The following is a 60,948-nucleotide window of genomic DNA, read 5'->3' as shown; positions in this document are numbered from 1 at the left end:
CATCCGCATAGCACACTATACTGATTCTACTATGGCCGAGTCTGTATCCTAGTTGTAGCGATTCCACATCTTCTATTATTTCATCCATTAGCATATTGATACACAGTAGAGTGGTGCGAAAAAAGTCAAATTTATAATCCCGTATCGTTATAGAAAAATGGCGACCCTGTACTTTTCAACTTCAAAGGCGGCATCAGGGAGTGTCCTTGCTGGTTTCGTTTATTATGCTGTGACTACACTGAAATATTAGATTGGAATGTTGCAAACTATCTTCTCCACCAGTTCTTCAAAGCGTTTCAAATGAAGATATAAGTTGCTACATTATATCAGGCAACACACCAGACTGGAATGTACAAAACCATCCCTGCCATACGCAAGCTGTCTAGCGGTACGTAGAGTTAGTAACGGAAGTATCGTCTAATGTATGTGGGACCCAATCAAGAGATGGATTCATCAAGACAACCCTTAAATCAAGGTCATGCTGCCAGATTTTACCACCAAATCAAAATTTAAAGTTGACGTTTAAAAGCTGGACACAAACAAATGAAAAAGAAATGTACTATGTAAACAATGTAAAAACACACACTCATTGGTTAATGGAGAGAAGGGTGTGGGTGGAGTAAAAAAGTGCAACCACTTTCTTGTTGTGAGTTCTGGGTCGTTAAATATTATTATACAATATCTAAACAAGCGAAGAGCTTCACAATGCAACAGAAAAATGAGATAACTAAATGTTTTTTAATTTATCAAAATCATCAACAATTTCAAATTTTTATAGATTTTGATTGACCTTGCGGGATCAGAAGATATTCGTAAAGTGCGTAAAACTATTGTTTTTATTACTCAATCATGCAAAATGTAAATAAATTTTACTATAGCGATAAATAAAATGTACAGGGGAATAAATAAAAATTTCCGAATAAAAGTTAAAATTTCATTTTTTCATAATTTTTAGGCCCGTTGCGGGATCGGAAGGTAAAGTTCGATTTGAATAATTTTTGTTTTGTTTTTCTTGTAATTACCAATCGCAACTTTTCCGCACTACAGTAATCCCTCATTATCCGCTGACTCATCAACCGCGGTTACTACATCTGTTGAATCTTTAATGAGAATATTTTGCGGAAAGTTGCGATTGGTAATTACAAGAAAAACAAAACAAAAATGATTAAAATCGGACTTTATCTTCCGTTCCCGCAACGGGCCTAAAGATTATGACAAAAATGAAATTTTACCTTTTTTTCTGAAATTGTTATTAATCCTCCATGTACGTTTTATTTATCGCTATAGTAAAATTTATTTACAGTTTGCATGTTTGAGTAATAAAAACAACAGTTTTACGCATCTAACGAATATATTCCGATCCCTCAAGGTCAATCAAAATCTATAAAATTTGAAATTTTCGAAGATTTTGATAAATTTAAAAACATTTAGTTATCCCATTGTTCTCCTACATTGTGAAGTTTTTCGCTTGTTTATATTATATTGTATAACAATACTTAAACAACCCAGAACTCACAACGAGGAGGTGGTTGCACTTCTAGCTCCACACACACTCTTCTCTCCAACCAACCAATAAGTGTGATTTTTACATTATTTACATAGTAAATTTCTTTTTCATGTTTGTATCCAGCTTTTAAACGTCAATTTTGTATTTTGATTTGGTGGTAGAATCTGGCAGCATGGACCTTGATTTAAGTGTTACCCTTATGAATCCATCTCTTGATTGGGGCCCACATACATTAGACCAGGGGTGACCAACTTAATCGGACACAAGATCTACTGTCTGCCTTTCTAATTCTCTGCGATCTACCGACTAGAAATTTTCGTAATATTTAGGACAAGAATAGGTAGATAATTTTTTCTTGCCATCGATCGACTGACCTAGGGGTCGCGATCGACGGGTTTACCTCCCCTGCATTAGACGATGCTTCCGTGACCAACTTTAGGCACCTCTCAGCTTGCGTGTGTCAGGGATAGTTTTGTACATTCCAGTCTGGTATGTCGCCCGATGTAATGCAAGAACTTATATCTTCATTTGACACTTCGAAGAAGTGGTGGAGAAGATAGTTTTGCAACATGATATTCCAGTCTATTATTTCAGTTTAGTACCGTGCTTCAAAATTTCAAGTACTAGGGAGAAAGGAAACACATTAGAGAGCTAGGGCTAAGGAGAGTGTTAAAAGCCGGATACATTAAAGCCAAGGACAAACGTATTAGAAATTTCATCCCTCCTACTAATTTTGAAGCACAGGACTACACCACAGCATAGAAAACGCAAACGCAAACGTTTCGTTTATTATGCTGTGACTACACTGAAATATTAGATTGGAATGTTGCAAACTATCTTCTCCACCAGTTCTTCAAAGCGTTTCAAATGAAGATATAAGTTGCTACATTATATCAGGCAACACACCAGACTGGAATGTACAAAACCATCCCTGCCATACGCAAGCTGTCTAGCGGTACATAGAGTTGGTAACGGAAGTATCGTCTAATGTATGTGGGACCCAATCAAGAGATGGATTCATCAAGACAACCCTTAAATCAAGGTCATGCTGCCAGATTTTACCACCAAATCAAAATTTAAAGTTGACGTTTAAAAGCTGGACACAAACAAATGAAAAAGAAATGTACTATGTAAACAATGTAAAAACACACACTCATTGGTTTATGGAGAGAAGGGTGTGGGTGGAGTAAAAAAGTGCAACCACTTTCTTGTTGTGAGTTCTGGGTCGTTAAATATTATTATACAATATCTAAACAAGCGAAGAGCTTCACAATGCAACAGAAAAATGAGATAACTAAATGTTTTTTAATTTATCAAAATCATCAACAATTTCAAATTTTTATAGATTTTGATTGACCTTGCGGGATCAGAAGATATTCGTAAAGTGCGTAAAACTATTGTTTTATTACTCAATCATGCAAAATGTAAATAAATTTTACTATAGCGATAAATAAAATGTACAGGGGAATAAATAAAAATTTCCGAATAAAAGTTAAAATTTCATTTTTTCATAATTTTTAGGCCCGTTGCGGGATCGGAAGGTAAAGTTCGATTTTAATAATTTTTGTTTTGTTTTTCTTGTAATTACCAATCGCAACTTTTCCGCACTACAGTAATCCCTCATTATCCGCTGACTCATCAACCGCGGTTACTATATCTGTTGAATCTTTAATGAGAATATTTTATTATTTTTATATATTTTCTATAATTTGACCAGTCTCGTTAAATTACTCATGATACGCCACTGGCGCTTGTTCTTAGTAGTAAAACTACGGCAATTAGTTTATAGTTCGGAAGGTTTAAAATATCGGCGAATGTAGACGCTGATCTCAGCGTCTTTATTTTTGTTGATATGATAATACTATTTACTATTTCACAGATATGCAATTTCATCATATTTTTTTCTATTTATGTACATACATACTAATATACGTATTTATCCAAATTGGGATTATAAATATGTCATATTCTTCTTTGGATCGTGGATCCCTCACCATCCACGGTTTCACCAACCACACCTTTCTCTTCGGAACGTAACCCCCGCGGTTGAAGAGAGATTACTGTATAGCGATACTGGATTATCAACTTGAATTTTTTCGCACCACCCTAATATACAGTCTGAAATAGTCACAATAGCAAAACCTGTATTTTTTATTACTTGATATTTTTGTTATCACCAATAGGAATAGGTAACTTAAAAGGGACCAACTTTATTTTGAGAGTTACATACTTAATGTTGATGCTAGAAATTAAAAAAAAAACAAAAATAAAGCTTTTTTAAATAATTTAAAAAGTTGAGTTTTTCCCTAAAAGTGCTTCATTTTTTGCCTTTTTGGTTATTTCCAGTTGAAATATTCAATTTAAAATTTGACGAATAAGAACCTGCTTTTTATTACCTACAACTCTGCTCCTACTGGGTCTACAGACTTTGCATATACACCACTTTTTCACCTTTTTGTAAGCTATATTTTTACTAATAAAACAGTTATTTGAGAAAAACAGTCTAAAACGTGTTTTTTTGTTGAAAAATAAACAGATTTACTCGCAAATAACTCGAAAAGTATTGACTTAGTGAAAAAACACTATAGATACAACTAAATTGGGTTAAAATTAGTCAGTATATTCAATTCCGGACTTATCTTGAAAGTATGTTTTGGGGGTAAAATTCACTCCCAGGGAAAAAGCACACATCGTCACAATATAAATTTTTTCTTTGACACTTTAACTGTGTGCCAAATTTCATGTCCATCCAAGCAGTTTTTTAAAAATTACAGCAAAAGCCAACAAAAGAGTAAACGGACTATAAATTAGCCTGACTTCTTATAAATATGTATACATATGATATATTTTATGATATAAATGATCATTTAGTATTATATTTAATGTTTATTAAAAACTTTTGATATAAAATGTGTCTTTTTATTGGGCGAGCGGGCCCGCATCGCAACTGGAACCAGGGTCTGCTGATTTCTAGGTACCCCACTGTTATGAGGAGCACTCTAGAATCATAGTCTACAAAGTATAAACTTTGTTATAGCCGATTCGCTAAACTCAGACACAACTGGCTAGTGATTTTAGTAGGTTATTTTTTGTTTTTGGCCAATTTTGCCAAAATTGACAATTTTTCCCAAGAATATAGTAATTATTAACTATTTAGTAATTATTTTTTTGCTAATTTTACTAAAATGGCAAAATTACTTACTGAAATCACTAGCCAATTGTGTGAGCTAGCGAACCGGCTATAAAAGGATTTGGTTGTTGTGGGGTAGTTGACTAACTGGAGGTGAGGGTTGACTTGGTAAAACACTAATTGTTCATACTTTATTTATTGAACACTACTACTTATTATCAGTAACAAGTTGGTGGACGAAAGTCTATATTATAACTACCTTGATGGTTGAATAATGAATGCTGAATAATGAATGATCTCTTTCTTTACTTGTTACATATCTATAATCAATCCCAATTGTTTATTATGATTGTTGACACGATTCGACCTAATGAAATAATTATATCAAAATAGCTGACTAAGGTGATCTTGAAACAAGTGCATTATATTGGGAAATTTGTGTCACCTAGTTATTTACAACAACAGGCAATGTTTGTTTTAAGATATTTAAAAATTAAATGAATATGAGTTGCTTTTATTTTGGAATGATAATATAAGTCCTGTACATCCCCTACCCTTACAAGAAAAATTTTCTGAGAGATGTACCTTATTTTCTCTGCCTTTCCGACAAAGAAGAAAATTTTTCTAAACAACGTCACCAACTCATTACTGTGTCAAAGATTTATCCAAATATATACAAATATAAAATACAAATATAATATATACAAATATATAACTTATTACCCTAAAAGAAAATTTGCCATCAAACATCGTCTATTCTTACTTATTACTTCCTTATATCTCGCGAAATTCTAAACTCAGAAATTGTAATGTATATTTTACCTTTTCCCTACTTAAAATAAAATTATAACTTTAATTCTTACATTTGAACTTACTTTTTAATTAAACTTCTTTCACTTTTAAAATAATTATTTGATTTTCTGACCTTTTACATACTCTTCAATTAAAAAAATTTCTCCGATTTCTTCCTCTTCTTCTTGACTCGTACTTTACTAATACATATTTTCATTTTCTTTATACTTAGTACTTTCTTCATAGTGTACTATTAAACATATTTCTTCTTCTTCATATTTCTTCATTAATCTCGTATTTACTTCACATATTCTTCCTTTCTAACCCTTACCTACTCATCGGGTTTTTCGCAGCTTTCAATCCTTGTATTTGCTTCCGGTCCTTTCTCCACGTCCTTAGTCGTGGGAAGGTTTGTTCCAAAAAGACAAAATGGATAGTTATGCGCTTAAAAAAAATCTTCTACATTTTGCATCCCTAAATTCCTGTCTGATCCGAACTACTCAGTCTTGATGAGAGTCGGTTAGCTTCAAAACATGAAATGAGCATGCTAAAATCTTTTGATGTTAATTTTGTACCTTTTTCCTTGACAAGAGTGTGTTTTTTTTAATTGTCTTTAATTAATTATGCTTCTAATAAATTTAAAAAAAATCAATTGTCTATTTAATTCATCACAAAGCATAAAAAAAATCATATTTATACTAAAATTCAACCGCTACTAAAAACTTGAAATCAAAAATCTTATTGTCGGTATCAAAACTTCAACATTCAATAAAAATTCGAAAGAAAGTGGTAATAAAAATAGACTATATTTTATTAAAAAAAATCACGAAAAAATCTATTTACCTATCATTATTCTATCTAGCTAGAACTATTCTTTTCAATGCTATCTATCTATCTAACATCTAACACCTATCTATTTAACATCTATCTAGCTAACATCTATCTAGGATTATTTTCTTATCTCGGTTATTTTTCTTATATAGGGCCCTATACTATGTGCACGTCTACTACCTATAAAATTAACCTAAAAGTTAAGAACGAGAAAAATTTATGAATAAACGCTAAATAAATAATGTGAGTTTTTGCTATTTACTACATAATAGTTTTTCCTCACTTAGTTCAGCTTAGTTCGGTTCGGTTCGCGAATGGTCACTAATTACGTCACAAAAAAAAGTCTCTATTTCTCTAATTGAGATACAGTCTTACATGACCTCATTTGAATTAAATAAGTATATTTATATTATAAAATTTAAAGTTAGTTTACCTTAAAAAAAAATTAAAGTAACTTAATATTATACTAAATACCTACATGTACTTGAAGCAATAAAACGTATTCTTCTTAAATAGTACTTTTTACTGTATAAAATTCTTTTTAATTATTCGGTTTCCTAATCTTTTGTAGTCAAATCTTCTTTAAATTATCCTTAAAACTTGTCCTTCATTATGATAATTTTTAAGGCTTAATTGTCCATATTCTTTTGTCTTTTTCCTCCAATGGGGTTTCCTTGTCATATATATCTTCCTTACGTCATTATAACTTGTATGTCTTTATTTTCTTCTTACATCATTACTTTCTTTTCTTCTTAAAATCAATGTATAAAAATTCTTGTATATCCGTGTACATAAATAATTTTATTTTCTTTGTCATCTTCATGTTTTTTTTTATTTTCCTTTTTAGGATTCTTCTCTTTGTCTTGTCCTTTGTAAAAAAAATTCTCTAAATCTTGATTCATCGGTCCCATAATATCGGAACTCATATTTTCCGTGAAACTTATTCTTGTCCATCATGTTTGTATTTTCCTTTCTTCTTCTTTAAAACGTTTATTTCTTTGCCGTTTCTTATATATTTTCAATAATATTATTTCAATATATTCTCAAAATTCTTCATTATCGTAATTCCATTAAATTCTAATTCACCTTTCCTAGTGTGTAATTTCAGTAATTTTTATGTCTTATGTAATGAGTAAAACTCTATTCAGCAAATTCCTGATGTATGTATTTCTGACTCGTAATTTCAGGGTCAGGTAACCACAATATAATATACTTTATGCCAAATAAAAGCCTGATATAGCATTTTGATCCGTTCAAGTTAAAAATAGATTTATGTATACATATATTATGTACTCGCATTGAGTTAAAAATAGTTATTATGTAAATAAAAATCGTAAACACTTTTTAAAAGTTCTATCTAGGTATTTAAATCAAAGTTCGTCTATTTTCAAAAAATAAAATATAACATCACTTATGTAGTTAAAATATCAAGTAACTTGTCAAGTAAATGTTTCTTGAAACGAATATTATGAAAACTAGACCTAATTTACTAATTGTAATAAAAAATAATTACCCTAATACTTCCATAATAATTATATATTATGCATTCTATTTACTAAAAGAAAATTTGTACGTGTCTGTGAGACTGTATGCAATTTAAAAAAATAGTTAAGAGTTACTCACATTCACCACTGTCATTGTCCACAACTGTCTATTTGCTTTCCAAGTCCTCTTGAAGCTGGGCGTGGTCCCAAGACTCCGAACTTCATTCCTGCCGACATCTACCATTTCTACCCTGCGGCTAGGTCTCTCCAAATCCATCTCATACTCCATCTACCAATTTTTTCCTTCTCTTCCAATTATAGAAGTTCGCCATATTTCCTGTTCCCTACCTCAGAAGTCCAGTTCGTCTCTCCAGGTCGCCATATAATAGAATACGTTTCGTAATGGGGTAGTTACTCTGAGAAGAGGGTTGGTTGTTAGGAATACACTATTTGTTCATACTTTATTTATTGAACACTACTACTTATTATCAGTAACAAGTTGGTGGACGAAAGTCTATATTATAACTACCTTGATGGTTGAATAATGAATGCTGAATAATGAATGATCTCTTTATTTACTTGTTACATATCTATAATCAATCCCAATTGTTTATTATGATTGTTGACACGATTCGACCTAATGAAATAATTATATCAAAATAGCTGACTAAGGTGATCTTGAAACAAGTGCATTATATTGGGAAATTTGTGTCACCTAGTTATTTACAACAACAGGCAATGTTTGTTTTAAGATATTTAAAAATTAAATGAATATGAGTTGCTTTTATTTTGGAATGATAATATAAGTCCTGTACACGGCTATAATCATGATTTGGGATTTATACAATGTAGGTATGTATACCTACCTTGTAAATCATGATTTGGGAGTGCTCATTGTAACATTCAACGTGTCTTGGTTTGTTTATTTCTAGTGCATTTTTATTGTTATTTTAGTTTAGATTCTTCATTACTTTAAGCTTATGAAACAGGTGTTCCTCCTACATATCTTTTGATTTTGGCATATTTGTTCGTCCATGCTTCGATCTTTAAATTTTGCTCTCACTTTCTTCAATTCTTTATTACACTTTCTTTAGGTAGGTATTCTTTATTACTTATCCTCATTGTAATTTTCATTAACCAAAACTCATAAGCTCTTTTTTCTCTATAATTGTATCGTAATGTTATTCCACCATTCTAAATTTCTTCTGTTGTATTTTTCTCTGTAGGTATAGGTACTAGTATACTATAGCAGCGGTTCTCAAACTTTTTTAGTCGCGGCACCCTTGAAGCGATTTGGGAAACGACAAAAAATGAAAAAAAAAATACAATTCTGAGGCTCATTTGATTTCAATATAAACTTTATTTCAGATCAATAAAATACAGTACATTTGATATTCAAATAATATCCTTACTTAATGTGATGAATGAACTCAAAATTAAAAGAAGCAGCAACAATCCTGGAAAAGAGGTCTAGAAATTAACGAAGGAAAAACACAATATCTACTCTGCTCTAGAAGAGAAGATAACAGGACGAGAGAAATCAAAATAGAAAACTACACATTTGAAAGAGTCCAACAATTTAAAAGTTTGGTAGTAATATAATGAATGGCCAAAACAAGAGAAGTGAAGAAGTAACGGAACGAATACTAGCAGGCAACAAAACATACTGGAGATATCATAGGCTTATGAGGGACAAGAACTTATCCAGAAATACAAAACTGAAAATATACAGAGTTGCAATCAGACCAGTAGTTACGTACGCAAAGACAATGGGCCTCACGAAAAAAGATGAAGAAAAATTGAGAATATTCTAAAGATAAAAAAGTATGAAAAAAAAATTTTAAGAAACGCTTTTCTTTAGTTACGAGTGACTAAAATTAAAAATATAAAAATCAACTAAAAAGCAAAAAATTAAAAAATCTAACACATTCGTCAAAGAACAGCGTGGCGCGTCTTCATCGAATAAACGATTTTCGCCCCACGCTTTTCTTTAACGAATGTGTTGGATTTTTTAATTTTTTGCTTTTTAGTTGATTTTTTATAATATTTTTAATTTTAGTCACTCGTAACTAAAGAAAAGCGTTTCTTAAAAAAATTTTTTCATACTTTTTTATTTTTTACTTTTTAGTCTTACACTTTTCAAACATTAAAATATATCGTTATGCTTATTAAAATATGTATAAAACATATGATGTACTAGCATGAAAAGTAGTCGGAATCTGCAAAAATTTTTAAACTTTATTGTTTATTTATGAAGCATAACATAAAAAATAAAACAATTAACATTAAAAGTGAAATTATGTATAGTTCATATTATTAGCTACAATCCGTAAAAGTTTCAAGTTTTTACATTGTAAAAAACTACAGAATTTAAGCATTTTCCATTAAAATCGTTTTTTGTTTATTTAAACAATTAATAAACACAAAAACAAATTTTTTATTGACTATTCGTGAATTGTTCCCGCGAATGCATATATCTGCAAATTTTCATTCATTTGCATTTAACAAAAGGCAGTCAAATTAACGTTTAAAGATTTGACGCAAACTATTGAACTAAATAAAAGCGTTTAAAAAAATGCTCGGACGAATTATGAGCCCGATAAAAATGGACAACGGAGAAATGAGAAGAAGAATGAACCATGAACTAAGAGACACAATGAAGGGAGAAGATGTAGTTAGATTTATTAAAGCACAGAGGCTGAGATGGCTGGGACACATAGAGAGAAGGAAAAACGGCCTACTGATTAAGAAGAAAACCAGATGGAAACCAGAAACTGAAAGTCCAAGCGGAAGACCCAGTGAGAGATGGGAGGATCAGGTCATGAGAGATATCAAAATTCTGGAAGTGAGAAACTGGAGGGAACTATGCACATATCGAAATGAGTGGAAGAAAATTGTAACGAAAGCCAAGTCATACAACAAACTTTGACAACATACAAGTGGAATGCGGAGTGATTCACCGCAATAAGCGAATCAGAGTAAGTAAGAGTGGCAAACATTCCACCCGGAATGAAAAGCCCTGATGATGATGAATGTGATGAATGAAACTGTTTCGATGATGTTTTCATTATATCCTTTAGAATTATGGGAATCTTTGTAAGTTTGACCCTCAAATCACTTGATGCTTGAAGTTTGATTCTGTATTTTGTTTTTAATGTAAGCGTATGCGGAGAAAGAAGACACAGAAATAAGTCGATGTGAGACACACAAGTTTTTTCACTGCAACCTTGCCAACAACATTATTTTCTGAATATACCTGCATCCAGAACTCTTCTTGGCTTCCTTCACTGTATGAGTTTTAAACTGCTATCTTCGCTGATCTCAAGTAGATTTTGAAAAACTTTATTTGTCATTCCGACAGGTTTATTTTTTGGATCACACGAAAACGGGTCCATCATCCAGCTATATAAGTCATCTGATTCAATGTCAGGAAAATAGTTTACAATACTTTCTTCCAAACCTTGCCAATGAGCAATAACAATTTCAAAGAAGTTCGTTTGAGGATTGATTTCATTTGTTATAACAAATTCCTGAGAATCCAGAGAAAGTACAAATAGTCAACATGTTTGGATTGGACAGTGGCGCAGCGGCCAGTTGTTGGACTTTTCTTAAATATTCCATGTCACCCTTGGCAAAATCTTGGGGCACTCCAGGGTGCCGCGTCATCCACTTTGAGAACCTCGTGTACTACAGAGCTTCTATAGCAGCTTGGTTCATATAGTTCTTAAGGCGTTGATAGAGTTCTTCTGTATTTGTTGCAATTTTGCAGCTGGTCTAATTTTATTTATATAAAGCTGCACTGATTCCTGAGTTAAATTAAGCATTCAATTTTGAAGTTTATCTTCTGTTATTTTCTAATTCTTTACAATGTTGGTCTGTTGTTGGTTTTGATTTTGATATTTGTAGCGGATTGTTAGCCTGTAACCTGTAAAATATGTGAAAAAATATGTATTAACTTCGATTTTTGTTACACATTTTAAAATATTTGTGTCAACATAAAGTTGATAAATAAAATGTTTTTATGTTTCCTTAAGAGGACAAAGTAGCGATCAACAGGTAGCAAAAACGCGTTCCAATATTGCGGCTGTAATTTTGAATATTTTTTCGAGATATTTGGCTCACGTATTTGTAATATAATAAAGAATGGCGGTATAGAGCCCAATTTGAAAAATATATTAATATGTGGAAATTACTCTGTAATTAAATACAATATTAAAAAAACGAGCCTGTACCGCCATTAAGAAGAACAAAAAAATACACTTTCTTCAAATAAATTTTTTTATCCGATGTCTAGATTTTGTGTCATTTTGGAACTACTAAAATTTTTTATTTCATTAGTAGTTCCAAAATGACACAAAATCTAGGCATCGGATAAAAAAGTTTATTTGAAGAAAGTGTATTTTTTTGTTCTTCTTAATGGCGGTACAGGCTCGTTTTTTTTAATATTGTATTTAATTACAGAGTAATTTCCACATATTAATATATTTTTCAAATTGGGCTCTGTACATCTATTCTTTATTATATTACGAATACGTGTGCCAAATATCTCGAAAAATATTCAAAATTACAGCCGCCTTGAACGCGTTTTGGCTACCTGTTGATCGCTACTGTATCACCTTAATCCACAATATTATGCAAAAAAGCATGTCTGTTTCAATAAGAATCAAAAAAGTGCAAAGTTTTCATGCATGGTTCATTACATTATAGGTCTGGATCCCGCGTATGAAAAAAAAAGTTGATATAATAGCAAGCTGAAAATTTGTTAATAGCTTAAGGGTGTCTAGTCGGACAAACTTTGATATATGGGAACACTGGAACAGGGGAAGTTTTAATTGTGGAACAGGTTAAAAATTTGGAGCGGTCAGACCACGAAAACCACATGTATTTTGTCCGAAAGAACAGACAACTCTTCGAACAGAGATTAAAATCTCATGCAAAAATCAGACTGCTATTTATCACCAAATGGGCGTTTTAATGAGTGGAACATGTAGAATATGTCAAATGACAGGTGATAAATAGCAGTTTTATTTTTGCATGAGAGTTTAATCTCTGTTCGGAGAGTTTAAGTCTGTTCTGTCGGACAAAATACATGTGCCGTTTTCGTGGTGTGACCGTTCCAAATTTTTAACCTGTTCCACAATTAAAACTGCCCCTGTTCCAGTGTTCCCATATATCAAAGTTTATCCGATTAGACACCCTTAAGATATTAACAAATTTTCAGCTTGCTATTAATCAACTTTTTTTTCATACGCGGGATCCAGACCTATTAGCATTAGGTATAATAGGTACACTTATAATTAAAGATCAAAGATTTATTTCTTAGGTATTTTGTGTTATCATTATGTGTTTAGTAAATACCTTGAAAACGTGTGTAAGTGTAAAATTCAAGTTACGTCAGCGTTCAAAGTACAGAAATATGTAAGATCATAGATAAAGAATATATATACGGGAATGTACGATTCTACGATTTCAGATTTAGACGAATTGCACGTGCGAATGAAGCAGCGGTGTTGTCAAAATGTTATTTAAATCATATTTTTTACCAACGAAAGTTTTACTTTTAATATTAACAATACCAAAAATAAAACTATATTATAACTAACCTTCTGGTTACACCATTCGTGACTTCTAAAATTTGCAAGCCAACGAATCACCGGAGCAAAGAAGGCCGAGGGAGATCTATCAAGTTGCATCTCACTACCTGCCTGTCCAGCATGCTAAAAATTCCAACAAAGATTAGTTCCTAATACTCAGAATAGGAGTAGAGCTAATAAAAATAATAAATAATCATTTCATTGTGAATCGAAACAAGAGCAGTTTTATTTTAGTTAGTTCAGAGAGCGCCAAAAGTGCTTTAACTAGTTTCAATAGGGGAGTGCATATATAGATTTTCACTTCGGAAAAAATCAAACAAGATAGAACTTTTTGTAATTTCATTAAGAAATGTTTAATAAATAACATATCAAAAAGTTCTACTCTGGAAGTGGGTGCTTCATTTTTATTAAACAAATGAACTACGAAATTAGATGTTTTTTTAAATAACTCCGAAAACATAAATTTTAGAAAAAAAAACTGACTTGACCATTGAAAAATTCAGAAAATTTCACAAAAAAAAACCTTATATAAAGAATTTTATAAAATTAAATCAGTATCTTCTATAATTTTTTAATTATAACGCTAAAGTCACCCTTCTCACAAACATTGGCGCACTATAAACTAACGTACGGCGAAGTGCGTGGTTGAGTTATTTTAATGTAATTCTTTAATTAATGAATCAAATGAAATTTTACAAATTGAACATGAAAGAAGAATAATTAAGCTATCTTATGGTTATAATAGAAAGAAATAAAATGTATGGGCATAACTATACGGTGTGGGCGGAAAATGAGCTTACATGAATTTTGTTTAAAAATGATTAAAAATGACAATTTTTCTTATAAAACTCTCAGTTTTGCACAACTTACCTTTCAATAATCTTGCTAAATGATGTTTTGTTCAAAAAAAAATCTCAAAAATTTAATTCAAATGATATGACGTCTCAAAAAATGTAATTTTTGAAATCTTCGTAGTTTTATAGAATTACCACCACTTTAAGACGATATTACTCAAGTTTGAATAGATCTATTACAGTTTTATAAGTGCTTTTTTAAAGTTTAGCATGTAATATCTAAAATACACTAAATTATTTTACTTCAGAAATGAAATAAAACTATTTCTTTTTAAGAAAATTAAAAAAGATAACAAAAATGTAATACAAAAACCGAAAATTACTAGCTAAAAAATGTTTGTACAAAGTGATCAAAACTTTTTTCTGTAAAACTTACCTAAAATACATTTAATAATAAGCTTCAACAATAATAAATGTTCAGCAAAAAAATTTTTTTTAGCTCTTATACAGTATGTCTGCGTAACTTGGAACCTATTGATAACTTTTTTATTATCAGTTTTACGAAAAAAGTTATTCTTTATAAAATACTCTGCATCGTATACAATCTAAAATACAATCATCAAATATCAAATTTAATTACGAGGTATGTCAAAAAATATGAATTTCACTCAAGAGTAAAGTACCATTACATTTCACAATATCGAAAATTGTTATTAAGAAAAGCTGTTTGGAATTAAAAGACTGTTTTAGTGTTCAATTACATCCTTTCTAATTAAAATATTGTGAATAATAAAGCTAGATCAGCATTTAATACGATGAAAATATTTCTCTGTAGTCGTGACATAAATCTTGATCTGAGAGTGCGTATGCTGCGGTGTTATATCTTCTCCACTTTATTATATGGAGTTGAGGGATGGACCATGAAGATGGGCAGCATTAAAAACATTAAAGCTTTTGAGATGTGGTGTTACCGTAGAATGCTCCGTGTATCTTGGGTGGACCACGTGACGAATGCCGAAATTTTACGTCGGATCGGAAAAGGATGTGAAGTTGTACTTACTGTTAAAAGAAGAAAGCTTGAATACTTTGGCCATGTTATGAGAGGTGACAAATACTCGCTGCTGAGACTGATCATCCAGGGTAAAATCAGGGGTAAGAGAAGTATCAGTAGGCGCAGAATATCTTGGTTAAGAAATCTGAGGGAATGGTTCGGCTGCATTTCCATCGACCTATTTAGGGCGGCCGCCAGTAAAATAAGAATAGCTGTGATGATTTCCAACCTCCGATAGGAGACGGACTTTAAGAAGAAGAAGAATAATAAAGGCACTTAACTCTTAAGAAAAATTCATATTTTTTACATACCTCGTATAAAATTAAAAAAGTTTGATGTCTGATGGTTGTATCTTATATTTTAGACCAGGGAGAGCATTTTATGAAAAATAACTTTTTTTGTAAAAGTGATAATAAAATAGTTATCATAATTGTAATAAAATGATGATGAGTAGGTATCCGTAATTTGAGAAAAACTTTAAATTTTTTTTCGATTAGAATGATGTAATTGTATATTTAGACATAGTTTCTAATTTCAAACAACTTTTCATAATAGCATTTTTTGATATGCTGGAATATAAAGGTAAGTATGTACTTTACTATTTAGCGAAATTCACATTTTTGACATAACTCGTATAAAATTAATAAAATTTGATATCTGATGGTTGAGTTGTAGGTTTTTGACTATTCAGAGCATTTAATTAAGAATAACTTTTTTTCGTAGAATTGATAATAAAAAAGTTTTCCATGTGGTTACTAGCTACGCAGACACACTGTATAAGAGCTTCTGTATAAGAATTTTCAAATTGCAATGCCATATTCGGATTCAGCATAATCAAAAACAAAATAGAAACATATTTGATCAAAGTAAAATGATGAATTTAACGATATTTTTAAAATTATTTATACAAAACAATTGTTATTGTTTAAACAATTAGCCTTTGGGGTTTTAGCCATTAAAACGCCACGCTTGGCTAGTGCGTGTTGGCGAGTTGGTTAGGATGTGGAAGGAGGAAATGGTGGAGATGGGAATGCTTTGGGTTTGGACATGGTTTCCCCGGTAAAGGGATGTTGGGGAAATCCATGAGCTCGCGTAGGGCAGGTGTAACATTAACACACAAAAAAGGTAGTGAACAAGATTCGCATAACTGAAAGGGCTATGGAGCGCCAGATGTTGGGTGTCTCCCTGAGGGACCGAATCCCAAACGAAGAAATACGTCGTAGAACAAAAACAGCGGACGCCGTCGAAAGAATCGCGTCGCTCAAGTGGAATTGGGCAGGACACGTCGCCAGATTGTCAGACAACCGATGGACAAAACGTATTGTCGAGTGGAGGCCACGAAAAGAAGCACTACGGAGCAGAGGACGACCACCAACCAGATGGGCTGACGATCTGAAACGTATTGTCGGCAACTGGATGCAAGCCGCACAAAACAGAGAAAGATGGAAAGAGCTGAGGGAGACCTATGTCCAGCAGTGGACGCGTACGGGTTGATGATGATGATGATGAAACAATTAGCGGCCAAATCTGCGAGTAGAACTTTTTACTTTAACATGTATATAAACTAACAAAAAGAGTTTTAGAAAAATATAAGCTTGTTTGAATTTTTCCAAAACAATGCGTGTTTTCGTTCAAATTGTACTCCCTATAACTCTTGTTAGACATTCTTCAGAGAGCACATATGTGATTCTCTCTGAACAACTAAAATTATGGCTGTCAGCCTCTATCCACAAACGAAAGATCATTGTGATATGGATGCCGTGGCGGCATCTGCTAAAGACCAACGAAAGTTTTACTTTTAAATTAACAATACCAAAAATTAAACTATATCAGAACTAATCTTCTGGTTACACCATTCGTGGCTTCCAAAATTTGCAAGAAGCCAATTTTTTTAGAAGGCACGAATGGTGTAACCAGAAGATTAGTTTTGATAAAGTTTTATTTTTGGTATTGTTAATAAAAGTAAAACTTCGTTTGTGGATCGAGGCTGACAGCCATAATTTTAGTTGTTCAGAGAGAATCACATATGTGCTCTCTGAAGAGACTCTAAGGCACATCAAAGAAACATGAAACGTAAATTACGTTTCATGGAAATAAAGCACTGCTAAACAAATATAATTCCGGCCATTTATGAAACTCTCCGAAAATAAAAATGTGTCATGAGCATGAATCACACTCGTTTCATTGGTAGGCGGACTTTGAGATTTGTTTAGCAGTGTTTTATTTTCATGAAACATGTTTTACGTTTCATGTTTTTCGTTTCATGTTTCTTTGGTGTGCGGCTTGCCTTACAAGAGTTGAAACTAGTTAGAGCATATTTGGCGCTCTCTGAATACTAACTAAAGTAAAACTGCTCTTGTTTCGATTCACAACGAAATGATTATTTATTATACATATTTTTTTAAAAATTCAATTGCTAAGCAGATTGTTTAATTTAAATTGTAAGGGCTGATATATTATTATTATATCGAAGTCAAAGACGCAGATCTACTATTGACCAAATATTCACAATAAAACAGATAATGGAAAAATGATGGGAGTTTGATAATAAGGTTCATCAGTTGTTCATAGATTTTAAACAAGCATTTGATAGAGAGACCTATAGCAGGGCTAAACTGTGGACAGCGATACAGGAACTTGGCTTTCCAAAAATAACTATGTAATCAGTTTGATACGGATGTGTATGGAACGGTTACGATGTAAGGTGAGAGTTTGACAACAATACTCGGAGACATTTGAAATAAACAATGGATTAAAACACGGTAATGCACTTTGACCACAACTCTTCAACGTAGCTCTAGAACATATAATCAGGAGTGCAAGAATCGATAAACAGACTCATCATTCTCTTTGCCTTTTCCCTAATTGCATTTCTCCACACAATTCTATCTTGGGTCATATCAATGTTAATCCCCTTTACCAACATGTCCTGCCTTATCGTCTTCCCCCAGGTCTTCTTTGGTCTTCCTCTCCTACTCCTTCCAGGAATCTGCACTTCAGCTACTCTTCGTATTGGATGATTAAAGTCTCGACGTTGAACATGACCAAACCATCTTAACCTATGCTCTCTCATTTTGGCATCAATTGGTGCCACACCTAGACTTCCCCTAATATACTCATTTCTAATTTTATCCTTCTTTGTCACTCCACTCATCCATCTAAGCATTCTCATTTCCGCCACATGCATTCGTTGTTCCTCTTTCTTTTTCAGTGCCCAACATTCAGTTCTGTACATCATAGCCGGTCTTATGGATGTTTTATAGAATTTTCCCTTCAGCTTCATTGGAATTTTTCTGTCACACAACACACCACTCGCTTCTTTCCACTTATTCATTCATCCAGCCCTACTTCTACTGCATGCATCTCCATCTATTTCCCCATTACTCTGTAATACCGATCCTGGGTACATACTTAAAACTATTGCTTTTCACAATCATTTCACCATCCAAAGATACCATTTTATTTGTAGTAACTCCATCTTTAAATGAACATTCCAAATACTCTGTTTTTGTCCTACTAAGTTTTAAACCTTTTTCCTCCAGAGCTTGTCTCCACTGTTCCAGTTTTTGTTCTAAGTCTCGTTCACTATTTCCTATTAATACTACACCATCAGCCTACATTAGGCACCATGGAATGCTACCCTGTAGTTTCGCTGTTATCTGGTCCAAAACTAATGAGAATAAATAAGGACTAAGCACCGAGGCTTGGTGCAGTCCTACTTTCACCTGAAATTTATCAGTCTCTCCCACACCTCTCCTAACACTAGTCATTACTCCCTCATACATATCTCTCACAATCTTTACATATTCGTCAGGGACTCCTTTCTTATTGAGTGCCCATCACAGAATCTCTTGAAGAACTCTATCATATGCTTTCTCAAGATCAATGAATACCATATGAGCGTTGGTCTCTTTATTCCTGTATTTTTCCATCAGCTACCTTACAATGGCTTTTAGGTTTTACTATTTAAGTTATTTAAGGTTCTTTTAGGTTTTACTATCGACTCTTATCGTGCCTAAAATATTAGCAGATTTCTATGTATACTGGCTTTTGTGTTGTGTAAGTTAGGTCCTGTTTTACACGCTTACCTAAAACCTAAAACTTCTATTTTACAATTGCAGTGGCAACACCGCATAGAATGTTAGTTTTAATTTTTAATTACTAATTCCTACTGTCAGTGTCAGTTGTCAGTGTTCCTACCTAACCTAATTCTGCATGCAAAGATTTTTTATAGTCAATTTTAATTTTACTTCCTAAGTAGTTTAAGTTTTAATTAAGATAAAAACAGTGAGTTTTTAAGTTTGCATTTTTCATCAAGTAAACCTACCTAGTATACCTGTGATTGTTTAAAATATTAAATCTAAAAATGTGCAAGTTTGAAGTAAAACATCTCATGTCTATGTTAAAAGATACAAAAGCCTTTGAGCAATGTTTGAAGACCTTGAATATCGTATCCATGGAACATGGCAAGTGCATCGCAGAAATGAAAGTCCTAGAGGAACACACGAATCCCTTGGGAACATTACATGGGGGACTCTCAGCTACTCTAGTGGATAGTGTTTCTAGTTATGGTCTATTTACACATGAGAAAGGGGCCGTTAAAAGCGTTTCTGTTAACATAAATGTGTCCTACATGGGTGGTGCAAAATTGGGTGAGGAGATAGTCATTGAATCCAATACTCTCAGAGTAGGGAAAACTCTTGCTTTCTGTGAAGTTCTGATAAAAAATAAGGCAAATGGAAACGTTTTAGTAAAAGGTGAACATACCAAGTACTTAATGAGGTAAATTATTGATTGTATGTGTAGAAAAATTTGTAGATATGTTTTTGTTATTAATTTATTTAAGTACTCAATTGTTACATTAAAGTGTTAAAATACTTCCTAGCTTATTATTTAAACTTCCTTATCATGCTAAACGTTAACAGCAAACGTAGATAATATTACAGTGGAACCTCGTTAACTCAGATTAATCGGGACCGCAGCCGATCTGGGTTAGCCGGAGAATATTGTAAAAATTAATAAAATACCGTATATAGTAGAACCCGATTATCCAAGCTGCGGTTTATTCGTGCTATGACTTTATATTACTCAAATTGCATTTTTGAAGTTTTATCAAAGTAGCGTCACCGTAAATCACTCGACTTAAACCCTATAAGCCGAGAAGGAGACTCATAATGCAAGATATATTTTTTCTGTTATCTTTTTATGGTAGGTACATATGCATGTATATATGTACATATGTATTATATATGAGAAATAAATGTTTGGATCCGTGCATTTCAATTATCCGTGCCAACGTCCGGTCCCGAGGAGCACAGATAATCGGGGTTCTATTGTACTTACAGATAAACTCCGTTACAATTGAAATAACATGAAATATATATGCACAGTACACATCTAAATTAAGTATTAATTACGCCTTTATCAATTCTACCTAATGCTTCTAGTTTCTTTTCCATTGTCATTACAACATTTTTACATTTTGTTGCCATTACGTAGACAAAAAACATGCAAACACAAAATCTGAATAGATTTACAAACAATTACAGAACAGAAGCAAACAATACGACTGTACTACACACAATCCTGTCTCAATCGCAACGATGTTATCTTATTTAATAACAGTAAAGACTAAGACCATTGTTTAAAAAATAATTTTTTACATAGGTACTCTTTTAGTCTTTTTTAAACAATGCTAAGACAGTTTGAAATAAATAAAGGTTACTACAGGTGCCTGTTGTTTCAGATAACACGACAATTAACGTTGTGTGCCATGAGTTATTTTTACTATCGTATATGTAGTTCAAATAACACAAATACCCATTATCTCTCAAATATTATATTACATACATTTTTATTGTTGAAATGTTTGTCTGATAAAAATCGGCCCGGGTTAGCCGGACTTCCGGGTTATCGGGGTTCCACTGTACTTAATTATTATATATTGCAAGTTATATTTGTTTGACATTTCCTTATCATTTTCATAATTAAATATCTCATGATTTAATGTGTAAAATGCAGTGTATTTTGAGGTCACTACTGACGTGTATGTTTCAGGACATAGGCTGACATGCGGTATATCATACCGTCTTACCGGTGGCTATTCTCATTTGTTTTCAATATGAATTTGTCTTATATCACTGTATTTGTTTTCTACATCAAATGCAGAATGATTCTTCATACTGCTGTAGAAAAGGGTTGGCAAAAACCAAGGTTTTACCAAAAAACCAGGTTTTTGGTTTAAACCAGGTTTATTTGGTTTAAACCAGGTTTATTTGATACAAAGTATAATAAGTCTAAATACTTTAAAAATGAATAAATTATTTTATAAAATAATAGTAATAAATAATGAAAACAGGATTAAGACAACTTTTAGTTTTATTTACACACACAAAAAATTAATATAACAAAAAAAAACGCCTTAAAACGTAATAATATTCAAAATAACTAAGTTCGAAAGTAAAGAAATAGAATTTATTTATCTTAATTTTCTTTATTTGTGGCAGCTGTAGTAAAAACTTTAAATAAAAACACCAGTTTGGAGGCTAAATAGAAAAATAAAAAAAACCAGATTTAAGCCAACTGGTTTTTTTAAGAAAAAAACCAGTTGGTTTACACCAAGGTTTTAACCATGTTGGTTTAAACCTGCCAACCCTGCTGCAGAATAAAATCATCATCATCATTGGCTCTACAATCTATGGTGGGTCTTGGCCTGTTCCAGAATCAGCTTCCATTCCTTTCAATCCTTTGCCTTGATTTTCCAATTTCGCACTCCTAACACTCGCAAGTCATCTTCCACCTGGTGACCTAATCCTTAAATCATGCTCTGGGCCTGCCTCTTCTTCTCACTCTATCCAATCTCTGGCTATAAATGTGTTTCGACAGCTCCACCCCATTCATTCTCTCTAAGGGGCCTAACCACTGCAGCCTGTTTATTTTGATAGATCTACCAATAGGTACTAGGCTCACTATAAAGGTGGTAAAGCTCAAAATTACAGCATCTACGTTATAACCCGTTTTCCTGCACGCCTTTATAGATATGTCTGTATATCAATATTTTGTTCTTTTGTGACTCTGTTTGATGTTAGAGCTTTCTTTAATCCTTAGTACTCTCTATTTGCTAGATATATAAGTCTGTTAATTTTTGCACTTACTGTACTACATGATTTGTGTGAACCTAGATATACAAACTCTCTTACTGCTTTGAAAGTATATGTTCCAACCGGTAGATCTTCGGGTTCTGCTACTTGATTATTATTTGTGACCTTCATATACTTAGTTTTATTAGTGTTAACTTGTAGTAGCTCCACTCTTTTTGCTGCTGCTTCCAATGCTGTGAACAATTAAACCATGTCTGTGTTTCTTCTTGCTGTGATATCAATGTCATCTGAATATGCTAGTATTTGTACACTCCTATTAATAGTGGCCCCTCTTGTTGTTATTCCAGATTTTCTAATAGTTTTGTCTAGGACAATATTGAATAGAAGGCACAATAATAGGCTATCTTCCTGTTGAATTCCTGTTTGTGTCTGAAAAGTTCTTGATATTCCATTCTGCACTTTAACCTTACACTCTACTGTTGAGAGGGTTGCTTTCACCAATTTCACTAAATGTATGATATTAAATTCTACCATGGTTTTATATAATATCTTTCTGTCTACACTGTCATAGGCATATCTAAAATCCTCAAAAAAGTGGTATCAATTCCATACTCATATGTTTTTCCAAAGCTTGTCTTAGAAGGAATATTTGATGGATAAGTAGTCTTTTATTTGTGAAACACACACTGGTATTTGTCTATTATGCTTCCGCAGTAGATTAAAATACTGCTCCAAATAAAACAAACTTTATTTTTTTCAAGAAAATTATCAACTCATGCATAATTTAAAAAAATGTGGAGGTTCTTACAAAATCCTTTATAAACTGAATTATAAAAAAACTTTCGTATTGGTAACCCAAAAATAGTAAAATAGTGCTTTCCACTTGAAGGTAGAACTGCTTTTAACTATAGAAACGTAAACAGTGACATGCAGTATGTGATACAGTAAGAAAACTTTACATCAACTTAGCTCAAAGACTAAACCATACTAAAACTGCTGTAGTTGGGAGTAAGGGAAGGAACAAACACACATAGTGTTCTAAAAATCTTTTATAAACCATGCAAACTTATTATTGTATACTAATTTTATTGCTAATTCAGTTGAACAGAAGGGTCAGGTTGGACACTATCTACACATACTTCTCTAAAGCCTTTGATAGAGTTAACCATGATCTGCTTATTGCTAGATTACAAGGCTATGGATTTGGAGATAAAATACTTGAGTGGATAGGTAGTTATATATCTGGTAGATTTCAGTATGTAAAATATGGAAATTGTTTATCTCAGCGAGTATCAGTAACCTCAGGGGTCTCATATTGGGCCTCTCTTATTTAATATATTTGTTAATGATATATCCTGTCATTAAAAGTAGTAAATTTCTAATATTTGCTCACAACCTTAAAATATTTAATAGTTAATAACCTAGTTGATGCCTCTTTGTTACAGAATGATATTAAAAGCTTAGCTAGTTGGTGTGAGGTAAATATGCTATACTTAAATATAAAAAATGTTGTAAAATTACTTTTGGAAGATCAAGAGTTTGTAAATTATGATTATTGTATAAATAATGTACCTTGAGAGGCACGTAGAAATATTAAAGATTTGGGTATAAATTTTGATTCTAAATTAACTTTTAAATATCATATTAATGAAACTTCAACTAAAGCTTTAAAAATGTTGGGATTTATTCTTAGAAACTGTAATCAGTTTTCAGTACAAACTTTAAAAATGTTATAGTTTAGTTTGATCAGTTTTGGAGTAGGGTTCTCTCATTTGGTATTCATATAATAGTGACATCTACTTTACGTTAACTCCACATGCTGTCTGTCAAATTCTATTAAATGAAGAATTTGACAGACAGCCTGTGGAGTTAACGGAGACAGTAACAGCAATGGTTACCAGAATAACAAACGAGGAAGTGGCGCTTTAAAAAATAAAGAAAGGAAAAGCAGTCGGACCAGATGACATTCCTGGGGAAATATGGAGAGCATTAGCATTGGGAGAGATAGGAATAAGTTGGCTAGCAGGTCTATTTAATAGAATTATGGAGGTTGGACAAATGCCAGATGAATGGAGAAGTAGTATATTAGTACCTGTGTATAAAAACAAGGGAGACATACAACAATGTACAAACTATAGGGCTATAAAACTACTTAACCACACCATGAAAATATGGGAAAACCGAAATAGCCGATAATCAATTTGGCTTTATGCAGGGCAGATCAACAACAGATGCAATTTTCATTGTAAGGCAACTGATGGAAAAATACAGGAATAAAGAGACCAACGCTCATATGGTATTCATTGATCTTGCGAAAGCATATGATAGAGTTCCTCGAGAGATTCTGTGGTGAACACTCAATAAGAAAGGAGTCCCTGGCGACTATGTAAAGATTGTGGGAGATATGTCTGAGGGAGTAACGACTAGTGTTAGGACAGGTGTGGGAGAGACTGATAAATTTCAGGTGCAAGTAGGAATGCACCAAGGCTCAGTGCTTAGTCCTTATTTATTCTCTTTGTGTAGTGTTAATAGGAAATAGTGAAAGAGACTTAGAACAAAAACTGGAACAGTGGAGACAAGCTCTGGAGGAAAAGGTTTAAAACTTAGTAGGACAAAAACAGAATATTTGGAATGTTCATTTAAAGATGGAGTTACTACAAATAAAATGGTATCTTTGGATGGTGAAATGATTGTGAAAAGCAATAGTTTTAAGTACCTAGGATCGGTATTACAGAGTAATGGAGAAATAGATGGAGATGCATGCAGTAGAATTAGGGCTGATTGGATGAAGTGGAAAGAAGCGAGTGGTGTGTTGTGTGACAGAAAAATTCCAATGAAGCTGAAGGGGAAAATTCTATAAAACAGCCATAAGACCGGCTATGATGTACGGAACTGAATGTTGGGCAGTGAAAAAGAAAGAGGAACAACGAATGCATGTGGTGGAAATGAGAATGCTTAGTTGGATGAGTGGAGTGACAAAGAAGGATAAAATTAGAAATGAGTATATTGATGCCAAAATGAGAGAGCATAGGTTAAGATGGTTTGGTCATGTTCAATGTCGAGACGTTAATCACAAAATATGAAGAATAGATGAAGTGCAGATTCCTGGAAGGAGTAGGAGAGGAAGACCAAAGAAGACCTGGGGGGAGACGATAAGGCAGGACATGTTGGTAAAGGGGATTAACATTGATATGACCCAAAATATAATTGTGTGGAGAAATGCAATTAGGGAAGCCGACCCCGCATATAATAGGGATAAGGCAAATAGAATGATGATGATAATAGTGACATCTACAGTATCGAGAGAGTTCAAAATAAATTATTGAGGGTATGTGCTTACAAAATTGGTTTTATTAGACAGCAATACACATACTTATTATGATGATATGCTGTCAATACTTAATATTTCGTCACTACATCATAGAAGGTTTGAAGCCGATTTATGTTTCTTTTTTAAGAATATAAATGGATACGTTCATGTTCAAGATCCAGCGTTACTAAGTTTAATAAGTTTTAATGTAATACTAGAACAACTCATAACACTGAGATTTTCAACATTCCATTCCACACTAAAAAAATTATGGTCAAAATGAACCAATTATAAAATTTTTACAAACTGCCAATGAGCACAGCAATAGTTTAGAGCTATTTGGAATATCTACAACATTTAAAAAATCAGTTGAGATTTTGAGCATTACTTAACAACTTAAGCCACTAATTTAATTGAATTTTGTTTAATTTTGGTTTATTTTTTTTTGCAACCTATGCTTTGTAAAAGTTGACGTTATATTTTGTAAAAATGGTATATCCGTAAAATAAATAAATAACTTATATCCCTGTATTCCCAATGAGCTAAGTGAATTATTGATAGGAAAGTTGAAATCTTCAAAATCATGTGGATTTGAAGAAATACCTCAATTTTTATTAAAAAGAGTAATTCCAATCACAATATCACCTTAAGGGGCCATCCTAGTGTAAAAGTACGAAGTTCATATACTTTTTTTGGGAATTTATAAAATAAAACGTACTGTACCAATTGTTTTAAAAATTTGCATTAGCATTTATTATAAAAAGAAGTACATGTAAAACAATTTTCATAAAAAAATATTGAAAAATAAACGATTTATGCGCCATCTACTGGCACCGTAACAATAAAAATATAGCTCCACTGCAGCAGTGATTGGGACTAATAGAGATCCTGAAACAAAAAATTTCGAAGTGATTTTTGAAATATAAGTTATTTCCTATATAGTCCTGTCGCCAGGGGGGGTACAACGGCCTCCTTAATTCAGATGGACTTACCCAAGTTTTTTTTTATATATTTTGACCCGCAGAATACGAATTTTTTGGGTAACAGTTGATCCGGATGTCGATAAGATTGTTATAGACAAAGAACTTGAGGAATTACATAACAGCGATTTCTCGCAAAACAAAATATCTTTTTGTATTTTTTGGGTCATTTTAAGCAAAAAATATTCCTACAAGTTTTTTCGTAGAATGCATAGTTTTCGAGATAACCGCGGTTGAACTTTCAAAAAATCGAAAAATTGTAATTTTTGAACCCGAATAACTTTTGATTAAAAAATAAAGTAGCAATTCTGCTTACCGCATTTGAAAGTTTAAGTCAAATTATATCGGTTTTGATTATTTGCATTGCTAAAAATTTATTATTTTATTGTTAAACAAAGTTATAAACACCTAGTATGTGAGTGATGTTTTCAATGATTTCTCATTTAAAATCGAACGAGTAGGTAGAGTAGCTACAAGTGCAAGCGAGGCAATTTCTACGTAGCATGCGTTAAAACGCATGTATTAGGTGCGGGAAACACTATGTGTTTATAGATTTGTTTAACAATAAAAAAATTAATTTTTAGCAATGCAAATAATCAAAACCGATATAATTTGACTTAAACTTTCAAATGCGGTAAACAGAATTGCTACTTTATTTTTTAATCAAAAGTTATTCGGGTTCAAAAATTGCAATTTTTCGATTTTTTTAAAGTTCAACCGCGGTTATCTCGAAAACTAACGAAAAAACTTGTAGGAATATTTTTTGCTTAAAATGACCCAAAAAATACAAAAAGATGTTTTGTTTTGCGAGAAATCGCTGTTATGTAATTCCTCAAGTTCTTTGTCTATAACAATATTATCGACATCCGGATCAACTGTTACCCAAAAAATTCGTATTCTACGGGTCAAAATATATACAAAAAACTTAAGTAAGTCCATCTGAATTAAGGAGGCCGTTGTACCCCCCCTGGCGACAGGACTAATACCATCAACTAGGATTTTTGAAAAATTTGGGAAAATGACGAAGTGTTGAATTTTTTTTTAAAATTAGCTAAAACATTTTCAGTTTAAAAAACCGCCAAATTGACATTTTTTATCCGATCAAAAAACACGTAGTTGATGGTATAGAAAATATCTTATATTTCAATAATAACTTTGAAATTTTATGTTTCGGGATGTCTGTTAGTCCCTATCACTGCAGCAGAGGAGCTACGTTTTTATTTTCATGGTGCCAGTAGATGGCGCATAAGTCGTTCAATTTTCAATATTTTTTTACAAAAATTGTTTAACATGTATTTCTTTTTATAATAAATGCTCATGCACATTTTCAAAACAATTGGTTCAGTACTTTTTATTTCAGAAATTCCCAAAAAAGTATATGAATTTCGTAATTTTACACTAGGATAGCCCCTTAAACATACTGAAAATAATAAAATAATTGAATACTGTTATCTTAACAGAATAAACTCTTATTTATTGGACAACATACCACCTCGACACCTTCAGGTATAAGAGGAACATTGATTTTATGTATGTATGTAATTGAGAATAGTATTAGTCAATATCAGCATGTCTTTCAGGTAGGTATAAGTATACAAATAACACAATTCATTTGTTTTATGAGACTTTAATCAACTGTATTGATGCTGATGGATGAATGCCCTGTCAGGACTTTTGTACTCTAGCTCAGTAGGGCGCCTTTGACTGTGTCGATCATAACTTACTCATTAATAAATTAGCAAACATTGGAATAAAAGATCACCCACTAAACGGAATATAATCCTACCTACATATCAGAATGTTATATGTCTCCTTATAACTTTCCAACGTGTGTGCTTACATAAATTTTATGACAATTTAACAAAATATTGTACGCCACTGTTATTGTAAATTTAGTTGCTGCCTGACACCTTTCTACTCCTGGAATGTTCTATTAGGTATGATGTGGCAGTTAAATTTGGTCGGTAGGATACTGAATTTTAACAATTCTGTTATTTGCTAAAATTTACCTTTATGCAATGTACTAATTGAAGAGTAACATGGTTTTCTTTCAGGTAGATCAGGTAGATTCCTTCGACAAATATTTTACTTTTCGCACAATACATACACTGCATTTAGTTTTCAGTTAGATTTACGGACTTAAAATGGCAACACTGCCGGCTTCCCACTTACTGTAATTAAATAAGCTATGATTTATTATTATAATTTATAGCCTTTTAAACATTAAGAGAGTGTAGGCGGCATAGAGACATAGAGCAGGTATCATGCAATTTCATCTGCAAAATAGAGGTGACTATTTCGTTTAGTTTTTGAATATTCTTGGAAAATCGTTACTTGTTAATTATTCATAATTTAATTTTATTATTTATTTAAGTATATAGGTAGGTACATTTATAAATTTAATTAATTAATTAATTAAATTATTTGGATTATTTTAATCTATGTGTTCAGTGATTACTTACCATTTGCTGGAATTTTAACAATCGTATTAGCAACGAATGTGTAATCTGATAGAAAAATACAGCCCTGTAATGTTTTAGCATAGGATTTTGAGTTCCAACTAAGTAGGTGCATAGACCTGACAGCGACTACGGACTACCAACGCCCGCACTGCGACCGCAACATCCCTCGTCAACAAGCCTGCTTATAAACGTGACCATCTGTTTCATATAAAAGCTTCTTCTAGGAGCTATATATATTCTTTGGTATTAGCAGGTTACCTACTCATTGTAAATAATAATTAGTCATTTCAGAACATAAAGTTAAACACTTCCATAATATAATACAGTTAAAATTATTAAACGATGAATTTTACGCAAGAGAGATTAAACTTTTTTCTACTTTTAAGGACAAAATCATTAACGGAACCAAATTCAAAATTATTCTGTACATTATATTTAAAGCATTATTTGGTTAAAACATCTCATTTTTGGTGGTAAAAAAATATAATAATTTGTCTGGACTAAATGTGGTATCCGCTTGAATCTGACGATGGACGATTACGCACCGATACTATACGCTCTGAGCTTCGCTGGTGTCGCTCCTAGCGGATTACTAATGCAACTTTCACCGGTAATTTTTAAATTTATCATTTAATTGTTATCGCTTAATATTTACAACGCAAAAAAGTAATTAAATTGTAATCGATTTTTTTAAGATTTTGCTAATAGACAAGGCGAAAACGGCGGGTTCGAAGGGAAAAATATTCCCATGAGATTTTTTTGCATAATCACATTCGTGAGACATCCCAGAATAAGGTTCAAGAAGTCGCCCACGTGAAAAGTGGGCCAATTTTTTTTAATCAAATTGCAAGAATCAATATTTTTGACCCGAACAATTTTTTCTTTAATTTTTTGGACCATTCTGAACAAAAAAGATCTCTTATAATTTTTCTCTAAAGTTGATCGTTTTCGACTTATAAGCAATTTAAAATTGAAAAAAACGAAAAATGACGATTTTCAAGGCTTAATAACTCGGTTAAAAGTTATTATTATGAAAGTCAATATATGACTAAATCAAAGTTTAAAGCCCCCCCTACAAGATCCTGAAGAAATTTTTGTCATTATTTTATTACTAAGCTGTTATTTTTAAATAAAAATAATAAGCGCCATGCATGTGTGCGGCCACTGTAAATGCTGAGTGCGAGAGAGAAGCCATTCCAGCAGTCCAATTGTGCATCTTGCTCGCACTCACATTTACAACCGCGTCAATACGATCTAACCGCTCATTGTTGTTAATTAAAAATAACAGCTTAGTAGTAAATTAATGACACAGATTTCTTCAGGATCATGTAGCGGAGACTTTAAACTTTGATTTAGTCGCTTTCTGACTTTCATAATAATAATTTTTAACCGAGTTATTAAGTCTTAAAAATGGCCATTTTCGCGTTTTTCAAATTTTAAATTGCTTATAACTCGAAAAAGGTCAACTTTAGAGAAAAATTATAAGAGACCTTCTTTGTCCAGAATGGCCCAAAAAACCTAAAAAAAATTAGTGCGGGCCAAAAATATCCATTTTTGCAATTTAATTAAAAAAAAATTGTTAAAAAAAAAATTGGCCCACTTTTCACGTGGGCGACTTCTTGAACCTTATTCTGGGACGTCTCACGAATGTGATTATGCAAAAATATCTCATGGGAATATTTTTCCCAACGAACCCGCCGTTTCCGCCTTGTCTATAATCATTTTGACGTTCTATTGATGAAATATTAATTTCTTACTTCGGATACTTTCACAATTATCGTGTAGATGGCGCTAAGATTAATAGATTAATTTATAATTACATATTACAGAACATTAAAAAAACTTAAATTCAGTATTTAAAACGTTAGTATATTTAAGGTAAAAATATATACCACAGCTTTGACCAACTAATATTTTTTATAATTAATGTTTTTAATTTTAATTTTAAATTAATCACTTTGACATTTATGTCAAATTTCCAGTAAACGTTTACAGACTTGTCACTACTGGCGCTCGCGAATTTTTAAATATCCCCTCTATGTACGAACTCACAGCGTATAGTGGAGTAATATGCAATGTTGCCGATTTTATCGCTTCCTTCACTGTGGTATATCTAATTAAACAGTAAACCACTGTATCTAATGCTTTTGAAACAAGACTACAGGGGGCTTTCCCTGGCTTTTCGGGCGATTTAAACTATATATTGGTATCCATAGTGTACAAAATCTTCCCGTCTGGCCTCCCTGAAAATTTTTATATGGGCGCCCATGGCTACAGGTAGATGCTATTTATACAGATTTCTCCAATGCACTTGACATCGTGAATCATAAATTGTTTTGTAACAAGCTTAAAGCTTGTTACAAACAGGATTTACGGCAAAAAGGCAATCTGTATAACTGGTTGTGTAGTCACCTAACTAGCAGAATACAACTTGTTAAGATTAAACACTTTCAATCTAGTGAAATTTCCATAACATCTGGTGTTCCCCAAGGAAGCCACTTAATTAGGACCTTTCCTGTTAAATATATTTTTGTTAATGACATTAAATCTAAAATTAACTCTAAATTTCTGCTATTTGCTGACGATTTAAAAATCTATAGGATTATCGAATTTGTCTTACGATTGTGAAAAACTTCAAGTTGATATTAAGAGCACACAGTAGCGATCAACAGGTAGCAACAAACGCGGTTCAAGATTGCGAAAGTTCTGCGAAATTTCAAAAGTGAGGCAACATTGCGTCGGTAATTCGACACTGACAGTCACGTTAATACTATCAAAAACAATAATTTTTATACACATAGGCGCGAAATGTTGCCAAGTCAGTGACGTTCGATTTCTTGTTATAAAAAAATCGATTTTTAGTAGTTCCAATGTGACACAAAATCTAGGCACGGGATAAAAAAGTTTATTTGAAGAAAGTGTATTTTTTGTCTTTCTTAATGGCGGTACAGGCTCCTTTTTTCAATATTTTATTTAGTTATAGAGTAATTTCCACATACTAACATATTTCTGAAATTGGGCTCTGTACCGCCATTATTTATTATATTACGAATATGTGTGCCAAATATCTCGACAAAATATTCAAAATTAGAGCCGCAATCTTGGAACGCGTTTGTTGCTACCTGTTGATCGCTACTGTTTGCTCTTAATAAAATTATGGCATGGTGCAATTGGAACCAAATGAGCATTAATATTGGAAAATGTCACTTTATTAGTTTCTGTAGAAGAGTTAACAACCTCTCTTATAATTACAAATTATCTGAAGAATCACTGAAGGCTGTATCAACTGTGAGAGATCTAGGTGTTCGGTGTTCAATTAGATTCCAAACTAAATTTTTGTGCTCATTTTGATTATGTGAATAACCAGGCATTTAAAATGTTATGCTTCATTATCAGAACCTCTAGATGTTTGCATAACATTAATTCCATCAGACTGATTTACATTTCCCTAGTTAGATCTGTTCTTGAGAATTGCTCAATTGTTTGGTCACCCACTTCATATAGCCAAGCTTGAAAAAGTTCAAAATAAATTCATTAGATATTTAAGTTTTAAATTACACAAACCTTTATAGACAAGCCGGAAACGGCGGGTTCGTTGGGAAAAATATTCCCATGAGATATTTTTGCATAATCACATTCATGAGACATCCCAGAATAAGGTTCAAGAAGTCGCCCACGAGAAAAGTGGGCCAATTTTTTTTTAACAATTTTTTTTAATCAAATTGCAAAAATCAATGTTTTGGCCCGGACTAATTTTTTTTTAGGTTTTCTGGACAAAAAAGGTCTCTTATAATTTTTCTCTAAAGTTGATCTTTTTCGAGTTATAAGCAAATTAAAATTTGAAAAACGCGAAAATGGCCATTTTTAAGGCTTAATAACTCGGTCAAAAATTATTATTTTGAAAGTCAGAAAGTGACTAAATCAAAGTTTAAAGTCGCCGTTACATGATCCTGAAGAAATCTGCGTCATTAATTTACTACTAAGCTGTTATTTTTAATTAATAACAATGAGTGGTTGCATCCTATTGACGCTGCTGTAAATGTGAGTGCGAGTAAGATGCACAATTGGACTGCTGGAATAGCTTCTCTCTCGCACTCAGCATTTACAGCCCCGCACACGTGCGTGGCGCTTATTATTATTACTTAAAAATAACAGCTTAGTAATAAAATAATGACAAAAATTTCTTCAGGATCTTCTAGGGGGGGCTTCAAACTTTGATTTAGTCATATATTGACTTTCATAATAATAACTTTTAACCGAGTTATTTAGCCTTGAAAATCGCCATTTTTCGTTTTTTTCAATTTTAAATTGCTTATAAGTCGAAAACGATCAACTTTAGAGAAAAATTATAGGAGACCTTTTTTGTCCAGAATGATCCAAAAAATTAAAGAAAAAATTGTTCGGGCCAAAAATATTGATTCTTGCAATTTGATTAAAAAAAATTGTTAAAAAAAATTGGCCCACTTTTCACTTGGGCGACTTCTTGAACCTTATTCTGGGATATCTCACGAATGTGATTATGCAAAAAAATCTCATGGGAATATTTTTCCCTTCGAACCCGCCGTTTTCGCCTTGTCTATTAAGTGACCATTCCTACTCAGAAATTAGAAATACATTAAACCTTCCTGAGATATCTTCCAGACGGATTTATGCTGATGTTTTATTTCTACATAAACTATTGTGTGTGTTTGTGTTTTATTGGCACTGGTTTTCACAACCAACTGGCCAGTCAATTTCATAATGATTTTTTAGAATATAACTTATCACTAACTCAGGGGAGTAGTAACTCAAAGATACGCTAATTGTATCCGAACGTCTGCGGTCCCTCCGGTGAGTACCGATCCCACAAGGACATAAACTATTTTCATTTATTAATTTATAATAAACAAAAAATTTCTGACCCTGGTGAGAAGGTAGGCGCTCTTACCACTGAGCCACAGAGGGGGTACATAAACTATTGAATTCAAAAATAAATTGCAATGATCTATTGTCTCTAATTGATTTTAATGTTCCCTCTAGAGTCACTAGATCATCTCAAAATTTTGCAAATAAATATCATCGCTGCAACTTTGGTAGGCATTCAGGCATTATCCACTAAGTAGAATAATTCTAAATGGAAATAAAATAGACTTAGATTTGTTGCTGTGGGCTTCGGAAAATAGTTGTAGACAGTGTGTAAAATTTTTTTTTGGAATTTAGGTGATTTATATTTGTTACGTGTTTTATCTAATTTTAATTTTTTTTTCTATACGGCTGCATCGACAATTTTTGTCATTATTAATATGAGATAACTCATTTAACCAGAATACATAAACAATATGTCATAAACAATCAGTAAATATTTGCAAATCTGTATCTGATTACATTTACATTCTTATGGATGTCCCGTAAAGGTTTGAAATTAGCCCAATATTATTTCTTATTTGCTTCAATAACATTAAGTATATCAATAAACTCATCTGTACAGTTTACACTTTATGCAGATTTTACTTCAGTAGGTACTCATATCAGATAATAATCGCGTATATCACTTGAAAATAAATGGAACGAATTCTTGTGTGATCATTAGTTTTCCTCAAATTACTTACATCTTAATGTTGATAAAATGAATGGTAGTCATTTCCACAATAGACAAAACCATTTTGTTACAATATGTAGAATTATCAATGTATTATGACCAAATTGAAAAAGTGCAACGGCTAAAGTTTTTGGGTTTGTATGTTGATGAATGTCTCAATTGGAAAAGGCACTGAGATGATATTATTTCCAGAATAAACTCAGTATGCTACCTATTTCGGAACTTTTTTTCCCCATTTTAGAGTGTTACAATGTAAAAATGAAGCTGTAAACTATTCAGTGACCACAGCTGTAGATTCTCATTTATGTGACTTTTGTCACAGGCCAATTCAATAAATAAACTGAACTGCCCAAAAAATAATAAATAAAAAAATAAAGTTCTTTGGATACAATAATTTTAATTTGTTTACTATTACTTATTTTTTAACTGGAATTAATTTGTAAGAGTTTATATAATCTTAAATTAGTATTTCTACAAGGAGTAATTTTGTCATTAATATCTATACTAGGTATACTATAATAGTTTGGAATATTTCTAGGTTGAACAAAATCAGCAAGAAGTAATTCTTTGTCCTTTTGTGGTAGTGGATTTCTAGAAGCTGCAAATGGTTGAGTTCGAGGTTTATCACATCTTAAGGGCAGTAGGTCTTTGTATAATGGTTGGCTATATGGAAAGTTAACTTGTTTTACCTACAAAATGAAAGTTATTACATATTTGGAACATTAAATTACACACTAGTAGACACACCGAATTTCTAGGCATGAGCTAATCTTGCTCGTTCTCACCTGTGACTTTTATGTCTGTCATGTCATTTGACTTTCATGAAACTATTCAAAATAATTGTTTTTTCATACAAAAACATACATTAATTATTACTATTGTTACTCTGCTTTTAAAAAAAACTTCTATTTAAACACCAAAAATATTACAATACCAATTACAATACAGGTACTTTATAACTTTTACAACTTGACTGTATAAACTTAAAATACAGCTTCTATAATCTGTCAACTTCCTATGTTTATATTGGTTTCTATACATTTTCTGATGTTCTACACGTCACTAGATATAAAAGTAAACCATGAAACAAGTGAAGGATCCAGGACTGTAGCACCTCAATATACCCATGTGCGTGTGTCTAGAAGCATGGTGGTTACTGTATATTAAAACAAGAGAACTATTTCGACATGTTTACTACTACAGTAGAACCCCGCAAATCCGAACCCTGCTAATCCAAATGTTCGGCAAATCCGAACCAATGGAAAGTGAAAAAAATTAAAAAATTCAAGACAAAAACATAGAAACATGTGTATTATACAGAGTAAAACCACAAAATTGAACAATGTAGGATCAATAGGACTTTAGCATTTAAAATTTCTCTAAAAGCAAATACATACTTTAATATAATATAGTGCTTATAAAAAGGTTAAACACAAACTTAATTCAGTTCTCTCGTAGTCAACTTGAGTCCAAAAATATTGTCCACATTCTTGCGAGAACGTTTTGCGACTCAAAATCAATGACAATGAAAGCTCTGAATTACTAGTTAGGTTAACTTTCGGATAATCCGAACTTTTCGGAATCCAAACAGGCTGTCCTCCCAATTAGTTGGGATTTTCGGGGTTCTACTGTATTTATATTTCAAATTATTAACACACAACATATTTTCTATAAAGCTAAATATATGTATATGTGGCATCTTTCTGAAATTATCAGATTTGAATTCTGAAAATTTGAATTTATTTCTAACTCTGGTTGAAATCAGCTCAAAATCATAAGTCGCTTTGAAGGGATACCTGTTTAAAATGGGTATATTTCATGAAGATTTAAGCTGCAGACTCTGTTACAGAAAACTTGAAACAATCAACCATATATTGGATGACAGCAAAGTACAGTAATGACCGCAAAGTACAGTAGGCAATAAATACTTTTTGAAGATTACTTAGTGACTAAAATATGGTTGTTTGGTTGGGAAATCACATGCAAATGATAAATATCAATAAAACGATTGTTTTTTTGCTTTCACATTGTCATTTTCAATTCTCGATTGCATTCATGTGTGAAACGTTATACACAGCTTGGCCAGTTTAGTATGCTCAATTTAACTTGAGCGTGCACATTAAGGGGTTAATCCACCATCCCTTCTTTCTTTGTCCATTTCTTTATTACTCTTGTGAGGACTAAATTTTCATTTACGGATATTGTTTTTTCATCTGCATGCAGATTATTTTGATTAATTGAAGATGAGAGAAGACGAACCTTTGTGCAGCTACATTAAAAGTAGGATCAACGAATATAAGAATATGCATCTATATTTGTTGTCAACGATTTTAGTTGTTGAAGATGTTCAAAATTTATCTACTCATTCCATAGTAACAGTATATTATTAAAATCACTTTATCACTTTTTCTTGATTATTAGTTTTTATTGTATAGTACATAAATTATTGTAATCACAATAGGAGATCTAATACACCCTGCAAGGGATAGAGAAAAATGGTCAACCGCGATTGCAAACATCCATTAGTGGATTGTATAAGAAGAAAAATCACTGAATACATAGATAGTGAAAAAATAATCCCATTAATTAAATTAATGAATAATGTATGTGATTATACAAGTAACTGTTATCCAAAAACATTCAAAAACTGAACGAAATAGCCATCTCACATGTTGCTGATGATGAACTTGATGTCAACTAATGTTTATATCTCCTGCATAGTTTATGCAAATAAACTGTAGTATATACCAGGTCTCAATGAATTCACAAACAAGATAATGAGTGACATGAAATAGAAGAACAGAGTTTTCTTATATATTGTCGGTATACTGCGAAAACCAGATGAATGACAAATTTTAAAATATTGAGTTAAGTATACCAAAATTCTCAGCTTTTTACACTCTACATACAGGTAAAACCCAATAAATGATACGACTTACCATTCAGCAGATAATTTGTGTAATAAACAAATAAGTTACACCTAACCAACTTTTCATTTTCAAATAAAACAATATATCGCTACTTACTTCCATAAAATCAAAGTTCTGTTGCATGTAAAACCAACTAAGTGCACATATATATTTGCCGGACAACAATATATTTCTACTGCTGCATATCTACCATATTCAGTAAAAAGGTGATAAGTGTCTTTAATACAGTGTGATTTATTTTGATTTACAGGTAAAACCAGGTAAATGATCGCACCTCGATCTTAAATTTAGGTTTAATCAGCTAGGTCTCTTAACTATTTCAAACTAATGATAGAATATTATTTCTGATATATGCATCTTTCACTAGCATATCGAATATCAAATACAACTGGTACGCTTAATTCAAAATAAAGCACTAAACTTTAAAAACGTTTTTTCTTGATTTCGGTATTTCGACATTTATCTGGTTTGATATACAGTAAAAACCGATTATTCACGTTCCTCGAGACCGGACGTGGCATGGATAATTGGAACATTTATTTCTTATTTAATACATATGTACATATATACATGCATATGTACCTACCATATACATACAAATGTACCTACCATAAAAAGATAACAGAAAAAATAAATCTTTCATTATGAGTCTCCCTCTTGGCGTATAGAGTTTCTATCAAGTGATTTATGGTGACACTATTTTGATAAAACCACATAAATTCAATTTGGGTAATGGAAAATCATAGCATGGATAATCCGCAGTCCAGATAATCGGCAAACGGATAATCAGGGTTCTACTGTATATGTAATAAAAATAACCTTGGATCTGTACAAACCTTTTCATCAACAGCTAAATTTTTATAATCAGCATCCGAACAACTTTTGGTTTTCCGATATTTAGTAATGGAATCGATTTTTTTGAACAGATTCAGGGTGGTGTAATGCTCAGGAAATTCAAATGATTCAATCTTCTTTATTGGTTCAGGAACTTGGACCGATTTGCTTTCAGAGGGCTCACTTCGACCTGGCGTGATATTGTTTTTGATAACTTTAGTTACTGGTTTAGGTTTTTCAGTGTTTCTTACAAGAGTTTTTTTAACAAGTTGATTGGAATTTTTTGATGTTGCTGAGTTACAACCTATTCGTTGCATTCTCTGGTTAACATTTTTCGACATATTCTTGTCTTTAGGTTTGTTCATATTTGCGTTAATTTATCAATAACAAAAATAACTAATACACCACTTAAATTTTTGTCCGTTTAGTTAGTATTCAAATTCAAAACAAACAACTGTCAAAATATTTGACTCAAAAGTTAGGTTATAATTCATCTTTTCTCGCTTCTATGTAAGTAGTAAACTTTTGACCTACTTACGTATAATAATAACTACTGTCACAGCCACCTATAGCTAAGGCTGTGAAATGAGAAAATAGGCAACGTTGCAGGTAGTCCGATAGTAGACCATTTTTACTGTGTTTACGTGGAGACATGCTAATTTTGTTTTTGGTGAATTATTTGATTAAAAAAGAAAAGTGAAACAGCACATTAAGATGTGTATAAAGCGTCGTTTGTCGAGTTAAGACAGTATATGTGATTACTTTATTCAAAACAATCTACATAGGGGAGAGTTGGACAAAACGGGATACCATTCTTGTTTATTTTTACTGCGGAAAATATGTAAATTATCATATTATTATTTTTTAAACGCTTTTATTTAGTTCAATAGTTTGCGTCAAATCTTTAGACGTTAATTTGAGTGCCTTTTCTCCAATGCAAATGAATGAAAATTTGCAGGCATATGCATTCGCGGGAACAATACACGAATAATCAATAATTTTTTTTTGATTATTAATTGTTTAAATAAAAAAAGATTTTAATAGAAAATGCTTAAATTCTCTTGTTTTTTACATTGTAAAAACTTGAAACTAGCTTGAAACGGATTGTAGCTAATAATATGAACTATACATAATTTCACTTTTTACGTTAATTGTTTACGTTATGCTTCATAAATAAACAATAAAGTTTCAATTTTTTTGCCGATTCCGACTACTTTTCATGTTAGTACATCATATGTTTTATACATATTTTAAGAAACATGACGATATATTTTAATGTTTGAAAAGTGTAAGACTAAAAAGTAAAAAATAAAAGAATATGAAAAAAAAAATTTTTAGAAACGGTTTTCTTTAGTTACGAGTAACTAAAATTAAAAATATAAAAAAAATCAACTAAAAAGCAAAAAATAAAAAAAAATGAAAAAATCTAACACATTCGTTAAAGAAAAGCGTGGGGCGAAAACCGTTCATTTGATGAAGACGCGCCACGCTTTTTTTTGACGAATATGTTGGATTTTTAAATTTTTTTTTAATTTTTTGCTTTTTAGTTGATTTTTTTTATAATATTTTTAATTTTCGTCACTCGTAACTAAAGAAAAGCGTTTCTTAAAATTTTTTTTTCATATTTTTTTATTATAGGTATAACATTTATTGAAGCACACAAAAACATATTTTTAGCTATTTTTAATGACTGGAATAAATATTTATTAGTCCTACACGTCCCGTTTTAGCATACCACGGTTGGATAAAACGGGATAGGTTCACAATATTTAATTTTTTGTATAAAAATTTCTAAAAAGTATAATTAAATAGACATAAAACTGCAAAGTCTGCAAAGCAAAATTTTCTTTTGAAAGAAATCTTCAGTATTCAAAAACTTAAAAATAGGAGTTTTTGTGTGTTTTATTGCAAAATGGGAAATAAGGCCTTTTATTTAGGACTAGGTACGTATATCAGAACAAAAATCACATAAAAATATGTTGTTCGTTTCTGTGGTATGAGAAAACGCTTCATATCGCTATTTAAAAAATCAATGGGCCAACAAATAAATAGGTGGATAAAACGGGACATAAAAAACTGATTCCCTTTTTATCCAACTTATAAGTGTCCCGTTTTGTCCAACTCAGACATTTTTCAAAACAAAAATGGCTGCTGCCTAAATGTGAAAGTAAATTTAGAGACTCTACACATAAGGAGATTCGTTAATGAGCGGTTAATTAAATGCAATACTCACCGGAATTATATGTTTATATATGTAGGCAGTATAATGTAGAAAACAACGCTCTTAAAAGTACAAAGTACCGAAAAATATAAAGCCAAACAATTCTAAACACAACAACTTTACATCAAATAGTGGCATCGAGGTAAAACCAACTGAGAATGTTAAAATGACGACTGATAACAAGTTTCCGTCGTTGTTCGATTGATAGAAGCACTAGCTGAGTCTCTAGGCTCGTATCCCGTTTTGTCCGACTATCCCGTTTTATCCAACTCTCCCCTAGGTGCTCAAAAAAATGACACATTTATTTATAACGTATTTGTCTTTCTTATTGTAGTATTTTTTGTTCAATGTTATTACTTGTATTTAAAGTTACATCATTAAAAAGTATAAATCTGTTAACCAGATAATAATAATGATGTTATGTTCTGCACTGCAAGTGCCACTTTTGATAAATAATACTTCGTAAATTTTTCATTATTTCATCTGTATGTACAACTCAACTCTGCCTGGTGGTAGGGTGAGGAACGGATGAACTGAGTAGCTCGGAAATCACCTTACTTCAGCCGGTCCCAAGCCCGGGTAAAAGAGGAGGGTTGAGCGGAGGGTTAACTACCCATCCTCGGAAAAATAAGCTAGTTATGAAAACTGCAACTTTGCCTCGGAACCGGACGGATAAACACAAAAACGACCAATGCAATGTAAAAGGACTATGAATATCGGAACTTGGAACGTCCAGTGTTGGTACAGACCTGGAGCTGCCACAAATGCTGTGGAACAACTGGAAAACATAGGAATGGATATAACAGCAGTCCAAAAAATAAGATGGCCAGACGATGGAAATATAAAAATAAGTAAATCCACCATCTTCTTCAGCGGTAACAAAAACGGAAGACATGAATTTGGAACGGGCTTTGTGATTAGAGACGGCCTGGTACAGAATATACTAAATTTCAAACCTATAAACGAAAGGATATGCTATATCAGAATGAAGGGAGAACGATACAATATCTCGATCAGCTCAGCTCATGCGCCAACGGAAGAGAAGGATGAAGATATCAAGGATGACTTCTACAACGCCCTAGAAAGAGTGATAGATACGATGCCCAAACAAGATATGCACATACTCTGCGGAGATTTTAATGCTAAAATAGGCAAAGAGCCTAGCTTACACCCCACAATCGGTAAACACAGCCTTCACAATATACCCAACGACAATGGCTTAAGACTCACAGAAACTGCAGCAGCTAATAATATGTTAATAAAGTCAACTATGTTTCCGCATAAAGACATTCATAAGCAAACCTGGATCTCAAACGACCATATTACGTGAAACCAAATTGACCACATCATTGTAGATGACCGACATGGGAACAATATCATAGACGTAAAGAAGCCTCAGAGGAATAGACTGAGACACAGATCATTACTTAGTCAGAGCAAAAGTCAAATGCAGAATTTCTAGCCACAAATACAACAAAACAACAATGAACCTACAATGGAACATGGACGAAATGCAGAACACAGAGAAACATCAAAAATATATAGAACAACTTGATCAAACCTTGAACTCTGAAACAGTTTACAATGATATAGACAAGTTGTGGGAAACGACTGCCGAAATAATAACCAAGACAGCTGACAAGATCTTTGGAAGGAGTAGGCAGAAGACGGCAAAAACATGGTATGACGATGAATGTCGGAATCAGCTGGAAAAAAGACAAACAGTAAGGAAGACATGGATACAACTACAAACAGACAAAAGTAAAAAGGAATACGACGACTGCCGAAAAGAAACAAGAAAAATGATACGCACAAAGAAAAGAAACTATGAACAACAAAAATATGAAGCTATGGAGAGAGACCGACCCAAACCAGGCTCCAGAGAATTCTATAAAGCAATCTACACAGAGAAAAGAGGACACATAACCAATTCTATCCATACACTGAGAGACAATAAAGACCATATGATAATAATCGACTATAAAGAACTAACAGAAGAATGGAAAGGGTATTTCAGGGACCTTCTAAACATCATACAGGAAGAACAGCACAAAGAAGAGATCTATATAACAGCAGACATGCCCGTCGAAAATCCCTCTTTTGAAGAAACCCGAAAGGCCTTAAATAAGCTGAAAAATGACAAAGCGCCGGGTACGGACAAGATACCAGCAGAATTTCTGAAATATGGTGGAGAAACAATACTTCGCCAAATACACCAGTTAATAACATAGATTATGGTTAGAAGAAAGGATACCAGCAACATGGAAGGAAAACATCATAGTGCCCATCCACAAAAAAGAGGACAAAACAAAATGCGCGAATTACAGAGGAATTTTACTCGTAAACAGGGCATATAAAATCCTCTCAAACATCATTCTTAGTAGACTAACCCCTTATGCTGAAAATGTCCTAGGAGAATATCAAGCCGGTTTTAGAGTTTTAGGACAAACAGCCACAATTACTATCCATACAAAACTATCCACAATAGATCAACTATTCACGCTGAGACAGCTTCTAGAAAAGGGATGGGAGTATAACAGACCCATACACAATCTCTTCATAGACTTTCGACAGGCATATGACAGCGTAGAAAGAAGCCAAGTATGGAATGCTATGGCGGAGTTCTCAATACCAAAGAAACTCGTTCGGATGACCAAAGTTTGTATGGAGGGTGGAATATCAAAAGTACGTGTAAATAATAAACTGTCTGACAGTTTCGAAATCAACAGTGGACTCAAACAGGGTGATGCGTTATTTCCACTACTTTTTAACCTTGTATTAGAGAAAGCCATGAGGTCGACCGCTATCGGTTCAAGGTCCCAGTCTCAAGTTATTACTAGCATACGCAGATGATATTGATCTCGTTGGAGACTCCATCCTATCCACAAAAGCCATTTTCAACAAGGTGGAAGGAGCAACAAGCGAAGTAGGGCTGAGGATTAATGAAGAGAAGACGAAATATATGTGTATAAATAGAACGACACGAAGAGACAGAATAGGACAAAATGTGACGGTCAACACCTTCAATTTCGAAAGAGTACAACGTTTTAAGTATCTGGGGCCGTAATCACAGCTGACAACGATGTTACTGAAGAAATAAAAGACAGAATCCAATCAGCAAATCGCTGTCTATTCGCACTGGATAAGCTTATAAAATCAAAAAATCTTACAAGAAGTTCCAAGATCAAAATCTATAAATCCATCATCAGACCTGTACTGACATATGGTTGCGAAACGTGGACCATGACCAAATCAAACGAAGAAAAGCTCAGACGTTTTGAACGAAAAACACTTAGAAAAAGTTTCGGACCTCACCACGACATTAACACAAACCCGTATAGGATCAGAACCAACTTCGAATTAAAAGAACTCTACAATGACACCGATATTGTCCAAGAAATTAAATCACAGCGACTAAGATGGGCAGGCCACGTGCACAGACTTCATAACGAGAGACTTGTAAGACTGGTATGGGAGGAGATTCCTACAGGCAAAAGACCACTCGGACGTCCCAGAGTGCGATGGAGAGATAACATCCAAACACATCTCTGAAAAATGAACATCCCATTTGACCCTAGGTTGATGGAATACCGAACAAATTGGAAGAAAGTTGTACAGTCAGCCAGGACCCACCCAGGGTTGTAGCGCTACGTGATGATGATAGTGACAACTCAAAAAAAAAAGAATGTGTGTGTACTTTGTACGCACGTAAGAAGTTATACTTCTATTACATATTATGTGATTTTAACGAAATTGATATAATGTACTTTAAACAGTTTATTTATATTTTATTTAAATATTAAACTAATTTTAATACTTACTACTTTCCAAAAATTTTTATTAAGACAATACCAAAAATTTAAAAAAATAAAAGAATAAAACGCACACAAACACATTGAAAAATGCCACAAAGAAAAAATGATTTCTGAACGATAATAATTGTTGGCAAACATTTTAAATACGCATTTTCTGAAAAAAAAATTATATAATAAATATACTTACAATCATAAAATGCATAAAAAAATAAAAAAATAAAAACTTGCATCGGGATTCGAACCCGCGAATTTGGGGACACTTTGATTCGTAATCGAAGCCTAGTAGGCTATTGATTATATTCAAAATAAGATAGCTAAAAGGAACTACAACGTTAACGGGGATTTATTATTTCATATGGTCAATGGACATCTATATATGAAAAAACCGCGGAGTGCTACCATTAAAAGGGGTGCGTTTTTGAGAAATGGGTGAATTAGTCCCTGGGCACAGGTTACATTAGGGTGAGTTCTATGAACTTTTGGTACAAAGATATCTGCATAAAAATTGTCCCTGGTTAAATTTCCTATCTAAACATCGCTTTTTAAAGTCAATAATACCTTTTTTTACAAAAATATATTCAAAAGAAAAAGCACAAAGAAACCCAAAAGAAAGAAATTTTGATTTTTGTCTCATAACTTTTGTCCACGAGGATATAGGTATAGACATTGCTTTACAGAAAAAAAACCTACATCTTTCTTCTTTAAAATATTGTTTAGTAGAGGTAATTAGGATTTATAGTTTTCGAAATATGATTTTTCAAAGTTCTTCACTCACAGCAATTTTGGGTAATTTTCCTTGTTATTTCGCAAATATTGTTCTGTAACCTTTTTCTACGTAACTTTAGGTATATGCAATGGTACACGTAATAGGAATAGAAATCAATTACCTTTAAAATGGTCTACTGTATAACGTTGTAGTACGACCTTTTTTAAAGAGATTATGGTTTTTCTATGTTTTATACTTTTAACGATTTTTTATAATATAATATAAAAATAAAATAATATTATTATATAACATATTATATGTTATATAATATTATATTATATATAGTATATATAATATATTATATTATATATTATATAATATATAATACCTAATATAAAAAAATATTATTTTTTACATTTTTTGCGAATATTTTTGAAATTTTTCATTATAACTTTTTTTCTTCTACATTTAGGTATATATTATATTATATAATAAATAAAGCTTATTTCGTTTACTTTAAAGTGGTGCATTACAAAAAATTCTAGGATTATTTTTTGAATAATATTTTTGAAAAGATATTATTTTTCAAAATGTAATAAGTATGTACTTGCAACGATTTTTGATTTGATTTTAGTACATCTTCTCGTACATGAATATACTATATACTATATACATAAATATATTATATTGCTCAATAAAGAGGGCTTACTTTCTGTTCTTTGAAATGGTGTATCATCTATATTTAAATAATGGAAACCGAGTGATTCTTTGATATTTTTTTACCTGTATTATTTAAAATTATTTCTTTTACAAAAATTACATAAACATTAGTCTTAAAAAACATAACTTTAGTTAAAATTATTTAGACGTTGACATTTAAAAAATTTTCAAAATCAAAGTCCATCTCTTCGCATTCCTAGCATTAGCTTCAATATCTTCCTCTGACACCTCAGTTATCTTAGAGTTTCCACAATTAGTACCCATGCACATGAATTCTTTGCAGAACATTGAACAAATAATTCCTATCTTCCTACAACCGCAGTTTTTTGTACATCCTTTGGTACACTTACATGCTATTTTTTCAAGCAAAGCTTGTGGTGCAGGAGCTTGGAGAGTAAATATTGGAATTAATCTATATTTTGAAGTTTGCCCGGCCGAGTCAAGTGGATCCAAAGTATTACCTATAAAAAATAAGATTCAATCACAACACACAATCACATAAAAACGTTATAATGAGAAATTTAAAAAATAATCCTAAAATCAAAAATCGTTGCAAGTACTTATTACAATTTGAAAAAGTATATCTTATTCAAAAATAATCCTAAAATTTTTTATAACACACCATTTTGAAGGAAACAGAATAGGCTTTATTTTTTATTATATAGTATATACCTAAATGTAGAAAAAAAAGTTATAATGGGAAATTTAAAAAATAATCGTAAAAAATATAAAAAATCGTTAAAAGTATAAAACCTTGAAAAAGATAATTTCTTTAAAAAGAAGTCGTACAACATTATACAGTAGAACATTTGAAAGGTAATTGATTTTTATTTCTCTTACATGTACCATTGCATATGCCTAAAGTTACGTAGAAAAAAGTTACAAAACAATATTTGCGAAGTAACAAGAAAAATTGCCCAAAATTGCTGTGAGTGGCGAAATTTGAAAAATCATATTTCGAAAACTGTAAATCCTAATGACCTCTACAAACATCATTTTAAAGAAAAAATATGTAAGTTTTTTTTCTGTGAAGCAATGTCTATACCTATATCCCCGTGGACAAAAGTTATGGGACAAAAAACAAAATTTCTTTCTTTTGGGTTTCTTTGTGCTTTTTCTTTTGAATATATTTTTGTAAAAAAAGGTATCTTTGACTTTCAAAAGTTATATTTAGATAGAAAATTTAACCAGAAACAATTTTTATGTAGACGTGTTTGTAAGAAAAGTGCATAGAACTCACCCTAATGTAACCTGTGCCCAGGGACTAATTCACCCACTTCTCAAAAACGCACCCCTTTAAATGGTAGCACTCCGCGGTTTTTTCAAATATAGAGATTCATTGACCATATGAAATAATAAAACCTTGTTAATGTTGTAGTTCCTTTCTATAGTACATAATCAATAGCCTATAGACTCACTCATCCAATTACTCATTATTTGTCATGTGGAAAAATAGGTCAACTGAACGTTTTACTGTGACAGTTATTCTGAATTTAAATCAAATTATGTAGTTTGATTTTTGTGGAAGAAAATATCAAAATATAACAAAACAGTAAGAAAACAATATATTAGATGAAGATTGGTAGAACTTTTGTTGGTAATCAAATTAAGCATGTAAATCAAAGCATTACATACCTACTAGATAAATAAATCTACGCCAAAAAATCAGAATTTAAAAATAAAAATCGGACCTAATTTCGGATTTCTCTCTAAAATCCTCATTCTTGAGAAAATAAATTTATTCCAACCTAATCCAAATGTATAATTACAATATGATTATAATAAAAACTACTTATCAAATTAGAATGAGTCCTTATCCAAAATAGTCCAAAAGTCCAAAAATATATATGAAAACTATTTAAAAAGGCAGTATAACTATTAACTAACTTTTGTTTGTTGTTTCTTTTCACACAAATTTCAAAACGCAACAACCATAAATAATCAAACCACAGCTTTGCCACAGCCGACATATTGAATAATTTTTGACATGTCATTTGAACATCCAATCAGAACAAAGTTATAATGCGCATGCGCCGGGATCGTAGGTCTTAACATATAAAAATTCACCCTCATATCGCACGTAAAGAAGTATTACTTCAAAAAATATTTAATATTTTTAACAGAATTTATATAGGTACTATTTTGTACAGCTTCAAAAACTTGTGTAACTGACTAAAATAGTTATACTAATTTTAACAGTTTTTGAATTAAACCCGGAATAGTTCTAGCACAAATTTTAAACGTCGTTTTCTGGATACTTTGCTTTTTTGACTTATGCCACTATTTGAGCGGGAGGTGCGATATTCAGTCGAAACAAAAATGACATCCTTTTTATTTTTTTATATAGAAAGTCTGAAACTGAAGAAAATATATCTTTGATATTAGTTACAAATATACTTTTAGCCCAAAATGGCAGATCTAAGATTTTCCTGTCCCAATAGCTGCGACATGTATTGAGGGGAGGGGAGAGCGATATGAGATGCTAAGACTAATAACCTTAGGGAAAGATAAGAGGAGGAATAAGTATAAGAAGTAGGGGAGTCACATGGTTGAAAAATTTAAGGGACTGGTTTACATGCAGTTCCATTGAATTCTTCAGAGCAGGGGTAGATAGAGTAAAGATAGTGATGATGATATCCAACCTTCAATTGGGAGATACCACTTAAACAAGAAGATTTTTCTCTTCACTGATACAAGTTCTAGAAAAAATGGGTACGATCTTATGGCACTCGTCGCTAATCTTGAGAAGTTATCCTTTTTTTGGTTACTTTATAATTTGCTTAGTTTTTCCAAAAAAATGTGAATAGCCATATGAAAGAAAAGAAGTTAAAGAGCCACATTCTCAGTACTCCATTAAAATGTTACATTTTTTAAGCCGTACGTTGCATTTGTTAGAGGACTCAATTTTATTTCTTTAGTGTATAGGAGGGATCAGTAGAAGCTTAAGTTCAAGTTTTTGGGGTCGCCACCCTTGTCCCCTGGCCGCCATCTTGGAAATGGTGTGCAAAGGGGTTTTGCGCTATATCTCGTAAACTACCAACTCTACGGAAAATCTAATTAAACATAAAACGGAGCAAATTAAATTTTCTACAATTTTATTTCTATTACTTTTTATCGTCAAGTGACCAACAAAAAAGATATAAACAAAATATGTAAAAAAATTTTAACAAGATTCGTTTTTGAGGTTATAACTTTTTTTCAGTTCATTTTAAAGTAAAATAACATTTTAGCAATTTTGTAGAGGGTTTTTCACCGAACAATTTCCACTATAAAATTGTTTAATTCTATTTATTTATATAGGTGTTACAGCGCTCCAAACTTGACCAGATTCTCGAATGCTCATTGGGATATAATAAAAACAAAAGTTAGGCTTACTTTTCTATCTATATATATTTTTTTTATTCATACAATTTATTATGATTTTAACATTTCTATGCTATTATTAATCTGTTTTTGACCTTTCTCCCTACTATAAAACTTATAACCCGAAGCATATATAGAAACGGCCCAAGTTGTTTGAGAAAAAATTCGCCGGTCCAGAAGAAGAATGACGCAACCGCATATTGCAAAATTCTTAAGAAGAGCAAAAAACGAATTTTTGTTATCAAAATCATAAAGTATGATAAAAATTAGCCATTCACCACACCGTGGTCAGGATCTCGAGATATAAGCGTTTTTGGGGTGTGCCGCTTGTTTATGAAGTAACATAACTTTTTTCCTGTTGTATATTTTGACTTAAAATTTTCCAAAAAACTTCTTCATGAATTATATTTTATTGTTGTGTTAGTTAAAATTATAAACTAAAAAGTTTGTCACTCAACTTTTTTAAGTAAACATGAAACTAACGAAATATGATTACTAAATATTTAAAAACTAACAAATCCTTTTTTAATGTGTTTAAATATTTAGGACAAATCTCATTGTTATCTACATACTTCAGAGATTAAACAGTAAAATTTTCAAAACGAAATATTTACAGCGACCAAAGATACAGCGAGGTAAATTTGAAAAATCATCAAAATTGATTTTCGGCATTTTTGTATAAAATTTGATTTTTGAACATGTTCCACCAAATCTAGATAAAAATAAACTTCACATTCGGATTCAGCGACCTCGAAAACATAAAAATAGATCAAAATTGGTCATTCACCTTAAATTTGATTTTCGTGGTCGGCATAAAGATTGCTGCCGCTCGACTAATATAGATAGAAAAGTATTTTTTTTTTATTGTATTCCTATGAGAATTCGAGAATCTGGTCAAGATTGGAGCGCTGTAAAACGTAGATAATAAATAAAATTAAACAACTTTATAGCGAAAATTGTTCATTGAAAAATCCTCTACAAAATCGCTATGATGTTATTTTATTGTGAAATGAACGGAAAAAAAGTTATAACCTCCAAAAGGAAACTTCTTACAAAATTTTCTCATATTTTTATTTATAACTTTTTTGTTGGTCACTTGACGATAAAAAGTAATAGATATAAAATTGTAGAAAATTTAATTTGCTACATTTTATGTGTAATTAAATTTTCTGTAGGATTGCTAGTTTAGAAGATACAGCGCGAAAACCCTTTGCACCCCTTTTACCAATATGGCGGCCGGGGACAAGGGTGGCGACCCCCAAAAATTTGAACTTAAGCTTCTGCTGAACCCTCCTACACACTAAAAAAATAAAATTGACTCCTCTAAGAAATGCAACCTAAATGTAACATTTTAATGGACTACAGTGAAAACCAAAATTAAATTTTTGGTTTTGGACAATTATTGTCTGAAGAAGGTACAGTAAAACTGACGGATGTCCGTTAAAGCCGAAAGTCTGTCCTAAAAATAGGTTTAAAATCAATCCAAAATTTTTTTTTGAAATTATGTAGGTACCTACTGTATTTACATACAGTAAGTTAAAAAAGGAATAAAGTTTTGTTGGCTACTTTTTTACTTTTCTACTTCATCTAAAACCTTTCTGTAATATACTCATTTGGTTGACAAAATTATTCACTGATTCATGGGTTGAATAAGCGATGTATTTTTTGGCAAAACATACAATTAAAGTTGTCATCTTCCGAATTTAGAATAGTTTCAGAGGGTTAGCAATCAATAAACATTTCACCTGTTTAGGCGGTATTACCAGTTTCTTCTCTTGAAATTTTCTCACTGCAGGTACAAAACCAATTTTTGAAAATATCTCTGGCGAACCATGCCCTATTAGAGCTATAATATGAAACGAGCAGATGATGCCTTTTGATGATTATATCTTTGACAATAAGTACTAGGTTTACGAGATTTACCAACAATTATAGAATAAGTCAATCCATGCAATCCATCTGCGTTGGCACAAAGCAGTGCCGAGATCCTGTCCTTGTTGTTTTCCCTTCTAGAATTCGATTTTTCATATTTTTTTCATTTAATTTCTTTTACATTTGATCTTATTTTTTGTAGGTTATATCCGAAGTCCGTTAATTAGAGGTCCGTTCTATCGAGATTTTACTGTATATGCAAAAGAGATGAAGCAAATGTTAAAGATTTTAAAATTAATTTTTTTGATGATAGCTACGTGTAATGCATTGTTAATATTAAACAATATTGAAATTGCTATTTGAAGATATTTATAAATATTGTTGTTAAATATAACATTTTGTACATTGAACTTAAAAATGTTTACAACTAATAATAATCCAGATTTGCTTTTTGCGATTTTGCAAGAAAAATGTCCATGCGGCAAATGGAAATAATCAAACAGTGCGAAAATTTTTATGATCTATATTGTAGTTGTTAAAACGTATGTCTGTTAAAAATATATTTAAAAAATTGTTAGTATTATTAAAATGTCTCTTTTTAATATCACCTTCAATTTTGGTCTCATAATATGTATTGTTAAGGGTATTGGCATTGATGAAATTGAAGATGTACGAAATAGATATATATCAAGTATAGTTGTGCATAGATCTCGAGCTTTTTTGGCTTTACCTAGAAGTGTTTGTACAGATGATAAAGAGGCTCCTACATTAATAGAAACTCATTGGGATGCAGGACACGGAGAGCTTTTCAGTAGATTTTCGCAAAAACTGACAAGGTACAAATTTGACCACAATTATTTTCTTTGGTATCCCATCTATATTTATTGTATTGTTTCATATTACCAAACTTTTTACATTAAATATTTGTATAAGTTTTTATATCAATATACCTACTACTAAGAATTTCCGCTTCACAGTATTCTTTATTTCCGTTATTTCCATCTCTTTCTATCCTGTAAATCTCTAGCTTGCATGTATCTTCTTATCATTGCCTTGTCTTCTTCATCTCTAAACGATCTTCGACACTTTTCTCGCTTTCTTCTTCAAAGAATTTAATTTTGTTTTGACTGACATATATTCCTATCACTCTAATCTTTTTTCTCTGTATAATTCATTATTTCGAAGTTCATATCCATATTTATATTTATATTTATTTATTAAGCGCAACAGGCCTTGTAGGCCTAGGGCTAAAATATTTACATTTCTGATTACATAAATAATATAATAAATAACTTAATATAACTTACATAACTTATAAAACTTATAAATTTTATTTAAATACACTTCAGTCTTTTTATACACTCCTTCACCACCTCTCTACATCTCCTTCTGTCCAATGCTAGTTCTTTCCATCTCTCCATGTTACTTTTCTTCAAGTCTTCATATACACTGTCCTTCCATCTTTTCCTTGGGCTGCCTTTCCTCCTCTTTTGTATTGGTCTTCGTGAGAGTACCATTTTTGGCATTCGTTTACTTCCCATTCTCTCTATGTGCCCCAAGTATCGTATTCTCTGTGCTTTGATCGTCGTCGTAATCGTTGGCACTTGATATAGTTCTTCCAATTCTTTATTGGTTCTTCTTCTCCACTGACCTTCTATTTTCATACCTCCATATATTGCTCGCATTTTCTCTCCCATCTTTCTAAAAGGTCTGTTTCTGACTTTTTGAGCACCCATGTTTCGCTTGCGTATGTTACTGTAGGTCTGAAAACAGTCTTATAAATTCTTATTTTTGTTTTCCTTGATACGTATTTGGATTTCAATAATGTGCGTAATGCTCCATATTTTTTATTTCATTTAGCTATTCTTGCCTTTATCTCCCCTTCTTCATGACCATTTTCATCTATTTTGGCTCCCAGGTAAATAATTTCTTTGGCTCTTTTGAACGAGTATGTTTTTTATCCATCTATTTGTACTATGATGTTATTCTCTTTTTCTTTTTGGATCTCTCCCATTATCATATACTTTGTCTTTTCTTTATTTATTTTAAGTCCGAATTTTTTGGCTTCTGTTATTATGTTTTTCATTAACTTTTGTAGTTCTTTTTTGCTTGTTGCTAATAGCGTCAGATCATTTGCAAATGCTATGCATTGGTGGCTGTTTTTAAATATCGTTTCTTGCATGTTTATTCTGCTTTTCCTGATTATTCCTTCCAATGTTAGATTTAATGCCATTGTTGATAGTGGGTCTCCTTGTCGTAATCCTTCCTTGGTTTCAAACTTTTTGGATGTATACCCTTTCCAAGCTATTTCGTTTGTTGTGTTTTCCATCGTCGTCTTTATCATCCTGACAATTTTACTTGGTATCCCCAATTCTTTCATCAGTTCGTACATCTGCTGTCTATTTACTGTGTCGTAAGCCTGCTTAAAGTCTATGAACAAAGCATATAGTACTGTTTTATGTTCGTAACAGGTAGTCTGTATTTCTTTTAAGGCAAATATTTGGTCAGTCGTTGATCTGTTGTTTCTAAAACCTGCCTGGTATTCCCCCAGTATTTTTTCCGAATAATGACTTAGCCTTTTTCTTATACTTTGTGCTAAGATTTTGTAAACTATTTCGCATAGCATTCTATCACCTTTTTATGTATAGGGCATATTCTTGCTATGGTCCACTCTTCTGGCATTTTTTTTACTTCCCATATTCTTTTTATCAGGTCATATATCTCTTTCTGTAGTCTTTTCCCTCCTGATTTTATCATTTCGGCCGATATTTCTGTTATTACTGGGCTTTTGTTATTTTTCAAGCTCTTTATTTCGTTCTTTATTTCTTGTTCTGTGGGTATTTCTATTGCTATCTGATCATCTTCAATTTCATGGTTTGTTTCCTTTTGTACTTCGCTCTTATTTAGCAGTTCTGTGAAATAGTTTTGCCAGTTTTCCATTATTTTTTCCGGCTCATTTAGCAACATCCCTTTATCATCTCTCATATATGGGTTGTTTTTTTGATATCCTCTTTCCATTTATTTTGCTTCCTGGTAGAATGATCTTATTTCTTTTTTTTTGAAATTTTTCTTCTATTTCTTTCAGTTTGTTCTCGTTTTATTTTCTCTTTTTGCTTCTACATTTTCTTTTCATGATTTTGCTCAATTCTCTGTATTCTTCTCTAGTGCTTTCTTCGTCATTTGTGAGATTTTTGAGTCTTACTTTTCTTATTGCTTCTGCTACTTCTTGACATTCTTCATCATACCAATCTTTTGTTTTGTGTTTTATTTTGGTTTTCGCTAGGATTACTTTACTTGTGTTCAAGATTGCTTCTTTGATATTTTGCCATTGTTTGTCTGGGCTTGACGTTTCTTGTTCCCTGATTAGTCTGTTGGTTATTCCCTGTTCATACTTCTTCTGTGTGTTGTTATCTTTTAGTAGTCCTATGTTGAATTGTTTTCCAATTTTTTCTGTTGTTTTATTGTTTCGCTTTATGTTATGCTCGATTTTGTATTCTGCTCTCACCAAGTGGTGGTCAGAGTTACAGTCCGCTCCTCTCATGCTCTTTACATTTATTACATTGTTTGCATGCTTCTTCTCTATTAAAATATGGTCTATCTGATTTACTGTCTTCTTATAAGGGAAAAACCACGTTCCTTTATATATATCTTTTCGGCGTAATTGTGTGCTTCTTATCACCATTTGCCTTTCTGTTGCAAAGCCTATTATTCTTTGGCCATTATCGTTCGACACCTCATGCTTACTATATTTCCCTATTATGTGTTCATATATATTCCCTCTTCCGACTTTGGCGTTGCAGTCTCCCATTATTATTTTGATGTCAAACCCTGGTAATTTATCATATTCTCTTTCCAATTGCTCGTAGAATTCATCTTTTTCTTCTTCTGTGGCATCTTCAATCGGTGCGTGTACATTTATTATACTTATGTTTCGTTTGTCCCCTTTTAATCTTATTGTGCATAATCTATCTGATATTGGTTGGAATGCCATTACTCTTTCCTTCCATTTTCGCTGTATTATAAAACCTGTTCCTAACCTTCTGGTTTCTCCCCCGCTTTTAAAAAATACCACGTCTTCTATTTCTACTATTTCTGTCTCCAATTGTTTTGTCTCTTGTAAAGCTATTATTTCTACATTATATCTTTTAATTTCTCTAATTAATTCTTTGAGTTTTCCTGTTTCGTATGTGCCTCTTACATTCCATGTACCCAAGTTGACTTTAGTTTTCTTTTTGTTATCTTTACTTATTGCCTTGTCCATTCCCTGCGTCGTTTCCGTCTTATTTATCTCTGTTGCAAACTGTATCTTGTCATTTTTCGGCTTTTCTTTATTGATGTCTTGATTTGTTTTATTTCCATAGTTCGTAATCCGCTTCTTTGCATTTTTCGTCGTCATTTGTTTCCTTTCATTGCTATTGATTAGTTTTTTGCTTTGGTCTCTACCACCAACGTTTGGTTAATTCCATCCCAGCGCCATATTTCATGATCGGCATATATTTTCTTATACCCTACTTTCACTTTTCTCCCTTCCTTTCTTAGTTCTTGCGCTTTTTGTCTGACACGTTTCTGTACAATTCTGTCGTTCTTTGATAGGTCATCGTTGATATAAACTAGACCCTAGTTCATATCCATAGGTTTCTTAATATTTGCGTTATTAATTCTGTACTATCCGTTAACTCTACAACTTCTTTTTCCTTTTTATAAGCAATTCTGCTTGTTCATTGGCGGAAACCTTTAAACCTTTATGGAAAGTTGTCACTCCATCGTTTGCGCTGTCGTACGATACTTCTGCTGATTGGTAATTTATCTCTTGCTATTTCACCATACAGGTCTCCAACATTCTACTTATGCGATTATTCCATTTTTTTTCTATTTAGTGTACACTAAACGTTACATTTCATTTTCTTCTAATCTCTTCACTCCTCTTTCGATCTTTCCGTGTATTTCCTGTAATTCTTTTCAGTACTCTCATCTCTGCCGTATCCAGAAGTTTTTGTGTTATAGCGGTGTCTTGCTTCTGATGTAAGTATATGTCATTATTGGTCTCACACTGGCTTTATAAAATCTTGACCTCATCTCAGTGTTAATATGTCGGTTCTACCATATAGTGTTACTAAGGTATCCTGCCAGTCTATTTGTTTTTTGTACTTAATCTTTTCACTTTGCAGGAAGGAGACTGGCAAAACAAAAAGAACTGGAAAGAACGGTTGAGTGAAGGAATACAGTGAAAACTGTGGAAATCCTTAGTATATACAGGGTGTAACAAAAATATAGGTCATAAATTTAATCACATATTCTGGGACCAAAAATAATTCGATTGAACCTAACTTACCTTAGTACAAATGTGCACATAAAAAAAGTTACAGCCCTTTTAAGTAGTTACAAAATGAAAATCGATTTTTTCAAATGTATCGAAAACTATTGGAGATTTTTTATTGAAAATGGATATGTGGCATTTTTATGGCAGTAGCATCTTAAAAAAAATGATAGTGAAATTTGGACACCCCATAAAAATTTTATGGGGGTTTTGTTCCTTTAAACCCCCCCAAAGTTTTGTGTACGTTCCAATTAAATTATTATTGTAGTACCATTAATTAAACACAATATTTTTAAAACTTTTTTGCCTCTCAGTACTTTTTCGAAATAGTTATTTTCCTAACAAGTGCAGAAAGTCATACTTTTCCGCACGCGACTGCAGTTTGCAAAACTACGCGAAGCGGGAGTTCGGCAAGCAGTCGAGTGCGGAAAAGAGACTTTCTGCAAGCGTTAGGAACAATATTTTTTCTACGAGTCTTTAAAAAATGACCAAATCTTAATCAATTAATTTAATTAATATGAAAATAAATACACAAATTAATTCTTTGACAAGGTTGTCAAAACCAAACTTTCAGCATAATTGGTTAGCATGACGACGATCTTGGTTTCCATGACGACGATTCAAAACCACTGTTATTGTCTACTGATTTGACTTTCGAATATTATGTCAAAATTATTTTATTTCATCGAATTCTCGCGTTAACTTCATTAAAACATGAACACAATAAGATATATTTGTTTATTAGTTTAAATTAGATAAATATTAGTTTATTGCATGTATTATAATTACTTTAAGGCCATATTAACATATATCTGAATTAATACGCGTGCGGAAAAGTAAAACGCGTTCGGAAAAGTAAAACGCGTGCGGAAAAGTAACACGCGTGCGGAAAAGTAAAACTTTCTAAACTAAAACGCGTTTGCGAAAGTAGACATTCTTGTACGCTCGTAGAAAGAGTCAGTTTTTATCGAGATATTTCGAATATTTGTCAAATCCACCACATATTTGTATATGGTTAAGTACGATTATGGAGACTTGGTAATAATATGAACATTTATTTATGATTTACATTTTTAGGGATATTTTGAACCATATTAAAAAAGAAGTCACCTCTCGATAAAAGGTGCCTTTTCGAAAAAATACAGAGGCAAAAATTTTTTAAAAACACTGTTTTTAACTAATTGTACCGCAGTAATATTTTAATTGGAACGTACACAAACATTTCGGGGGTTTAAAAGAACAAAACCCCCATAAAATTTTTATGTAAACATATTGAAAAATAAGCCTCAACTCGATAAAAACTGCCTTGTCGAAAAAATACTAAGAGGCAAAAAAGTTTTATTAATATTACATTTAACTAATGGTACCACAATAATAATTTAATTGAGACGTACACAAAAGTTTGGGGGGCTTTAAGGGAACAAAATCCCCATAAATTTTTTATGGGGTGCACAAATTTCACTATAATTTTTCTTTAAGATGTTCTTGCAATAATAATGCCACATGTCCATTTTCAATAAAAAATCTCCAATAGTTTTCGATATATTCGAAAAAATCGATTTTCATTTTGTAACTTCAAAGGGCTGTAACTTTTTTTATGTGCATAGTTGTACTAAGGTAAGTTGGGTTCATTCGAACTATTTTTGGTCCCAGAATATGTGATTTAAGTTATGACCTGTATTTTTGTTACACCCTGCATATTTTTCATTTCTTTGTCCAGGTTTCCATAGCTGGTGTAAGTCCAAGGTAATTTATATCCATTACTTGTTCAATACTGAAGCCATCAATTTCTATTTGACAACTGATTGGTTCTTTAGTGATAACTATTATTTTAGTTTTCTGAGTTACGATTGCCATATTAAATTATTTTGCTCTTATCTGTTAAATCTTATCTGTTAAATCTGTGGACAGTTTCTGCAGACTATCTTTATCTTGGGCTATCAATATTGCGTTGTCTGCGTAACAGAATATGTTTACTTCTTTATTACCCATTCTGTATCCTCTTCCTATGTTGATACTTTTGGGTTGAATAAGTTAACTGTCTTATTTCGCTGTCTATGTCTATAGTTTCTGTAAGTTGTCCATCTATTCTGACTTCCATTTTATTGTTTTGTTAGATGGTTTCAATGGTTTTTATGATATTTAGAGGAACTTCTTTATTATAGAAGATGGGTTACACCTTTGAGTATGACTCTGACAAATGCTTTTTTTTAATCGTACACAAAAATGCTGGTCCATTATACTCTATAGTTTGTTTTTAAACCAAGAGGAGTGATTCAAATTTACCGCGCTGTAATGCTTGTTTGTAATTGGTCCAACCTCGGGCAACTGGTTTACTCCACTGTTATCAAATTTTGACACTAATGACATTTATTAAGTTTTGACACTTTTGGCATTTCATAGGTTAATTCAGTTATATCGGCGATTTTTTTGTGTTTTCTGTGTTATTTCTTTAATTATTAGATTTTTAGTTTGATTTGATATAAAAGCAGTTGTTTTTAGAACTCTTCAGCGACGTATTAATATAATATAATATTTATGGATTACCGTTGAGGGCCGACATGATCTAGTGACTTTCTTGGGTGTGAATCTGTCTTTTTAGTTTACTCCTCCTTTTTAAAAAATAAACAATAGTGATTTTTCATTAATTTGCTTTATGACGAATATTGCATCTGTACACAATCTTCCAGTACGAAAACCCTATTGGTCCAAGAGCTGTGAGACATTTTTAAGTAGGTATTTTAGGCAACCTGAAAATTTTTCAGGTGACTCTTCCATGATAGCCTAATACAAAAATGTCGGTCTGGCTGGAGAGTAGCGGTTTATTTTCCCCAAAAATCCCCCTAAAGTTAAAAAAGGGTAAAAATTGTTATTACAAAAAATATCATTGACCTGACTTTAAAGTAAATTTAAATATTCAAATATAAAGAAAATAAACAGGCCAGGCGATTTGAGGGCGATTTAAACTTTGCAAGATACTTGCATGGGCGCCATGATTATTTTCAGGGGATGCATCTGAACTTAAGAAGATTTCACCTGAATCTGTACATACTATTAACGAGTATAAAATATACAACTATTCGCTCCGAGCGTTAACAAAGTGTCAAAGCAAAATCGACCGACCTGCTCATGGTGGCGGTTTTTTGAAATTTTATCAGGACGCTTTGTGTATGTTTAAATGAGATATTTAAAAAAATGCCGTGTCACGCTAGTGATATTATGTATTAATATAAACAAAAAATAAAAACGCACTTAATCTGATATAAATTCTTCACTTTCCAATATTGATTATCAGTGTGATTTTGTATACATAACCTCACTATCGCAGTTTATGGCAATAAATCTTTATTAACGAAAAAGAAAATATTTTTGTTGCACTATAAATTACGGTATAAATTAATAACTAATTAATTCTAACAATTGTATTCGGTTATTATCACTACAAAATAAAATATTCAAGTTTAACAAAATAATCCCATAAGACTCAATGTTAAAACGTCCTGACAAAATCTGACAGCGTGTCACGTGACTGTAAGTAGAGGGGAGACGCACGGAGCCAATACATGCAATATAGCTACAGTATTTCGGGAGAGATTAAATGTCCAGCACGCTGCGCCACAAAAAATGGCTTCGAATTTGTTAACACCGGTAAAAATAATGGATAGATACAAAGTGGATTCGGACGACGACACATCAGAAGACCATAGAAAGAGGAACAGAGAAGAAGAGGAAGAATTGTTCCAAAAAAGTAAAAAAGTGTCTAGATCGCCTAACAAAACCCGTAACGAAGATAATAAGCTCGATCAAATTATTAAAATGATGCATGACTTAACCACAGAAACAAAAAATTTAACAACGGAAGTAAAAGAGATAAAGAATGAACAGAGAAAGTACTGGGAGGAATTAAACGACCTGAAAACAGAATTGGAGAAAGTTAAACAAGAAAACCAAACTAAACACAAGGAGAAGGAAGAAATGAAAAAAGAACTAAACTATATGAAAATACGTGTACAAAGACTAGAAAAGGAAAGGAAAGTAAATAATGTTGTAATACAAGGCTTGCCAATAGATACAATCGATAGAAATGCACTGAAACAAACTGTAGGAAACTTCATGGAAAAAGAAATGAATATCAATGTTCAAATCGAAGAAGTTATCAAACTGGGAGAAAAAACATGTTTGGTCAAACTACAGAACAAGTTTGAAAAAGAAAAGATCATGCAAAATAAAGCTAAACTAAAACACATAAAAGGCAATAAAGTATATATAAATAATGACATAACAAAAGAAGAACTACAAACACAGAAAAAAATAAGACAAGTCGCAAATGAAGAAATTAATAAGGGTAAAAGTGTTACAATAAAATATAATAAATTAATAATAGATGGAAAAACACACAAATGGAATCAATACAGCAACCAGCTAGAAGAAGACCAGGGAAATCCAAAAAACTAACAGAAGATGAAAATACACAAACAAAAGCACAAATCACGACAGACAAGGCACAGAAAAAGGAATTGAGCAAGGACGAAAATAGAAATAGAGCAAAAACGAAAG

At 32.1% G+C, this 60,948-nt stretch overlaps 2 protein-coding genes across 2 annotated transcripts; one reads left to right on the top strand and one right to left on the bottom strand.

Annotated features, from left to right (window-relative positions):
* Positions 1-19,369: 19,369 nt before the first annotated feature.
* Positions 19,370-20,062, top strand: LOC126887835 (acyl-coenzyme A thioesterase 13-like). The gene has a single exon (XM_050655710.1). It carries the CDS (start codon positions 19,550-19,552, stop codon positions 19,967-19,969), a length of 420 nt encoding a protein of 139 aa, XP_050511667.1. The 5' UTR covers positions 19,370-19,549; the 3' UTR covers positions 19,970-20,062.
* A 14,928-nt stretch (positions 20,063-34,990) lies between these two features.
* LOC126887834 (uncharacterized) lies at positions 34,991-38,864 on the bottom strand. Its single transcript, XM_050655709.1, has 2 exons — positions 38,380-38,864; positions 34,991-35,302 (listed from the first exon to the last, which is right to left on the bottom strand). The coding sequence occupies exons 1-2, from the start codon at positions 38,740-38,742 to the stop codon at positions 35,036-35,038; spliced, it is 630 nt and encodes a 209-aa protein (XP_050511666.1). The 5' UTR covers positions 38,743-38,864; the 3' UTR covers positions 34,991-35,035.
* Between the last annotated feature and the right edge of the window lie 22,084 nt (positions 38,865-60,948).

The sequence above is a fragment of the Diabrotica virgifera genome, chromosome 7 (assembly GCF_917563875.1).
Source record: "Diabrotica virgifera virgifera chromosome 7, PGI_DIABVI_V3a".
Taxonomy (NCBI): Eukaryota; Metazoa; Arthropoda; class Insecta; order Coleoptera; family Chrysomelidae; genus Diabrotica; species Diabrotica virgifera.
This window is presented reverse-complemented; position numbering and strand designations above follow the sequence as displayed.

Coding starts and splice junctions, on each gene's coding strand:
- LOC126887834 (XM_050655709.1), bottom strand. CDS start 38,742: ATGAACAAACCTAAAGACAAGAATATGTCGAAAAATGTTAACCAGAGA. Junction 35,303..38,379: donor ATTTAGCTGTTGATGAAAAG/GTTTGTACAGAT, acceptor TTCATTTTGTAG/GTAAAACAAGTTAACTTTCC.
- LOC126887835 (XM_050655710.1), top strand. CDS start 19,550: ATGTGCAAGTTTGAAGTAAAACATCTCATGTCTATGTTAAAAGATACA.